The sequence below is a fragment of the Alosa pseudoharengus genome, unplaced genomic scaffold (assembly GCF_046254945.1).
Source record: "Alosa pseudoharengus isolate Yale_2024_CS ecotype anadromous, Long Island Sound unplaced genomic scaffold, YU_APseudo_1.1 YU_APseudo_1.1_scf_3, whole genome shotgun sequence".
Classification (NCBI taxonomy): Eukaryota; Metazoa; Chordata; class Actinopteri; order Clupeiformes; family Clupeidae; genus Alosa; species Alosa pseudoharengus.
The window spans coordinates 42,693,733-42,765,821 of NW_027468718.1; the positions used below are offsets into that span (position 1 = coordinate 42,693,733).

The 72,089-nt window shown below is 40.4% G+C and overlaps 2 protein-coding genes across 2 annotated transcripts; both read left to right on the forward strand.

The window, feature by feature from the left end:
• Window positions 1-10,541: 10,541 nt before the first annotated feature.
• On the forward strand, window positions 10,542-25,166 carry LOC143100819 (solute carrier family 35 member F5-like). Its single transcript, XM_076264339.1, has 15 exons — window positions 10,542-10,667; window positions 11,405-11,546; window positions 11,778-11,927; window positions 15,052-15,114; window positions 15,265-15,346; window positions 15,516-15,712; window positions 16,610-16,691; window positions 17,749-17,836; window positions 18,034-18,098; window positions 18,359-18,463; window positions 18,759-18,918; window positions 19,273-19,363; window positions 21,930-22,084; window positions 22,670-22,770; window positions 23,445-25,166. The coding sequence occupies exons 2-14, from the start codon at window positions 11,412-11,414 to the stop codon at window positions 22,734-22,736; spliced, it is 1,440 nt and encodes a 479-aa protein (XP_076120454.1). The 5' UTR covers window positions 10,542-10,667; window positions 11,405-11,411; the 3' UTR covers window positions 22,737-22,770; window positions 23,445-25,166.
• A 5,069-nt stretch (window positions 25,167-30,235) lies between these two features.
• Window positions 30,236-42,926, forward strand: gpr39 (G protein-coupled receptor 39). Its single transcript, XM_076264340.1, has 2 exons — window positions 30,236-31,498; window positions 42,282-42,926. The coding sequence occupies exons 1-2, from the start codon at window positions 30,751-30,753 to the stop codon at window positions 42,767-42,769; spliced, it is 1,236 nt and encodes a 411-aa protein (XP_076120455.1). The 5' UTR covers window positions 30,236-30,750; the 3' UTR covers window positions 42,770-42,926.
• The last annotated feature ends 29,163 nt before the right edge of the window (window positions 42,927-72,089 follow it).

A 72,089-nucleotide genomic window follows, 5' to 3' on the forward strand; every position in this document is an offset into this window, starting at 1 on the left:
ACATTATGGTTGGCAGGTCATCAGTGGCGTAACAAGTCCATGGCGGGCCCAGGTGCGAAAGCGCTACGCGGGCCCCATACTGGTATATATCGGCCCAGGATGAATTAGCTCTGATACATGCAATACACATTAAGGGTGACTTCAATTGTTTATGCAAAGGGCCTGAGGCACCGAAGTAGTTTAGTAGTTACAGATTACAATTTCAAATAAAAAACACACGACTACATAGGACCTATTACATGTGAAAACATTAAAAATTATTTTATTAACAGCCTGCAGGCCAGGGTAATCTAATATTAGGCTACTGCATTAACATCAACTCGCATGGAATTATGGGAACACTCAATGCGCTCAATGCGCCTCTTCAACCCTCTGCTGAAGCGTAGATTGCTTGCTTATAACCTCGCACTACGCAGAAACAAAACTTAATGTAGCCTAACTTATTTAACCGTGCAGAAACCAAATAAAATAATTAATATGCATACAATCCCCAATATGCGCGAATTAGGCCATTAGAAGAAGGCCATCTTTCGTTGTGCAAAATCGTCAACGATGTTCCCAATATTTAATGCTGGCTCTCGTATTTTCAATGGACAGGATAGCTAACCCACTGAGCCTCTCCTGCCCCATGCTGCTCCTTAATAAGTTTGAGTTTGGAAAAAGATCGCTCAGCTGTTGCCACAGTTACAGGCAATGTCAGAAACAACATGAGAGCAGTACACACTTCCCCGAATGTGGATGTTACACTGTCATAATCTACCACCAGCATTTTGGCAAGTTGAAAAATAGATGACTTCTGTGAAATGTCCCTGCTATAATGGTCTGACAAACGTCTTGCCTTTTCAAGCAGTTCATCATCACCTGCAAGTTGAAGGGTCAGGACGTAAAGACTCAAACACATGACAAGTTTCCCGCATACTTGCAAATCTTTGGGAGAGCTGACTGATTATGATGTCCAGAGTTGCATTAAAAAGTATCTCTCTGCATCGGTTAAGCGCTCATCTTCCGATAGTTCGTCAAAGTGACGCTTCACTCTCCGTGCTCTAACATTCTCAAAAAAAAGAAGGCAGGGCGGGGGTAGCGACGGGCCCCGGGAGGTCACGGGCCCTGGTGCGACTGCACTTGCTGCACCTACTATAGTTACGCCACTGCAGGTCATTGTCTGCAGCAGTCCTGTATCTTTAGAAAAAAATGTATGTGTAGCATACTCGCTCAAATTGATAACACTCGTTAATAATAAGCCAATTTTCATTCATTGTGGACATGGTCCATGGAGGCTCAGACGGGTGTCCCGGGACCTGATGAACACGGCGCTAAAAAGCACAGTGCGAAACAACGAGTGCGAAAGTTGCAGCCGTGACGACAGGGAAAGTGCAGGCAGCCACGAGAGTGATTGGTCGTGTATAATGAACGTTGCTGATGTCTGGGTTACACAAAGCTATAATGACACAATCATTATGTTTTCTTAATGACCGACAGTTTAGTTTATAGATAAGAAATAATTTTGCCTTAAAGTAGGATAGGCCAAACGCTCGTGAAAAGGCTTGATTTACACACCCTGTAAAGTGCCATAATGGTTTACCAAATGACAGACAGTTGAATTTCTGAATAAAAAGAATGTTGGTACAGTTTTGAAATCTTAAACGTGTAACCCCACACAAGCATAACGTGGTTGTAGGGAGGGAATGTGCTATTTTGGAATTTTACCCGGATACAACGAATAGCCTATTTTTTGATTGGATGTCGGTGGCTATTTATTTTTTTATTTGTCTGGTGAGTGGTGCGCTAGTTCTGAATCCTGCGAGAAATCCTGTTGTATCCCTGCGTCTCCTCTAGGCTACTAATTATGCAGATACCTTGACATCCCTGGTAATATTTCTGCGTAAGAAATGCAAGGTGTGTCTCACGCCCATTGCGTGAGACTTGAGAACCCTGTTTTAAATTATCATTGTAACCATTTGTGTAAGCAGAAATATTGTTGTGCTAAGTTCTAAGAACAGAGAGTTCAAGTTAAATGTTGTTGTGCTGAGTTCTAAGAACAGAGAGTACAAGTTAAGTGTGCACCCAGACAGGAACTGCACCCTGTCTGTGTATGTGTGTGGGTGAGATAAGAGTATGTCGCAATGAAGTCGCTGTGTCTTGCTTCCTATTTTCTGTGTGCATCTGTACAATAAAATACACAGCTTTTGGGCTGCAGAGTCAGAGACTGATGGTGTGAGGAATTCTTCCTTACATTAGCAGGCTCTCCTCTTGGTACCAGAGTTTGTGGGCAAAGCCATACTACGTGTTCTGGTTCTTGTATCTATATGTTGGGGTTAAATTCCCTGACAGTTACCAACAATGTTAACAACAAACTCAGCTTCACTGCTGCAAACAAAGTTGGCTATATGCTTCGCCATATAACGAACCAGCTAGCCTTGTGATAACAAAATCTTTACCTTTTGTTTAGTCCACTGAGTTATCCACATATCAAACAAATTGTTTTGGGGAAGCGGTTGCACTATATCCCACTTTTGCTGCCTTTAAGCCACTTAAATCCATAGATGAGCATTGCGCATGCGTTACAACTGGACGTGATGGTGAAGCTAAATGCCCAAGAAACGTCACGTCATAAAAGTTGTAGGCCTATAACGCAAAAACTTAATGACAGCTTGTTTGTGGTGGTGTAGTGCTGCCTAATTGAAATGGGATAGGCAAGGGTTATCTTATATTCGGCTATTACGTGTGGCACATTTATTGGGCTTTTAGCCTCTTTTAATTTATTTGATGAGGAACTGATAAAGACTGAGCAGCAGAAAAGTCATAGTCGATACATAAATCGTTTATTATTATAATTAGGCTATTGATAGCCTACTATTACTTTACTACTATTACTGTTAATTACTATTATTCGGATGAGGCAAAGGAATGTAAATCTGAGTCTGAAATGTTGGCTACAAACAGTCTATACCTGCACTGCTGTTATTAATTGTTAACTTCCGGGAACTATTTGAGGCTTCCATTAGCTGCCATTGTTGCAAAAAAATGGAACAATGGAGCGTCAATGGAGTTGTCGCACCTCTTACTTGTCAAATAGGAAGTTTTGTGTTTCTGCAAACAGTTACACATCTTCATTTTCTCCTGTCAAGTATGGGGTACCTCAAGGGTCAGTTTTAGGACCAATCTTATTTTGTTTATACATGCTTCCTCTTGGGCACATTATCCAGAAACACTGTGTCTCATTCCACTTCTATGCTGATGATACACAGCTGTACCTGCCCATTAGTTCCTCTGATCCTAGTATGCTGAATTCCTTAAATGAATGTCTTTGTGACATAAAAAACTGGATGTCAAACAATTTCCTCCAGTTGAATTCTGACAAAACAGAAGTCCTCATCATTGGATCCCAGCACATAGTGAAACAAATGATACCATCCTTAGGTCCCTTTTAATTTTTAGACTGTGTAAAACCTGTTGCAAAGAATCTTGGTGTCTGGTTTGACAGTAATTTAAGCTTTGAACGTCACATCACAAAGCTCATACAGTCTTGTTTCTATCACCTCAGAAATATTTCCAAGATTAGTTCCATCTTAACTTTTCAAGACACTGAGACCATTATACATGCATATATTTCTTCACGCCTGGATTACTGCAATAGTCTTTTTTCTTGTCTGAACCAAAAATCTATAAAGAGACTTCAAACTGTTCAGAATTCAGCTGCCCGGTTTCTTACTAAGACAAAGTACTGTAATCACATTACTCCTGTTTTAGCCTCACTGCACTGGCTCCCAGTAAGCTTTAGAATTGATTTCAAGATTCTTCTGATTACTTTTAAAGCTCTACATGGCCTGTCTCCCAACTACATATCTGATCTCCTAGTACCTTATACACCTGTGCGTACTTTAAGATCATCTGGTAGTGGTTTCCTAACTATTCCTAAGGTCAATCTCAAAACTAAAGGGGAGAGAACATTTAGTTTCAGGGCACCTAGGCTCTGGAATGACCTGCCTGATGAAATCAGGTCAGCCAAGTCAGTATGCTCTTTTAAATCCCTCCTTAAAACTCATCTTTACAAGCAAGCCTTCCTTAGTTTTGTTTAACCCTTAGAACCCTAAGCTGTTTTTAGCATTTTCACTACCTTTTTTAGCATTTTCACTACCTTTATTCATAAGGATTTATTCTGGTCATTGTAAGTGCCACACACATATATTATATATTGTTTTTTTCAGGAGAGTCTAGGCTATTCAGATCTGCCATCATTTCATGTATTAATACTAGCATTGATTTTATTTTGATTTCTTATATTTCGACATGTATCTCACCACAGCAAGCTCACAGCTCTACATGCATTTCATGTGTGTGTAGGGCAGACTGTCCTGAATCGGGCAATATAATTGCCATGTTGGAGGGATACTCTGGGGCTGAGCAATTTACAGAAATATTTGCTGTGTGATTTACGGAAATAAATGCCATTTTTTATTTAGTGATGAAAAATGACCTTTCTGCGCTCCATATCTGTGACACGAACTGATCTGACCTGACTTGACCCGAGGTTGCGTGTTAGCCTGCGTGCCTGTGTGTATGCAGTCATAATAATTCTCAACTCTTTACTGCATTGCCATGAACAAAGTAAAGGCAAAAAAGGTGTTTATTTGTTGAACAAATTGGGATGCAATGTGAGCCTTGAATTTGATGCCATGCAGGAATTTGCTAGGATCTCAAAACCGGAATATGAACATGCTTTGCCATAGAGAAACACATGATAGCATTGGATTATAAACATGCTTTGCCACAAGAACAGACAAAAACGTGGGTTAAGTCCAGCTATATGAAGTTATTATTTTGCTGTCACTTCGTCTGTTTTATAACCCAGAAGGATGTACTTGGTATCAAATGATAGCTCTGAGTCTCCTCTTTCATCTGACATGCGTGGCATATCTATGTGATCACGGGTCTGCGAGTAATTCAAACGAGAGTAATGAGTGTGCAGCGTTGGTCTGTGTACATGACGTTATTATTTTGCAGTCATTTCGTCTGGTTTTATAAGCCAGAAGGATTGATAAACATGGTACCAATGGATAGCCCTGTGCCCCTTCTTTCATCTGATATGCTTGCCATATCGATGCGATCACGGGTTCGCGAGTAATTCAAACTAGAGTAATGTGTGTGCAGGTGAACGCAGAGAAGTATAGACTGTAAATATGATGCAATTTGATTTAATTTCATGATTTTTTTTAATTTTTATACTTGATCGTACAGACAAGTGTGTAGTCTCGTTGGAAAGCCCCACTTCTGCTCTGTCGTGCAATAAAGGTTTCATCTCGCTGCGATGAACCGTTCCGGAGCAATGTAACAGAGAAGAAAGGGTGTGTTTTTTGACGCACTTTGCGTCAATCAGGTTCTAAGGGTTAAGTAATATACTTCATTTTCTGTTAAGTTTATTAAGTTTTATTTCAGTAAGTTTTATTTCGGTGTCAAGTTTTATTTCAGTAAGTTTTATTTCAGTGTCAAGTTTTATTTCAGTATCCTAAGTTTTATTTCAGTGTCAAGTTTTATTTCAGTGTAAGTTTATTTTCCTTTTTCAAATTTATGTTAAGTTCTAATTGAATTAGTATATATTATTTGATTGTTATATTATTATGTCTTATTTGCATTTTCATTTATGTTGATATTGTACAGCACTTTGTAACTTTGTTTTGAAAAGTGCTATATAAATAAAGATTATTATTATTATATTATTATTACCATGACTCTGGTTTGCAGCGGTTTTTACCATAGAACGTTGGGAAATCCCATTCAAGTCAATGGAACATTCTACTAGCATTGTGAAGAGCCGTATAGACCAAAGATTGACCCTTTCAAGAGAGTTCCATTATCAGCATCATAGTTGGCCCCACTTCCTTTTTAACATTCAATATGTTATCTTAATGCAGAGGACGTAGATTGGGAACCAAATAGAATGTTCAAGCATTGTTTTTGTTTTTATTGTTGAAAGGGTCTATAATAAGCTAGCCTATGTGACCAGACACAAATACACAGAAACAGATAGGCAGACCTGATTATGATACCCTCCGCACCCTAATGGGGGGCAAGGGTAAAGATGACATGATACTAGTGCGGAGTTGCACCTCCTATTGACAGATAACAGAACTTGCTTTCTGTGCCATCCTTTCATAATAAATCTCAAATGAAGGGGCTAGTAACTGGATGGATTTAAATCAAAGCACTATAAAATTCAGAGTTTAAATTGTTCACATGTATGTTTTACTGGTCAAAATGTTAAGACTAAAAAAGGGCAATCAGAAAATTAAACCAAAACCTTAAACACCACCCATAGTCAGGGGGCCTATGTGGTTTCTGTGGGTTTGGAATGTTAATTTTTGGAGAGTGGTTGGACTGTCTTTAGAGGTCATTGAACATGGAGAAAAATGATGTCCTGTTTCAACCTGTTTCAACCCTATTTTTTTTCAATTGTATATTTCACTGTAATTAACACCATACATTTCATGTACGCAGTCGTTTAAGACATCTGTTATTAAGCCCTCCCTCAAAAAACCTAGCCTTGTATCAATACTGGTCCTCCTGGACCTCAGCGCTGCCTTTGACACCATAGACCATCCTACTTAGGCTTGAAAATTTGATAGGCATCAAAGACTCAGCACTCGCTTGGTTTAGATCACACCTTCCTAACCGTCAACAATTTGTACAGGTCCATAATAAACCATCTACCCAGATTATGGTAAAATATGGAGTGCCTCAAGGCTCAGCACTGGGGCCCCTGTTGTTTAGCAGATGATACACAACTATACCTCTCCATAAAACCTGATGAATTAACCCTGTTAGCCAAACTTGACACATGTATAAGAGATATAAAGACATGGATGATGAATAATTTCCTGCTTTTGAACTCATGAACCTAAAGCCATGAACTCATTGAATTCATGGCTTTAGGTTCTAAAAAGATGAGGGATATCCTATCCACATCACAGGCTACATATGGTGATCTTCCACTGACCTCATCCACAAGTGTTAGGAGTTATAATTGACCAGGACCTAGCACTAAATAATCACATAAAACAGATCACCAAAACGTCATTTTACCATTTAAGGAACATTTCAAAGATAAGGAAGTCCTTACCAGATGCCGAGAAATTAATCCATGCTTTTGTCACCAGGATAGACTATTACAATGCTATTGCAATACTATTATGCTGGCTGTAATAATACCTGTCTAAAGAGCTTACAGCTTATACAAAATGCAGCTGCTTAAACAAAAAAAACTATGAACATATTTCCCCCATCCTAGCATCTTTACACTGGCTACCTGTTAAAAGTCATTGACTTCAAAATATTACTTATATCTCTTGGTTGGTTGCCTGCATTGAAAGAGGACACCTCATGAAGACGCTCTTTTTTCTGCTTATCTATGCTGGCAGCAGCTGCTGCTGAACAAGTGTACAAAGTCCCTCTAGATGGACTTGATGCAGTTGCAGGTGTTTCTGCAGGTTCAGAAGATGGTCTACCACATCTTTTCTGAAGACACTGAGTCCTGCCTGCTTCACATGATTTCTAGTAGTGAATCTTAGCATGCTGCAGATGCTCACTGTTACAGGTGGATTTGTAGCAGTTCCTGTGCCAAACTGCTTTGTTCTGTTGTAAAATAACTGCACTGTAACGTTGTAATTGTTGGTTGATCTGTGATCACCATCTCCATACTCTCTCATGGACAAAAACAAGAATTTGGCATGTGTCTCTGATGGGTCATTCACCAGTCCACTGGATACATAGCCCAAAATCTGTTTCTTTTAGAATATGTGTGCCGTCCTGACTAAAAGAAAGACACACCTCAGAATATAACCTAACTAGACTGTGCCACCATGAACTATGAAAATGTGCTTGCTCAAATGTAGAAGGCTAGAAGGTCAGTAATATCACCAACCATAAAGAACAGAGCACTATGTGCTTCAGGTTATTCGATATTCTAAATTCTATAACTGCCAGCTATCAACAGCCAACTGTCACTGCTAGTGTCTCTTTTTCTCTTTCTCTCTCTTACACACACACACACACACTCACCTGTCTGTTTGTCTATCTGATCCTTTTACCCTTTCTTTTCTTCACAGCACACTTACATAGGCTACGGAAGGCCTATACAGACTTCAGCTGGTACTAGCTATGTAAAAGTCAATTAAACTTGATTTAACAGAGATCTCTGCACTTTGTGCTCTGAATGGGTGTAGACAAGAACTGGCAGAGCAGGCTAGGCCTACACTCAAGCACACTATAGGCATGAATTGATAGTATTGGTATTGAAGTATTATGTTTTTAAGTGGACAATTTCAAGAATTTTAGGCACAATTTCTTGTTAAAGAGATCAATCATCAGCCTAAAAAATGTTTTATAATGTTGTATTGTTTATGTGGTCCTCTTTTGCACACTACCTTGTAGAATATATTTGCTTTTTGGCACCAAACCCTATGCTATAATACCAGCAATGTGAGGTTTATGGACAAAACACCAAATTTGACCTTTTCTGAATTTGACCTTTGATTTGGGTCCATCTAAACCAGGGGTCTCAAACACCCGGCCCGCGACGTATGTCAAAATAATAATGTAATCCGGCCCTTGAGACCATTTTTAATTGCGACAAACAACGATACTGATTAAAATAGACGATAGTTCCAAGTACGGTGACAAATCTCATTTGTACTCTGCTCCACTATGTAGACATGCAGAGCTTCATTCAAACCTAAAATCGCTGCGCAAAGATTTCAGGAAGGCTACACGCGAGAAACACAAAGACGTGCATTTGTAATGACGCGGAAGCGATGCAGGCCATAGTGTTGCATAAATTGAAGCAGAAATTAAGCGGAAATAGGCCTACACCAAATGTTGAAAAACGTTTACGTGTGATGAAGTCTTAGGTAGGCTATGTTATTCACCTATTCTAAATCTGAAGGAGAATATCCTTTTGGAGATTATGATCCATCGTCTATTGAATGGAGGTGCGTCTGCGTGTAGCCTATAAGACGGTGTCCACTAAGCATACCATGCTTATTTCGACCCTCTGTGGACGTGATACAGACAGCAGGGCTAGTAGAAATGGGGCTCTAAACTACAAAGTCACCCGCAATATGATGCGAACTTCTGGGTACTCAGATTACCCGCGATAGGAACTGATTTGACCAGAATACTTTATTGTAGGCCTTGTTGTTTAGAAACCATATACATCTTAGCTGTTGGTATACATCTTAGGTGTTTTCCTGTTAATTTGTTATGTGGGCAATATGAAAAAAGTAAACCTGCTCAAATATGTTCATCCAGTATTTACTGAAAGGTGCATAATTTGAGGTGCTTGCCATCCAGTGGCAAACTAGATGGGTAAATTTACCCCCTTCATAAACTTTTGTTTTACTCAAAGATTTTTACATTTACAGTAGGACTTTATCTCTGACCACTTTCAAGCCATGGCCTTTTGAAATTTTGATATAAAAATCCAATGGTGTTGCTTTCTTATAGTTTGCCAGGTTTAAAAACTTTATGAGAGGAAAATATTTTTATTTGGTGTGAAACACACACATACCTGTTTTTATGCTTTTCATTTGTTTTATAATTTGTATTAATATTTATTTTATCATTATTTTATTTATAAGCTAAGGTTGCTAGCACAGGTGTCTAAAACTAGATAAAAACACTTGCACTTTCTGTTTGCAGTTTTGTGTGGTATTTGAAAAAAAGAACATTGCATTTTCAGAAATAGCCGGCCCTCCAATCAGATGACGTTGGCAGAATTGGCCCCCAGCTCATTTGAGTTTGAGACCCCTGATCTAAACCTTCAAAAAAAATGGACATGTTTTTTTTTTACTCTTAAGAACCCCTAGAACAAATATATAATACTCTCCAAAAATTAACATGAGAATCCCACAAGCCCCCAAATTAGACACATAGCCCCCGCGTTTCCCAAACCACAGCAACTTTGTTGGTTGCAATGCAATTTCTCATTGCCAACCAACTAGCCTACAGTAGGCTAGCCTAAGTTGCTTACAGGTTAAACAACTATGGGTTTGGGAAACGCACCCAGAGCCTTATTGCCACTAATCTAGTTCACATATAGTAGGCTACTTTCTGGTGATAGCCTACAGTCAGTAATAATAGGTTAGTCTACTGAAAGGTTTCCTTTCATTTTTGCAGTTTGTTCCAGCCCATAGAACAGACCTGCATTAGTTCTAGTGGTGGTGTGATGACACGTGTTTCCTTACATGACACGTTATCTGAAAACAAACCTCAGAAAGAGGTGACTTGTTGCATAGTGTTGCTTTAAATGTAGCCTATGTCCTACTTTTTCTATATTTTTGAATGTTTTAAGTTCAACATTTACTCCAACATTACCCCTCTGATCCATCCGCAGCACCAGTTGAGGTCGAGGATTGTACGCGATGTGACGATTTGAGTTCTGTGAAGTGTAGTGTTTATGCGGTGTCAGCGAACGACACTGAGCACATGAAGCACTACAATACCCACAATCCTCTTAGTTAATTGAAGTCACATGAGCAAAAAAAAAAAAAAACACCAAATCGAAGTTTTTAAATAGGGTCTATAATCAGGAAAGAATCCACCATTGAATAAATAATCACAATGTATGTGTATATAGAGGAAAACTCATCCCATCCATGAAGGAGAAGTATCTGGTACGTCTGGCATGCACGAATGTTGCATCTAGTCAAGTGTCGCAAAGCTGTATCTATGAAATGCATTTATATGTGATTGTTTTTAGCATACCTAGCCTCAACTAGATAACTGAATATCTAACAAAAACATGCACTTTGGCGAATTGTGTTACTTTTCGACCATGACGCTGCCTAACGTACCTGACCGTGCTTTTGATCTATAAGATCTGTTCGTTCAAGTATGGGTCTTTCTAACTCAAACGCATGGGTAAACCATCACGAAACGGCTAAGAAAGCTACGAACAGGCCAGCGGTGCTAGCCAGCCAATATACTAACTAGCTGAAACGTTTCACATCTTGTTCACACTAACCTACCCACTTCAGTCAGTTTTGGTGATGTGCAATAAACCGCACGAGTTATTAAAGGGGGATAATAATTTATGGCAAGTGCATGTAGATCTAGGCAATTGCTGTTAACTGTACTGTATCTCTCGGTTAAGCATTAGGGTACTTGGACCTTTTCGCTTGGGTTCTTAAAAGCATATACAAGTGAAAATGTGACCAGACCTAGCGCACAATTTCCTTTATGCTGTCAATAACCGTTTGCCGCAAAGTGATTAATTTAATTGTCCTGAGAGTGAGGCCACTTGGGTTAATATTGCAATTCACATATAGTTATAGACTTATCACAATGAGAAAGTGTTGCTTGAACCTGAACTTTGCCCACCTGTCTGCTTACACACTTTTGGATTGAACAGCCTTCAGATGGTTTGGGGGATTATAATGAACCAGATGGGCTCCCAGGCTAGCGTGGTTAACCAGAAGAGGCGCTTGGTGCTTGGTGTGGTGATCCTTCTCCTGGTAGATGTGATTTGGGTAGCCTCCTCTGAACTGACATCAGTAAGTCTTCATATCCTCCCTGTGCATTGCATTTATGTTGTCATTGTTTATTGATAATTGTGTCTGGGCCCACATCATGGCTACTGACTTCACTTGACTAGTTAAAGGTAACGATATGTGTCATGTCAGCTGTGTAAACAACATACAATACAGTGTACAGTCACAGCATTTCCTGCATTCCTACTATATATTTTCCTAGGGAGCTGTTAACAGGTATGTTTTGTGCGGTAGTATATTTTTAAACAGGAGGACTACAACAAGCCTTTCTTCAGCACGTTTGCAAAGACGTCCATGTTTATCCTGTACCTCCTGGGCTTCCTGGTTTGGAGACCTTGGAAACAGCAGTGTGGTGGTGGCTTCCGTCGACAGCACCCAGCACTTGTGAGTAGCATCTCTCCAAAAACTAATATATCATCAATGACATGGAAACTGAGGCCATTAATGTGTCAAAGGACACACACAAAGTTTGACATGGTGAAGGTATGAAATAGGTGTGCTCAGGGATGGGCAGTATTTCTGATACATATATTTAAAATATGAATACAAAATACTAAATATTATGTTGTAATTTGTATATGATTGGGATGATGGAAATGCCTTCATATTTTGTATCAAAATACTAGTGTTTTGTGTTTTTGATTTTTTTTATAAATACTGTAAAATACTTTCAGACATAAAGTGATGACATCATATACTGTAAGAAATGAAAAGTCAGGGCTGTCCAATTTATCAAACCATATTACGTTACAATTACATAAAAGAGTCTAGTTTTGAATGAAACACAACCTTTTTGTGTTCAAATAGTCATTTTAATTGAGTAATTCGAGGTTCCAGTACTAAGTACATCTAGCTTGACGTAGCCATACTCAATTGTAGTCAGAATATGAGTCTGATACTGCTCCATTGGGACGCAATTATGGGGCGTGTTTCAACCGATACAGGGGGGGAATGCCTCTGCACTCAATTGGATAGACCTAACCAATCAGAGCAATGAAATAGCTTACTGTGAGATGTAGGAAGAACACACAAACCATCCTTCTTCTACACAAATGCCTTAACATTGTTCTCTGGTCTTTAGTAAAAGTAATTGTGCTGTCAATATCTCCTACAACACTCATTAGTGAAATCTAAGAGATACGTAGTAGGGTAGGCTATTAGGAAAAAACTGATAGTATCCCCTCCGTTTTTAAAAATAATTCCGTTGAACACTGATATGCTACAAACATGTTATAAACAGCTGGGAAAGGCTGTCGCAAATCCCTCGAACAGGTGGTCAATCAGAGATTTCAAACGAACGAGGGAACAACATGTCACAATGCAACACGCTGTTTTCCCTTGATGAAAGTAAAACCATGAGTTTTCCCACATCTCAAAGTTTTCAGAAATAATCGTCATTGAAATAATATGCATTTTCCATATGGGGTCTTAAAAGCCATCTGTCTCCTTCTAGCCACAGTGTTTTTGTTGCAAACATAATCAACCTAAGCGTGCTCAGACGACGTGATAGACGAGGCACTGTTGCTCACCTGTCCATCATCGTAAAGCCCGATTTGATTGCTCTCCCCAGAGCTGGCGGACCATAGTTGCTCCACAACAGAGCAATGCCAGACCGAACTAAGTTCGGCTGGCACCCAGGCTAAAGTACATCTGAATGCCTACTCTCAGTACATGCCACCTGTATAGCACAATGATGTTGAAATTACATGAATATTTCATGTAAGCTTAACTGAAGCAATTTTATTGGAATTATTTGATCAAATTGGGTAATCGCAGCTAGCCTGATGAGCCAGACCCACATCAAGATGTGCATCTAGATTTCTAGGCTAAATCGCAGCATGAATCAGTTTTGTAAACTGAAAGAGAAATGGGTTAGACACCTAATTACACTTAATTTTATTAAGTGTAATTACCGGTAGGTGCCTATACAATGTAATCATGAAAATTTCAAAAGCGCTTTTGCACACCTCTTTTGGGACAGGAGCGTAAATTACGCATGCAAATACTTTATTGTACTTCACACAACGTTTCGGTCACACAGACCTTCCTCAGGTGAATTTGCCTGTTGCTATGTATAACAGATCACTGTCAAGGAAAATGGGTTTTGTGCCTCTAATTTATGTCTTTCATTCCGCAAGTAGTCTGGTCACAATTGCAATGGAACTTCATTCAAAAGTGAAAGCAGACGGTTGATCAGCTGCGTTCTAAAGAAAGTTTGATTTAAGTTCAGCGTGTGTTGAGAACTATTTGTTTCTCAGCAAAAGCCACAACAAAACGGTAGCAAATAAATGTAAAGATACCTATCATGTGGAGTTTATTTTTTTCGTTTTGGCAAGTTGCCGTATTATAAGCAGGATAATATAGAACGCTGGTCATTATTGGGAAAGTCCCTTCAGGGCGAAGCAAGTCAGGATGTATTTTCCCGATAATGACCGGTGTTCTATACATTATCCCTTACATAATAGGATGTTACATTTGCATGTGACTGCCCGAAACAAAATTTATTATTTTTCAGCTGTAAACTAAATTATGCAACTACTGTGATAAACACACCACTGCTATGCTATGTGGTTTAAATCAGACTTCAAGTCATTCTCATCATTCATTTTAATTACTCACGAGTCATTGTTGCCGATGCTGAAGTAGACCATCTATTACTGAACAATTAGGATATCATTATGGCTCATTAGGGAAAAGTTCTTTGAACATGAGTTACTTTAAAACTAACCTTTATCTGGAACAGGGGGGTAAGCATACTTGATTATGGAATGCCTTGTCAGGTAGAGAAAGTCTGATGCTGTCAGAGATTGTCTACTTTATCAACTCAACTCACCCAGTGTGATAGATTTTATACTCCGTTGAAAATAGTATTTTTAGTATTTTCAAAATACATAATACAGTATTTTACTTTCATACATGGCATAGCTACTGTATTTTTCAGCTACTGAAGTTAATTTTAATACATTTATAAATCAGGTATATTTGGTATTTTATATCCAAATACATTTTGATGTATTTTTGCCCATCCCTGGGTGTGCTAGTGGAAAATTTTAAACTCTTTGTCGAGCATCAAAATGTCTCTCCACAGTGTTGCAAAAATTTTCACCTCTGCCACTAAAGAAGTTCCCAACTTCTAAATGTTTCTCTTGTGTTATGAGTTCAGCATTCTTTAGACCTTTTTGGTCGGAAATACCCAATCAGATCTTACCAATGTAATTTTCATTTAGATATAGACAGTGTTGATGTTGATGGTATTGTTGATGGTATGTTGATATTGATGGTATTGCAAGGATACTTCCTCAACCAATTCAGCAATACCCTGAAAAAATGTTTGAACATTTTGAAGATTTTATTTATAGAATATGTTATGGTATTAAATAAACTAGTTATTTGTAGTGTAATGGGCAACTGTTGCCTGTAGAGGGCATGTTTTGCTTAACAGTGCGACAGACCTTTGGGAGCTGTGCTATTAAATAATGCTTATGAGTGGATATTCTCTTTTTGACAGTTCTCAGATGCTGAAGAATGCCTTACCCCGTTTATTGCTGAGAATGGTTATAGCAACTCTTTAGTAAGTACCCTCTTACAGAGGCCGTAGTAATTTCTGTAGCATTTTCTTAAATTAAGACACATACGACATGCCTCTTGTTTCATTAATATTTTGACTTGCATTACATTATTTAAACTTTGCTGTGACTATCCAATTCTGTGTGTTTGTCAGAGTGAGTCCCTCTATGTTCCGGTGAAGTTTCAAGATTTTCCCTTGGACCATGTCACCATTGCCAGCTCTGATTGTGAACTCTGTGAGTAGGCGGTGCTTTCTCGACTTTTTGATGAAATATTAAGCTATCCAAGGGAACATTTTGCTTGAAGCTACAACTTGCATCACAACCTGCAACTTCAACTCTGAAAAATGGAATAGGGTCATTCTTCAGGGTAATATTTAATAAGCTTTCTGTCCTTGTCCATCAGCCCAAGTCCCCAAGAAACAACGGGTCCGCTTCAGTAACATCATGGAGGTGCGACAGCTTCCCTCGAACCAAGCACTGGAGGCTAAGCTGTCTCGCATGTCCTACTCTGCCTGCAAAGACCAGGAGTCACTGCTCAGGACTGCAGGCAAGCTGACCGTGGCTGAAGTGGCTAAAATCAGCTTCTTTGTCTGCTTTGTGGTGAGTTGTCAGTGTGTGTTTCTATAAGCATCTCAAGTAATGACGTTGTGTCAGTCTAAAACTGATTTCAGACATAAGTGTAAGTCTGCAAGTTCTGTACATATCAAGACGTTGGGCCGTATATCTTAACAACATATCCCAACATTTGGAACTCCAAATGCGGTTCTAACACTACTCGCCTCCAAGTATTTTCGATGGACATTATGCAAATAAGCTCAGATCTGAGCGATAAATATGCGGGTAGGATTCACTCGGTGCCGTTGTTAGGTATGGGCATTCGAGCTATAGCCTTGGATCTCTCAACATTTTTTTTTTTAAAAAGAGCAAAGAATCTATTTACAGTTTATATTTTTTTCCAATCATGCATTAAAACCTTTATGCGAGAGAGAGAGAAAGAGAGAGATTTATACTTGGTATAAGAAACTTACTGTATAAGGAAATCATAAAGGCGACAAACCTGCCCTGCACTCATTGCCTACAGTTCGGAGCGTGGCCAAACAGTGCTGGCCTACTTTGCAGAATCGAATAGTGAGTCTCCAATGATTCGTTCTCCTTAAGCTAGGCATAACATGCACCATATGATATGCATCTTTGCTATTTAAAATTCCACTCTAGTTGGCTAGTTCACCCTACGCAGAGATTATTTTCATGCGCATGTCCGCACGTAAGCATCATGTCTGAGTCAACCAAAGGGTCGACATCCGTTTGACAAAGATTCGAAACATTCGCAATCGTGCAGAGGACATGTCTGAAAACAGTTTTCCTTATGCCTTATGCTTAATAACATGTGCTTTACATGTCCAATTTTGTTTCACGTTGTGCTTTTCACGTGTTTCTTTGCATGTTATCTGTACTTGGCATCTGTTGACAAGTTGTTTTCCTCTTAAACTCTCACAGTGGTTCCTGGCCAACTTTTCTTATCAACAAGCACTCTCAGAAACAGAGGTTGCGATTGTGAACATTTTGTCCTCTACTTCTGGTAATTATTATTTTTGTTCCCTGTGTAAGAACTACATTTCTGTCTCCTTGTTGAAACATAATTCAAATCACTATATGGATGCACTGAGTTCACTCAGAGCTCTGATGGATTATCAGAAATATAGGAACTGTTACCGGGCTCCAGACTGCCACAAGACTGATTTTTACAACTAGTGGCACATGTGCGACCTGCAAATTTGCCAAGGTTTATTTTTTCATGTTGAAATTGAAAAACAAGGATGGCGGGAGTCTGCCAATGTGTGTAAGAGAGGCAGGGTCCAGGACTGATTAGTCAATTGCAGGGGTCACATCATCCAGAGCCTACAGCAACACATTTCCAAGAAAACTCAAAAGGCAGATTTGGAGGAGGTCTTGTTCGAAAAAGGCAAGAAAACAATGTTTCCGCCAGGAATGCCTGAGTGGGTTAACGTGGCTTAGATATTGCAGACACAATAACACCACAAACTGTATCTTCAGCTCTAGATGTGGTTCAAAGTGCTACATGTTAATATGGACATCCACCCTACTCCATTTTCGCTCTCAATAACTGTCAAATGCAACGTTATAAAATCCCGGCTCTCAGCCTTTGAATGAATAGAGCGTTTGCATTGGACAATTCAATGCAAAACACTCCAAGTGGGGATATTGCCACTCATGATGACTTCTGGAATACCTCTCATCCAATAAAACAGTGTTATAACTGTTATATAAATTTTACTTAAGCTTTTATACATTTAGAATGGGGCACATGTGAATAATTGTCTTGGGGATCAGTTTAAGGTGTGCATCCCTAAACTTTGCTCCTACATTTTTCAGTTAGGGGCTACAGTGTTCCAAGTAATACATGTAAGTCTGCAGCCATGTGTTACAGGAAATAAAAAGAAAAGAGAAACTTGTGTTCTCTTCAGAGGTCCTGATCTGTATTCATAGGTCACAGTACCAATTAAGTCTTGCCCTGCTGAACATTTGATTTTATTTGTTGATTGATTGTTGAGTATGCAAGTATGAGAGGTCTTCATGTATGAGCTTACACATCCTGACCTGTGCTTTGTTTGCAGGTCTGTTCACTCTGATCCTGGCAGCCATATTTCCCAGCAGTAGCAGTGACCGATTCACGCTCTCCAAGCTCTTAGCTGTAGCACTGAGGTAATAATGATCTTATTAAGGATACATTTTCTTCATATATCAACTTCAATATATCAAATATTCATGTGATGTCTTGTTCATAAGTGTGCTCCTACTCAGAGCATCCAGACCATCCTTGTTGTTCCCTTGAAGTGACTGTTTTGCTGCCAACATAAGACTGATGTTAGGACCCTGATGCAGTTGTGTCGTTTTTTCAGCATGGGAGGAGTGGCCCTTGTCAGCGTCTCAAGCATGGATAATTCAGGTGGAAAAGGCACTATTGGTAATTATGTCAGTTCTTAATCCTAAGGTCCTAAGTCACTGAAAGGAACTATCACCTTGTGTCTCGTATAACTTGTTTTTTTTATAGTTGTGTATTTGCATCATTAGTCTGATTTCCTTACTTTTCTTTTTATTAATGTTTTTATTATTATTATTATGGTCACAGGTTTGTTCTAGGTGATCAGTGTATTTAATCAGGTCTAAGTTGTATTTTTCCATAGCTTCAGTGCAAAAAGTGATAATGCTTTCCATTTTATTCAGGGTCACTGTGGTCCTTAGCAGGGGCTGCATTATATGCTGTGTACATTGTCATGATCAAAAGGAAGGTTGATCGAGAAGGAAAAATGGACATTCCCATGTTTTTTGGTGAGTGAACCTGATTGCAGTGGAACAATTAATGTGAAAGTGAATTCACAGTATATTATGTTTGATCTAGAAAATGATGGGTCTGTCTGTTACAACCTGAACGTTAGACTGTTACTAAACAGAACCTGGTTAATAATCAGTTTAGCCGATTTAGACAGTGCCGTGCGGTCAGGGTCCACATATAAAATCCAGATAATACAATACTTTATTTACTAATACATAAAATCATTCATAAAATCATAAATGATTTGCTTGATTATTGTCCCCACCTCTCTCTATCCCCATATTTCTCCAGGTTTTCTGGGCCTTTTCAACATCCTGTTCCTGTGGCCTGGCTTCCTCCTGCTGCACTACACCGGCTTTGAGGCCTTTGAGCTGCCCAGCAACCTGGTGTGCACTTACATCCTTATCAACGGCTTGATCGGCACTGTGCTCTCGGAGTTCCTCTGGCTGTGGTGAGTGTGTTTTGGAATTATAGTGCTTACATGTTTGATTCAAACATGTATTTGTTTCAGAGATAGCCCGATAGGTCAGAACAGCTGTAATAATAAATTGTATTGCATTTATGCTGTAATAATACATTTTAGTAATATTTTGCCTAGACTGGTGGTAAGTTTAATGTGTCAAAAGCTTTGAAGGTATATTTGTTTTTTTGATTTTCATAAGCAACTACTTCATAGTCAAATTTATTTTAATAGTAGATATGTGAAGGACCAGTAAACATCTGTCATTTTCCTTAGTCATCCCTAACAATGGATTTATTACTTACCTTTTGGAATGCATATGTGCTGTTTTGTTCCTCCCTACAGGGGCTGCTTCCTAACCTCGTCTCTGATAGGAACTTTAGCATTGAGTCTCACTATACCTCTGTCCATCATAGCGGATATGTGTATGCAGAAGGTAAGCGCTTTAGTTGGTAAGGGAGAATTTAATTTAATTCTTTGTATTAATTGTTTCCTGCAGCTTTCAAAGAAAAGTAAACACTAAGTGGATAATGCCACTACTAGTATTACGTTATTTCCCCCGAACCAACCTTTTGCTGTAGTTTAGAAAAAAGAAGGAGGGTAGGGCTTATAGAGTTGACCTCAATGAATGGTATTACGTGCTATTTTAGGTGCCCATGGTTTGGAGTTGGACATAAAACATGAACCACTAATAGTCTTCGTTTCTATAATTGCTCCTACCAGTTGCACGAAATCTAGCCATCCAGAATATGTTGCATTGTCCGCTGCTCCCCATACCACAAGTTAGTGTGACACTGGTAAATGATATCACACGTTAGTGTGACACTGGTGAATGATAGTACATGTTAGTGTGACACTGGTGAATGATACCACGACACTGGTGAATGATACCACACGTTAAGGGCACTACATACTTGCCACTCCCGACCGGTAGCTCGACAATGTGACGTCAAAATTGCGTCATTTCCTCTGTCGCACGAGAAAATTCAGCCTCGCGCAGGCAGGTCGTGCAAAGGAGATTTTTTTTCAGATGCGCGCGACAAGCAGGATGAGCTTGAAGCCAAGATCAGGGAGCATGCGTGCCTCTATACAAACATTCAGGCATTTCATATAGCCTAGCCCACATCTTAAATAAACACGATGTTTGAATAGTCAGTTTGAGAAGAGAGGGAAATTAATCTGGCTAGGTTACCAGCAAGAGTTCGTGATTTTTAAATAGTTTGCTGGATAAGTTAATGAAGCTACCAGAGAGAGATGTAACACAGGGAATTAAGATGAAAGAACTAGGACCCAGGGACATGGCAATAATCCAGCAAAAGGTAACAAAGATATGTATTTTCAACCAAAGGATATCTAAGACCCGAAAAAAAAAATATTTCCACCTTAGGAAATTAGGCTACACATACTCATCTCTCAGCACCAGCCAGCTAGCTAAAATTTCCCTCGGGATGAATAAAGTATCTATCTATCTAGCTGCACACACTTTGGAAACTAGATGGTAATGATGGTAGTTGTGAATAGCAGCAACCGAAGTCTGAAGTATCATCACAGAGGATTCAGGACCAATTCAGGAGAATATTGCAACTAGTGTCGCGACCACCACGCGCGAGTATAAATGGTTACGGCGCTCCCGTGACGTCACATTGTCACGCTACCGGTCGGGAGTGGCGAGTATGTTGAAGGCATTAGTGCGACACTGGTGAATGATACCACGTGTTAGTGCGACACTGGTGAATGATACCACGTGTTAGTGTGACACTGGTGAATGATACCACGTGTTAGTGTGACACTGGTGAATGATACCACGTGTTAGTGTGACACTGGTGAATGATACCACAACACTGGTGAATGATACCACACGTTACTGTGACACTGGTGAATGATACCACATGTTAGTGTGACACTGGTGAATGATACCACGTGTTAGTGCGACACTGGTGAATGATACCACGTGTTAGTGTGACACTGGTGAATGATACCACAACACTGGTGAATGATACCACACGTTACTGTGATACTGGTGAATGATATCACGTGTTATTGTGACACTGGTGAATGATACCACGACACTGGTGAATGATACCACACGTTACTGTGACACTGGTGAATGATACCACGTGTTAGTGTGACACTGGTGAATGATACCACGTGTTAGTGTGACACTGGTGAATGATACCACGTGTTAGTGTGACACTGGTGAATGATACCACGTGTTAGTGTGACACTGGTGAATGATACCACAACACTGGTGAATGATACCACACGTTACTGTGACACTGGTGAATGATACCACATGTTAGTGTGACACTGGTGAATGATACCACGTGTTAGTGCGACACTGGTGAATGATACCACGTGTTATTGTGACACTGGTGAATGATACCACGACACTGGTGAATGATACCACACGTTACTGTGACACTGGTGAATGATACCACGACACTGGTGAATGATACGTTAGTGTGACACTGGTGAATGATACCACGACACTGGTGAATGATACGTTAGTGTGACACTGGTAAATGATACGTTAGTGTGACACTGGTGAATGATACCAGACGTTAGTGATACACTGGTGAATGAATATTCCTGGAGAGACCCTCATCCTCCAGGCCCAGCAGCTCAATGTGCAGACAGACACACTGTTGCCAAAGCAACTTTAAACATTCTAGCCATCACCTTCCCACTACCTGTGAGTGTGCTGCTAGTTAACTTTGATACAAAACATAAGACCACCAAGGAGCATTTTTGAGTGTTGGTGAAGTTTTGTAAAGCGGTCAGTTTGGGTGTCCTAATTTCAAATTTGATGCAAATTGTGTTATGTTTCTGCTAGGTTGTCATCATGCTTCCCGACCTGTCTTCCTATTTGATTAGAAGATATTTCAGAACCAGAAAGCTTTTTTCAGTGTCTTTATGTTTGTGTAGTAGCTCAGATTGCCCTGTCGTGAGCTAACAGTAATAGATGAATGTGTGGCTGTCTGTGGACCATTCCCCCTGGGCAGGTGCATTTCTCCTGGATGTTCTTTGTGGGGAGTATCCCTGTTTTCCTGTCTTTCTTCTGTGCTACTCTCTTATGCCACTACAATAACTGGGACCCTGTGACTGTGGGCCTGAGAAGGATGTTTGCGTTCATCTGCCGTAAGAAACGCTTTCAAAGGTAAATGCTCACAAGTGCACTTTGACACAACCAAAACCTGGATGACTGATTGTAACTTGCCATTTTGGTTTGATTTATGCGTTTGCATGGGCACAATGTGAACATGAATAAGAATAATAATTTGAAAGTCAAGTCAAGTAATTTTTATTTATAAAGCGCATTTAACATGTACTTAGTACAATCCAAAGTGCTCCACACACAAGACATTGACACATAAAGACAAACAATGCTGGACAGAGCGGCGTAGTCGCCAGCGTACCCGTGACATCAAGACAAACAAACAATTTACAAAATAACAAAAGACACAAGACAGGTGCCGGACAGAGCGGCGTAATCGCCAGCGTACCTGTGACATCACACCAAGACATAGTCTTGAATAATATTGAAACAAGTAGGAGCGATGAAACAAAGTTGGGATGTGCTGTAAAAAAATCTACCGGTACATGAAAACCAAAACAAGAGGAATTCATTACACAGAATATAACATTTGGCAACACTTTATTGTAGAATCCTTTGTTTTTGTGTTTTTATTGTTTGATTGTTTTTTTTAACTATTTTTATTTTATTTTATTATTATTATTTCAGATTGTCTGAAGACAGCGAGCAAACGGAGAGCCTTATTCCTCTTCACAGCCTCTCTCAAGCGGACTGAAACCAGAGCTCTTGAGCTGCCAAACACTTCTCAGGTAGAAACTTGTCTGTCTACTGTCTACTTGTCTAACTTGTTTTTACGGAATGTGGGACTCCCATGCCAAACTTTAATGGTGTAGTTGGACCCTCGTATTTCGAAAGGCTGTGAGTCTTTATCTTCTTTGTATACTTCCGTTCAAGATGACTTTAGCCTTTGATATTAAACACAAGTGCTGTCAGCAGACAGGAAGAAGTTACAGAGATAAGGAAAACTATTGAAAGGAAGTCCATTACTCCTCCACAGGAGTAAACAACACAAATCTGTCTAAAACGGTCTAGTCATCTGATGATTGAACACTACGTAACCATTGCCATAAGGACTTCTCCCCTGCATTTGTATATGTATATACTGTAGCTGGATCAGCGTTGAGTTAAAAAGGCCAGAGGCACGTTACAAGGGAGTGGAGGATGATTTCTGCCCAAACCCGTTTGTTTATGACAAGTGTAATCGCATTTCGGAACATCTGACCAAGTGTACACAGTAAAAGCCTCAAACGCATAACTCATATCTGAAGTATGCCAGTTGTCCATTGTATCGTCTGTTTCTCCTCGTATCCTGTGTTTATCTGTCTACATCTGCCAACATCTGCCTATGACCTAATCACGCAGTGTTGTGATGTTTTCTTTATTCAAACTTTATTTGCATATTGTTCTCTTTTAATCTTTCTAGATAGACTCTTCTGATGAATACAGTGATGTGACAATCTTTGATTGGCCAATCAAAACTCTAAGCACCTTAGTGCCTCATTTTTTTATTTTTCTATTGAAGAGCTTTATTCAGTACTTCTCTCAGCCTCATGAGTAAGTTTTTTAATATATTTTTAAATAGTCTTCTGTTGAACATTATGAAAATATTGTCATGGACTTGGCTTTTTTTACTGGAATGAGATTATTGCCGGGGGTACAAACATCTCCTCTGGACATATTTTGTTTTGTTTTGTTTTTTGTTTTGTCTTTTTTTTTTTTTAAATGACCATCCTATCCCCTCTGAGAGATGAATGTATTGAATTGAAGCTGATCTTTTTCACCACTTCAACTGACCTTACAGCACTATCAACAAACTACACTAACAAAATCATACTTTCCATTGTCTGAGATATGTGGCTGTTAACATAACATTGAGTAGTGTTGACATAACATAACATTGAGTAGACATAAGCTTTATATATGATTTCAAGTACATTGTACATTATGTTGGCTTGACTGAAACCACAAAACGCAATTATATGATTTCACAGTTTTCAATGGTACGAAATGGCTAAAAGTGTTAGTGTAATTGTAATAAAATGATTAGTTATATATTAGTTATATATTTATCACACAGTGTTCCACAGTGTGTATTAGTCTTATTAAGCACATCTTTAGTGCACCAACACATAAATAACCTCTTACGTTTTGATTGAGTAAGGTTGCTGTCTACCTCTTTGAGCCCTGCCATTAAAATGTGTACCAAGTGTGTTTCTTCTGTCTGTATCACAGTCAGACTTTACTTTAACATCCTCAAAAACAAATCAGGTTAGGCTGTAGGCTGTGCAATGGCGTTATATACAGTGATAAAGCATTTCAGATAATGTGGTATTGAGACATATGAGCAGATTTGAAGCGTATCACGCAAGTAATCACCTGTGATAAACTGGAACTGTCTGTTGTGTCAGTGGTAATGGCCAAAGGTGAACTTGATGATTGTTTGTGAATATCAGATGTTTGGGGAATTTTTCCCAACTTTCTCCCATTGTCAAGACCACAGTGTAACAGAGACAGATCATATTTATGAAATATGTTGGCCTCTGTGATTTATTTCCTGACAAATATTTGAGTTGACTTTTTTTTGTGAAAAGAAGAATATTTCTGGGTGACATGTTTCAGCCAGTGATAAATGTTCAATCCATCAGCAGCAAATTTGCAAAATGGCATATTGCATGGTGAACAAGGAACAGTGGGTGCATGCTACTGTTTAATGATGTGTAGGTCTTTGTTTCATCAGTTCTCATTAACTGATACTGTGTCTTGGAAGTGATTATGATCAGTTTCAAATCAAAATTGACTGCTTATTGTTATATATGTTTTTGTGTGATTTGAATGTGAAGGGATTTCGCATAAGGTTAAGTAATGCTGAAGGATTTTTACTTTAAATCATGCATACGGCGAATCCAGACTAAAACACTATTAATATGACACTAAATCAGCTTTTTCAGGGTTTTTGATTTATTTCCCTCCAAACCTGTGTTGATTATTATCAATTTTGTCTATTTTCAAGGTCTGTTTGTGTATTTGTTTATTTTCTATGCTTCTTGGACTGTATTGTGCACTCATTATTACAGAATTACAGAAAAGAATGTCATACACCTGTCAGGTTGTGCATTCATAAAATAATAAAATGCTCAAATAAAAATGTGGCTTTTGCTGGAATTAATATGTATTTCTTTGTGAATATGTATGCTGAGCGGAAATTGAAATTAGTATACATGGCAAGAAAAAGTCTGTTAACCCTTTGGATCTACCTTCTTGCATCAATTGGTCATAAAATGAGATCTGATTCTGATCTTCATCTAAGTCGCAAGTATAGACGAACACAATATGCTACAGCTAATAGCACAGAAAATATAATGAATGTCTTAATCAAACACACCCATAAAACATTCACAGTGCTGATGCAGAAATATAAGTGAGCCCTTGGAATCAACAAAACAGAGCCAAGCACTTCTGGTGACTGTGGATCAGACCTATGCAATGTTGAGGATGAATTTTCGCCCATTCTTCCTTGCAAGGCAGCTTCAGTCCAGCAATATTCTAAGCTTGTCCAGTGTGAATGCATCTCGAGGTCAATCCACAGCATAGTTATGGTCCAAGTTCTAATTAGGCCACTCTAAAAGGCAGATTTTCTTTTTTTAACCTTTCTAATTCACTTAAAATATTTAGGTTCATTGTCCTGCTTCAGCTGGGAAACAGCCACCCTGTCATTGTCATGTAGGACATATTAATAAACTTGAAGATACATTTTTCCCGTAATGATGCCAAGCTGTCCAGTCTCTGCGACATCAAAGCAGCCCTGAGTCAGGATGCCGCTCCAGCCCCATCCACCCACACACACTTCTGCACTGGGATAGTTGAACTTTTTTTATGACATATTGAATAATTTTATATTGTGGCATTTTCCAAACAATTCTATCATCGCTTGTTTTATTTATCGGCTATCATCAGCTTCCTTAATGATGTCAGAAAGCTCGGAAAGCTATGGGTTTCAGCAGAACTCCACAGGAAATAAGTAAGGAAACTGTGGCTGCGACACTACTGACGCCTCAATCAGGCCCGGGGTGGGTAATCGGGAGAATTCCCGGTGGGCCGCTTCACTTTTGGGCCGGTCGAGGAAAAAAAATATTGACATTTGTCACGTTAGTCTATCTTCTCTTAAAGTAGGCTATACACGTTCCGCATTCTGTGCATGACACCGTTGCCTCTGTATGGGTTGTAGCCTACCATGTGAGGGAGTTCTCCCCTCCCAAAAAGAGTTGGTTGGGTCCATATCGCCCGTCTTTTCCAAAAAGTTTTCTCTGATAGCCTACGGATAGCCGGGCCGGCCCTATAGTAGCCATAAGCGTCAGGAAGGATGGATGTAGAAAGAGGCCAGGAGGGATGAAACGGCCAGGTAGAATGCTGCTAACGTTAAATGTGCCAAGCTTCTAGTCTGGCATCGAATCATTCACCTCGCTTAGAGAATTGTCTTTCAAACTGCCTAGGCATGCAATAGGCCAGCGCTACGACCATATCCGTATCCGGTAGGCAAAACGGCAAACACATCCTTCTTAGAAAGGAATGACTTAAGTGCATTGTGTTGCTCAATGTGCAAAAAAGCACAAGTCCAACTCCTCCAAAGTTGACGCCAACGCCGATTCAAACAACCGCTCTTCGTTCGCCATAGCCACCTTCCTTGTTGTTCACCGTCAATGGACTGTCGTTATCCTGTTAAGCCCGCCTTAAGACTCTCTAACGAAATAGAGCGCTGTGATTGGAGAGCATCCACGGTGTTAAGCCAATAGAAATTCCTATGGTTCGATACTAGACGTACAGGCTGAGCAAATTAATTTGCCGCCGCTAGGGTGCGTCTAGATTTCTAGGCTACCAAGCTTCCAGATTACAGACAAAATCCAATTTCCACCACTGTGGAAAACATGGGCCGGTCTTGGGCCTGAAACTCCCGGGCTGAAAAGTGGCCCCACTCCGGCCCTGGCCTCAATCCACCACACAGGAAGCTACAAATACTCACGTCTACCCAGACTTTAGTTGGCCGCCCCAGCTGTGTAGCCCCCCAAAATCCACTAACACAAATCACGGTCCGTCCCCATGTTCCTGCTATGAACACCATGCCTGTTAAATGTTTTATATATGGTGGAGTCATGAGCTGTGAGCCCTTGTGTTAAGCTGTTACTGTACCTTTTGCTTGTTGTACAGTTTGTTGGCAATGGCATCATGTGAAATGATGAATCATTAGACGTAATCTGTTAACGGAACAGAGGAACAGGGACGTAGCATTAATGATCAAGTATACTGAACAGTTACACTCAACTGCCTCCAACCATCTATTGGTCTGTGACATGACGTCTGTCCAGTGATAACTTTGACATATATGCCACTGCCCAAGGCCGTAGTCATGATGTCAACATTGGGGGGGACCAAATCTGTGGTGGGGTCTGAGGGACCCCCAAACAGAATTTCAATACATTTCCTACCATGCAAAAATATTATTAAAAATCACGTCGTTAGTTAGGTCAGTCAATTAGGTTATTCCAAACTTTTGACGGACATAGGCATGGCATGGATGGATTATGAACCCCTGGACACAGATGCCCCCCCCCCCCCCCTCTGGTGAGTTTTATGAAAAGAGAAGGGTGGAGAAGAAGCAACTTCACACAGAGGCTTGGGCTTCAGGGCCCCCTGAGCTCTTGGGCCCAGTAAGCCCATTCAGTAATCCATCCCTGGACCCGTGACTCCATTTGTGTTCAAAATGTATATTACAAACTAGAGTATCTTATGATAACCTCTATATGACACAGAATGTGGTTCTTTGACTTATTACTTACACCTGAAGATTTATTTTTAAACTAAGGCTTAGACTCATAGGTTTGGAGCCTAATAAGATTTTGTCTTTTAATTTAGATTTTATTATGCTGGCGGCTAATCACACAATTTTAACATAGTTTGAAAGGGACAGGATTCAGGAATAGGCTACAAAGACAGGCCCCTCTTCTGTCTGACTCACCTCATGTTACCCCTGTATGCATTATAGACTGGCTTCTGACAGAAATGACGTTTTGTGCCAACACTAGGCCTACTACAGCCTTTAATTGGAGAATGGAGGTGCAAATTCCTTTCTTTGGTTATTGTCCGCGAGATGCAACAATCATTTCTAAGAGGCCTATACGGTAATTTCTGGCATTACTACTAGCATATGAATGCATTATTTATGTTTAAATGACGTGAAAGAAATGACACAGGCTTGCACAAATTCATCATTTAAAATAAAAAGGTTTCACTTTCGCTATCATTGCGAGAATAGGCTACAATATGGAAAATGTTCCCTTTCAGTCTGATCGGCTCCAAACATGTATGGGATTTCCTTAGCCTGTGCTACATCTTTCCAAGAAGTTTTGTGAAAATTGTACCGGTAGCTTTTGCGATATTGTTGACAGCCCTACCTCACCGCAGTAGGGTGCAGTAAATGGAAGCTTTTGATAGCGCACGCCACTAACGAAAAACGGAAAATCACCAGGACAAACCACTCAGGGGTGTAGGCTACTCTGGGACCATAGGTCACTAATTTGTGCGTTATTTACGTCTCATTACATTTCAGATGCGTGTTGGTTTCCTGTAGGGCTAGTATAGCGCTTTATTCTTTCTTTATTTTTCTATGTCCGTATATTGGGGGGGACATTTTGGTCATATTTGAATATTGGGGGGGACACGTCCCCCTCAATGTCTATGGTGACTACGGCCCTGCCACTGCCTTAATTGCAATAGTTCTCTATTGCACACAGCTTTCAATATTCTCTATGCCATAAAATGGTACTGAGACATGACTTCATTGGTGTTACAGACAAAATGTCTTCCATTTAAGGAACAATATTGACTGACTGAAAGTTGTTTATGATCTTGACGTGTAGCTCAACAGACAAAAATTCAGTCTGGGACAAATCCACGATAAACTGTTGACATGATGAAATTATCAACGCATCTCCTCACAGTCAACTCGAAAAGTTTGTTTAAAGAAGACTCCATCATCGGGGTTTCTATGGGCTGTGTTGTTTGTGTGTCTCCTCTATTTTTGATTCTCTCCACCCTCTCTCCATTCTCTGTTATTAAATGATAAAATACAGGTTGTGAATTGTGCAGATGAAAAGTAAAATGCCTGGTCTATACAGCATTTATGTGCTATTATCCTTTCATAATATGCTCAGAATCAGCATGTTAAATGTTTCATAATGAATGAATAACCTTTCTTTAATTGCTAAACATATTTCAGCTCTGTGTACTCTGACAATGACTCATATATTAAACTTCCCCTCAGTGGTTTTGTAGTTATTTCCTTATAATTCCTTATATACTACAGTATAGGCCTAATAGGTGCTTTGATAACATGGTCTGTGTGGTTAATAAAGTTTTTCATAGATTGCATAGATGGTCCTTTTAGTTAAAATAAAATAGTTATATATCTTAAAATAGTTATATAGATATATAGACTTTATTCTTGCACTGTTGCACTGTTGGACTTACTCATTTGCACTATCACCATGACCACTATCACCATTGCACTATCACCGTGACACTCACGCACACAGAGCACCTTACCTTAGAGAATCACAGGCTCAGTCCCTGCCTCAGTCATTGCAAGCGCCTCTTGATTGATTAATCACCACTATGTGGATACTGTTTTTAGAATTGATTTAGATTAAGTGTTAGTTAGTATAATTAGTATTTTAGTATATTTAGTATATTCTTTATCTTCTACTGTCCTTATTGCTTAGTTGTGTTTTTATATTATATACTTTTAATTACTTTTTCTGCTGTAAGTGAATGTGTCTATCTAGTTTGTATTTTATAAACACATCAGTTTTTACAAATTGTGTTTCATAGATGCGAGCTGTAGTGAATTTGATAGATGAACACACTTTCAGAAGTATATTAGAAGTGAAGTTATTTTTATGCAACACTGGAACCACCAAGTCTTAATTAGAACAAGAAATTACATTTTACGCAAATAAGATTACCAGTACAAGGCCATCTAAGTATGCATGCACAGGCACGGATGCACACATTGTGCAACACAATTTGATCGTATCGGTCTTGTATCAGTCTTTTACAGCTGCACAGAGTGATACCGTAGAGACCGTGCCTCTGTCTCTCACCCACTCTTTGAGTTCTGGGCACGTACGCCACACCTCTGTTTAGATCATAAGTCAAGTGACGTCGGAGCTCCACCCTCCCACGCTCAAGTCAACTCAACGCAGGCAGCCTGCACCTTTTAGCTGGAGGAAGAGCCCACGGAAAGTTCAGTGTTCAGAGCCTGGGCGATATCAGCACAGTGCGGCCTCTGGTCCCTGGGCCGGATAGATGATTAACCAGCACAGACTGCGATAGAAGAATGAATCAGAGCCAGAGGAGTCATGGCTGCCTTAACATGGGGACGGACCGTGATTTGTGTTAGTGGATTTTGGGGGGCTACACAGCTGGGGCGGCCAATAAAGTCTGGGTAGACGTGAGTTTGACCTTTGTTTGACTTCAGTTACACCTATTTGTAGCTTCCTGTGTGGTTGATTGAGGCGTCAGTAGTGTCGCAGCCACATTGTCCTTACTTATTTCCTGTTGAGTTCTGCTGGAACCCATAGCTTTCCGAGGTGACCTGCATCTTTAGTCTTTCACAGTGGACTAGCCTTGAGGGGTTGTAATAATTATTAGTTGTTTGTTCCCCCATTGTATACCTCATGGAGATCATGGATGAGGAGGAGAAGGATTGGAAAGTGCTTGAGCCTTCCTTTTCTGTGAAGGTCTTCCTTACAGTGCTCTACAGTGTCATCTTAATACTGGGCATTATTGGCAACAGCGTCACCATTCGCACCGCAAATGTTCTAAGACGCAAAGGGTACCTGCAGAAAAACGTGACAGACCACATGGTGAGCCTGGCGAGTTCGGACCTGCTGGTTCTGCTCATCGGTATGCCGGTCGAGCTCTACAGTGCCACCTGGTACCCCTTCGTGTCCGCGTCGGGGGACGCCTTCTGCAAGATCTACAACTTTCTGTTCGAGACATGCAGCTACGCCACCCTCCTGAACGTGGCCACGATGAGCTTCGAGCGCTTCATGGCCATCTGCTACCCATTCCGGTACAAGTCGCTGTCCGAGAGGCGCACAGGCTTTCTCATCCTCTTCGCGTGGCTGACCTCGGTGCTGGTGGCCCTGCCGCTGCTTGTGGCCACAGGAATGCAGGGGCACATCCGTGAGAAGGACGGCCTGCCCGCTCAGAACCTGACCTTCTGCACCAACCTGTCGGAGCACTGGGTCATGTACAAGGCCAGCATCTCTGTGGCATTTGTGGTGTATGTCGTGGTGCTGGCCTTGGTGGCGTTCATGTGCCGGAGCATGATCAAGGTGATCAAGGAGGCAGCGGGGAACGTGTCCAAGACTGAGAGTGCACAGGTCAAAGCCGCCAGGAAGCAGACCATCATCTTTCTGGGTATGTATACTCTCTGGGTATGTTCTTCAACCCTTGGATTTATGGATGTTATTGTCTGAGGCTCTGGAAAACACTTTTTCTTTCAACAGCCAATGACAGTGAACAATTTAGTGTGAGGGAAAGAGAGGAAAGACCACGAAAGAAGCAGCAGTTAGCAGTTTCTGTCCAGCTCTGATGTTTTCTATTTTAAGACAGAGCCTGACTCCCTGATGTCACTGCCACAATCTGTCCGAAGCACTCCAAACAGTACACATTAGTCAAGTAATGTTGATTCTTCTTAAAGATTGCCTGCTTTGTGTCTACTCAACATTCACCTACTGTTCAGTGATGAGCTGGGTGGCCTAGGGTCATCATTTGTAGAGCAGGAATTATTTTGACTCCTGAGGGAAGAGTTTTACCTCTAGGACTCAAAAATGGGAAAATGCTATCTGAGTTAGAATTGTGCGATTAATCAAATTAATCGATCGTGATTATTACTTCCAACGATTATGAAAACAACATAATCGAAATATTAGTATTCATTTCCTACATTCAGTTTTATAACAATGCTCTCCTTTTGTCTTAAGATTATATTTTGGATAATATTTAAAAATGTGAAAAATGGATGATGGTTCCAAAATCACTGAGTAATCGTGTTTAATTTCGCAATCTCAATCTCAAAATAATCGTGATTTTTGCCATAATCGAGCAGCCGTACTATATAATGTTTGGTGATTGCCATATTGCCCTAAACCTGTATCGCATGATCATATAAATTATTGTGATTCTTAACTCCCTACTTAATGGGTATTGCATATACTTTGCTGTTACCTGGCAGACATGTTGTCTTGTTATCTGCTATATGGGAGGTTGTTTGCAGTAACCACCACAGTGGATGTAGATTTGTGTTGTCCTTTTCCATGTAAAGCATTTCCCAGCAAGTTGCCAAAAATGGCATTAGTGGCCATCAACCAAAGTTACTGGTTAAATAGCCTATCTTTTGTCACTTATAACTTCCTATATTTTAAGAGTTTGCTTCCAAAACGCTATAAATCCATTTTTGAAAACATTAATAAGTCATATTATTTAATTGTGTATTTTGCCTAATATTAATACAATTGAAGTTCTGTTGATTTGATTGAGTAAAGGTAAATCAAACTAGATGTACCGCATAGCGGTACAAAATATGACCGCCGCTCAGTCCTGTACATCCATTCCGCGAAAATAAATCATATTAATGAATTTGTCTCCATCTTCTACTCCATCCCCCACTCTTGAAACTTTTGTGTACTTGTTTGGAATGTGTGTGTGCACACATTCCGCACACAAAGTAGCCTACTGGCACTGCAAAGGTGAATAGATTTGTTTCTGGGCCAAAAAATTTGCAGCATTGTTATAAAACCTTTAAAATCTCTAAACAATCACAAGTAGGGCAGTTCATCACAGTCCATCCATTGCAACTAGACTGATGAAAGGTACACCTGTAGGCTACATTGTATTTGGGAAAAGCAGAAGGTAGCAGCATAATGTATTTATTTATTTATTATTAAACAAAACAATCCCTGTCAGTTCCATGCAGTTTTCAACAGCTATCAAGAAGAGAGGTCATGTCACGGATTTTTGTAAATGTGTCTTCTTCTACATATGCATAAGTTTAGTCATCTAGTTCATATGATATTCAGCTTTATTGTCAATGCACAAATTAAATACCAGTAGTCTAAAACAAAATGCCGTTTTACCCAGTGGTGCAAATAACTGACATGTCCAAAAGGGCCTTCATGAAATGCGTTGCGAGACTGTTCATACACATTTTAACGGGCAAAGTTGAAGAGCTACTGTCCATTATTGTTTGTGCAAATAATATGCTGATTCATGTTCCCTTGCATTTTGCAACTATGAGGTCCATAGTTAGTCTGGCTTTCGCCAGACCAAGCTCAATCTTTTGACGCAATCTTTTGATTTTCACCCAGCCTAGTCCATGGTAGGCGCCTGATAGAAATATTGTTTAATTTTGCGATTGAGATATCCACGCACTGGCGCCCCCCCCCTGCGATGTGTTCGCCCCCCGGTTTCAGAGCTATTGTAAATGCAAAAATGCATAGAGGGAGTTATGACAAAACCGTGACTGTTAACAAACTATAAGCTATATAAGGTAGGCCCTATGCTAGGCCTATTACACAACACAAATTGTCACTAGGCTATGCTGGCGACCCAAATAAAATCTCCTTTGGAACCAATGGCTTACACCTTACAGTATCAAGCTGCCACCTCTTTGCGAAAAGTTAATAGTTTTGCATATCAGTAGTAATACATTTCAAGTAGCTGAATCACCGAAAGGGCGAATGAAGTGGACACTTCTAAATGGAACCCAACCCACTGTACAGTAGGCCTAGCTCAAGGTCTGTGGCTAAAGCAGCCATAATGAAAGCGTTATCATTGTTTGGATACTTCACACACACGTGTTTTTTAATCGCATAGACTACAACTACCAAGCTGGAATCAAAGCACATCGACTCCCCTCTCACACCTTAAACACGCACTTCGAACAAACAAAAAGCGCCTCAGTCTCACGGAATAGCCATAAGCAAAACTGTATCTGACCGGTGTAACGTTGGTACTAAATCATTCATCGCAAAGAATGATTTTTGTAGCACGTGCAACACATATGTGTAGGTACAGCCCTGCCCTGAATACATCTCAACGTGCGCTCTAAAACATCTGGTTTAAATGGAGATGTAGATCATCACGGGTGCGTTAATAAATCTACATTGCGGCGAGTTGACACAAATTATTCTCTTTGACGAATTTATGTAGTTTCAGTTACTTCACTTTGAGCCATGCTCTTCCTTACTTGAATCACCTTTGAAAATAGAGGATTGAAGTAGCCTATATGGGTGTTTGGGAATGAACGTTGACCAATAAAATGTCAGAAATGTCCCAGCCCGGTGTTTAGGATGCATCATAGACAGGTTATCTTTCAGGTAGCCTATATATTTTCCATTAAAAAAACCATCACGCAGCGAACGTATTGTGGCTAACTCACTTAGCTCCTGTTAGTAGCCTAGGCTATGGTCATAAGCAAATGAGATGACAGTCGAAAGATACAATTACTGCTGTTATCAATTTGCTTGGTAGCCTATAAACGCATTTATGGTTTATCCATCACTCAACCATGCTAATGGTAACATTATTTTACCTACATTCTGCTATTGATAGGATTAACGTAGCCTACCTGCAGTAAAAAACAAGCATGTCCGATAAACATTCTCAGATTTATTTCGGCTTCAAGAGGAAATGGGAATTACATGTCATGCAGAAATCATCCTACCCTTAGATGTTCTCTGCGGTAAACTACTGTAGCCTACTGTCTTGTCCTTGTAGGAAGCATAGTGTCTTTCCAACCCACTTTAGATTAACTTCCAACAAAATTACGTCTCACTGCAACGATGCGCCATCTAGTGGACAAACGACTACGTGACGCCAATACTGGAAATGCAGCCAAATTATTATTATGATGAATATTTGGGTTTCCTTTAATCCTACAGAATTTGTAATTATGTATCGGCCGTTCTAATTGCCGATACTGATGGTATACGTGCCTGTGTGTGTGTGTGTGTGTGTGTGTGTGTATATGTGTGCACCACCATCTACAGGCCAATGAGTGTACAGTCACTAAATGTACACATAACTTAATTTTTTAGACCCCCCCATGGATGAAATTCTACGAAACTTGGCATACCCCCAGAGAATGTCAGGTTAATCATACACATACAATTTGGTGCAGTTCTGAACGTCTCAACTGAAGAGAAGGGCGATTAAAGCAGAATGATATTGCATTTTTATTTTTTACCGGGGGGGTGCAAATCACAAATGAGTGATTATGGGCTAGGTTGATGTGGGCCCTTGAGACCAACATACCATAAAAATGTCTTCATCCTCGGTGCCACGGTTCAAGGATACAAGGATACAAGGATACAAGGAAGTTTATTGTCACATGCATATAGTTACTGGAAGTAAGAAATGCAGTGAAATTAAGTATGGTGTCAGCCTATTTGTGCATTTATGGGGGGGTAAAAAGTGCAGTAGAAGAGGGGTTTAGTAGATTAAGTGGCAAGGGCTGCATAAGAAAGGTGGGGGAGGATTGCGATTGGGGGGGGGGGGGGGGGGGGCCCCAACAAGGAGCACCCAAGAGCAACAGGGGCAAGGAAAAACTCCCTTACCAAGGAAGAAACCTTGGGCATATCCACGTCTCAAGGGGCTAACCCAACTGCCAAGGGTCTTGGTGTGTGTGTTGGGGGGATGACAAGGGAGATGGGATAGTGTGCTGTGTATGTGGGGAGAGGGCAGTGTGCAATATGTGTGTTGGAGAAGCTTCCTCATGAGACAATGTGCTGTGTATTGGGGGGCGGGGGCAGTGTGCTGTAAGTATGTTGGGGATGTGTGTTGGAGAAGCTTCCTGATGAAATAATGTGCTGTGTATGTAGGGGAGAGGGGGGGGGCAGTGTACTGCAAGTATGATGTATGTGAGTGATGACAGTGAAGATGTGTGTGTGGGCGGGAGGGGAGTGGAGCAGTGACTGTGTGTGTGTGTGTGTGCGTAGTGTGTGTGTGGGTAGGTGGGGGCAGTATGCTGTAAGTATGTAGAGGATGTGTGTTGGAGAAGATCGATCCTGAAGACAATGTGCTGTGTATGTGGGGGGGGGGGGGGTATGTGCTGTATGTATGTGAGGTGATGACAGTGATGATGTAAGAGTGTGTTTTTTTGTGTGTGTGTGTGTTGGGGATGGGGGGGGGGGGGGGGGACAGAAAGGCTAGGCAATCAAGGACATGGGTAGATAGATGGAGGAGAAATCAAAAATAATAAATAAAAAGTTCTATAGAGATGTGCAAAAGTTGGAGAAAGTCAGATATGTGTGTGTGTGTGTGTGTGTGTGTGTGTGTGTGTGTGTGTGTGTGTTTTGACGTGTGATGAATAAGAAAATAAATAAAAGGTCTGCAGCATAGGGAGAGGGATGTAAAAGTGCTAAAAGTCATGTAGGTGTGTGTGTGTGTGTGTGGGGGGGGGGTCATGAGTGCTGAGGAGTGGATGAGTGCAAAGTCAGTATAGTGTGAGTTCAGAGTTGGGAAATGTTTGAGAGTGCTGAGGAGTGAATGTGTGCAAGTCAGTATAGTGTGAGTTCAGAGTTCGGATGGCCTGGGGATAAAAACTTCTCCTGAGTCTCTCAGTTCTGGCTTTGTGACTACATAGGCGTCTTCTTGATTTCAGCGGTAGGAATAATCCATTGTTAGGATGAGAAGAGTCCTTCAGAATCTTTTGGGCTCTTAGGAGTACTCTTCTGGAATAGATTTCTTGTAGAGCAGGGAGTTGAGTTCTTATAGTACGTTCAGCTGAGCGCACTACTCTCTGCAGAGTACTACAATCTCTAACTGTGGAGTTCCCATACCAGGTGATGATGCTACCAGTTAGAACACTCTCAACCGCTGAAGTGTAGAAGGCCTTCATGATGGATGTAGAAACTTTGAATTTCCTTAGCTGACGAAGGAAGTAGAGTCGTTGTCTGGACTTCTTCAGAACATGTTGAGTGTTAACAGTCCATGTTAAGTCTTCAGTAATGTGGACACCAAGGTATTTAAAACTTGTGACTCTCTCTACAGGTTGCCCGCTGATCATTAGTGGGGTGTAACTGTAGTTCTGCTGCTTCCTTCTGTAATCCACTACCATTTCCTTGGTTTTATTGATATTCAGTGTCAAGCTGTTAGATTGACACCACTGTGCCACCTCATCAACCTGATCCAAGTAGAGCTGTTCATTGTTGTTACTAATCAGGCCCAAGATCACTGTGTCATCTGCAAACTTGATGATGGAGGTATGACTACTGCTGGCTTTGCAGTCATGTGTGTAGATGTTGTACAGCAGTGGACTCAAAACACAGCCTTGGGGAGCACCAGTGCTGATGGTTAATGAGTCAGATGTCAGACCCCCCACTCTAACCACTTGTGAACGGTTGGTGAGGAAGTCAAATATCCAGTGACACAGGGTGGTGTTCAGTCCTAAGGCCTTCATCTTTGTGACCAAGGTGAGAGGTACTATCGTGTTGAATGCTGAACTAAAGTCAATGAACAGCATCCTCACATAATTCCCATTCCCCTCCTCCAGGTGAGTTAAGGTGGTGTGCATGAGGTTTGAGATGGCATCCTCTGTAGACCTGTTGGCTCTGTAAGCAAATTGGAGGGGGTCGAAGGAGGCAGGGAGGGATGAGCAGATAATGTTTTTCACAAGCTTCTCAAAACACTTCATCACTGTAGACGTCAGGGCTACTGGGCGGTAGTCATTCAGACATGATGGACTTTTGTTTTTCGGTACTGGAACAATAACAGACTGCTTGAGGCAAGTAGGAACTGTCTCTTGAGTCAATGATGTGTTAAAGATATAAGTGAACACAGGAGCTAACTGAGCAGCGCAGGATTTCAAAATCCTGTTAGAAATTCCATCCGGTCCAGCAGCTTTTCTACAATTAACCCTCCTAAAGGCATTGCTCACATCGACCTCAGAGACACAGAAAGGTGCATCCTCATTTGCTTCACATGCTGCAGCTAGTGCAAGATAGTCTGTGTTTTTCATGTCAAAGCGAGCATAAAAAGCATTAAGTTCATCAGGGAGGTCTTTACTCACATTCATCATAGGAGGGGACTTTCTTTCAAAGCCAGGTAGTTATTTAGGAAAAACTGCATTTTTTGGGTTTCGGGGGGCCCAGCGCAGAGGGGGAGTGGCCCCCGGGGACCAAACAAAATTTTTCCGTAAAAGTCTAGTGGGGCTACATACCCACCAAATTTCATGTGCCCCGGTGTTTCGGTGCCCCAGGTATCGTTGACCAAAATTTCAGGAAGTAGATGACGGGAAAAAAAATATAAAAATAAAAAAAAACTTTGACAATCCCTATATGACCGCTTCGCTAGCTTCGCTAGCGGCGGTCATAATAACAATGCCCAATTACATTTCCACTGAAATTACTAGAAAACAAAATTAAAACTAGAAATGTAATGCCAGAGGAATTACAATAGTGGATGGAAAGCTGCTGGGTTAATGTTGGTGGGGAGATTCCTGAAAAAAAAACATTGAATCACTTAATCTTTGGGTTCATACAAACCCTTGTACCAAAAAACCTTGTGCGTCAGGCATTCTTGAGATATCACACTCAAGGTGGGTTTGGCCTTGACATTTGACTTCATCATTGAGTCCATACAAATGTTCACACCAAATTTGAAGCATGTGCGTCAAGCCGTTCTGAAGTTGTGACACAAGCATGAAAGCTGGCCTTTGGAAAATGTAATTCAGAGTATGCAATGCAAGACTACTGTACCTGCAAAACGGGGCTTTCAGTTGGTGTTAATGACTGCTCATTCTGCAGCCAGCTAACAATTACTTTGTCAACGTTAAAATAATTGAATCAACGTCGCACTGCAACATTTATTCTACATCACTTTTGCACCCTTCATTAATATTAAAGCAACGTTGAAATTCTAACTACAGATCAATGGGATTTCAATGGTATTTCCACTAAAATGAATATTGAAACAATGTTGAAATTACAACCAAACTAAAGATCAACGTGATTTCAGTGGTATTTTAATTGATATTAAACCTCAGTAAACCACTATTAGCCTAATCTGGCAAAATATTGGGAAATTCATATCCTGCTTTATCTACAGCCAGTATAAATTTGGCTAGGCCTAGATAGGTCTTGTTTAGGCTACTCAAGCTTGCATAAATAACCATTGACAACTTGTTATCAGTTAAGCAAGTGCATTTATTCACTCTTCATCTAGAAATTCACGTGTACTGTGTTTTCCTTCCATCCATAGCAGTTGCAGTCAGCCTGATCCTTCAGTAGCAGAGTGAAGCGGCACCTAACAGAAATAGAAGGGGGGGGGGGACGGCTGTTAGATAAATATGTTCAACTGAGCAACAAACTAACAGCTAAGCCTACAATCAAGTTATTTTACGCCAGTGGTTCTCAAACTTTCTCTTTCATTCCCCACTTAGATCAAGGGGGCATTTTTTAAACCCCACCTGTCCCTCATCGCTCTAAGAATGTGGTAGGTCAAACTTAAAATTGTCAAATTTATTGAAATAATGACAAGTTCCAAATATATCCTCGGCAGCAGAGTTAAAATCAGCTGGTGCTGCAGATATAATAAATACATAATGTGCCATTGTAAATTAAACACACATATTTCTGTTTTCCAGCAATATATTAGGAAGCATAGGCCAATATTTTACAGCATTGTACAATATATTCAATGAAATACCAACATGCTGCATTAAATGAATCCCGGAAATATTGGGAAATATTTTTGAAATAAACTTTGCAGGGATGTGATGTACTGTAGGCCTACAGTGGCTCCCGAATCAGACGTTTCACTCAGATTCTCAAAGGCATAATACTGTCGTGATCGAGGCGCCTGTCCCATACCTCAAGTTTTTTGGTGAATGCAGTAATCTTAGATCTTCTAGGTGAGGTAGGTGCTTGCCTTAGCCTTGTAACTGGAGATTTAACTCATTGAGCCACTCATACAAACGTAGTTCAAAATGAAGGCTAAGTTTCAGCCAGTGATTGTTTGCCATTTCACTCGTCAGGCCAGCTATCGAAACAAAAGGCGGCTGGCTGGCAAATTGAGTGCTTAGCTAGCTGCTACCGCCTCCACTGCACACAACCGCGAACCTAGAAACATGAACTTACTATGTTGCTAAGCTACAAGTTTAAAACTAACGCCAGCTTGCTTGCTTACTTGATTAACCGAGTTGTTTTAAACAGACTTCACACACTCCATTCAAATACAAAACACAAATAATTGTAACTTACATTGGGTGTGGTAGGAAAACGTCCGTTTCGTCGTCGTTTGTTGGACGAACCAGACAACAAGAACGTAAACTTTCTTCAAGAGGATGCTTGACAGCAGCAGTGCCTGTAGAATCGGTAGGAATAAATGAGGCAAGGAGAACGCTACTGCGCACAAGTTAATTACGGGATGTGTAGTTTTAGGGAGCACCAGATTGTATGCATTAGAAGCTGAGACGGTTGATTTCACAGGTGACACCTGTGTCAGTGTTCTAATTAGCCCGGGAACTTCTCTGGGAGCTTAACAAGTCCATTATGACATCACAGCCTTTGAAGTTTAAGGGGGAAAAATGAGCTTTTTACCATTTTTAATCCTCTATTTCTCAAAAAGTATAAACTTTATAAAAAATCTGAAATAATAACTCTCTTGCCCTAGCCCAGAAATCTAGACGTATCCTAGCGGCGGCAAATTAATTTGCTCAGCCTGTACGTCTAGTATCGAACCATAGGAATTTCTATTGGCTTAACACCGTGGATGTTCTCCAATCACAGCGCTCTATTTCGTTAGAGAGTCTTAAGGCGGGCTTAACAGGATAACGACATCCTGCGACGGTGAACAACAAGGAAGGTGACTATGGCGAACAAAGAGCGGTTGTTTGAATCGGCGTTGGCGTCAACTTTGGAGGAGTTGGACTTGTGCTTTTCTTTGAAAGTAGAGCAACACAATGCACTGAAGTCATTCCTTTCGAAGAAGGATGTATTTGCCGTTTTGCCGACCGGATACGGATATGGTCGTAGCGCTGGCCTATTGCATGCCTAGGCAGTTTGAAAGACAATTCTCCGCCCGCCCCTTGGATTAAGCAGGTGAATGATTCGATTCCAGACTATACATTTCAATGATATAGGATGGCCCGCCAGGCTACTCTTGCCCCACTCCAGACCTTCAGAACGGTTATTTCAACATGTCTGTACGTTAAGCGGTTAGAGTCGCATTAATTCTTGAAAAGGTAAAAAGAAAAAAAGGTTATAAGAAGCCAGGAGATTTCAAGATAGTGGATTCCATCCACTATAATAAATGATTTTTGAAAAATCATTAAAATGGAGGATATAGTGTTTTGGAACCAAACTCTGCATTTGATACTATATATAACTTCCTCTATCTATATGGATATTTTATACCATAAACAAAAACTGATCAACAGCTTTTTAGATCGACTTTAAAATAAAAACTTCAATAACAGTAAGCAAGCACGTCACCACTGAGAGGGTTGTTAGGCAGCAGGCTCTGAAGAGAACCGTCACCCGGACATGCAGGAGATAAAGATATCTTATCTTGTTAGAACCAATGCGTGCGGCTGGACCAGTGCAGACTTGAAAAACGTGTTTTTGAAAAAGAGTTATTAAAGTTAATGTTAATGATTTGTTATTGTTTAAGATGTGTGTTTAATGGCCCAATAAACATCTAGCATAAACAGTTGAGACAATGCATTTAAAATTGCACCCCCCTTGTCCATATGGTCTGTTAAAGTAGCCTATACTGCTCTGAAAGCAAATAAACCATGCAAACTATGTCAGCATAACTACTTGGTAACTGTAGTGTGCTGTGCACAATCACACATTCAATAACTGTGTAGCCTACTTTTGTTGATCTTTGAATGTGTCATGCTTTGTCTAAAAGAGAAACAATAGACGTTCAACAACAATGCAGTAGGCCTAGCAGTGGCATGGTGTTTTAGCATTTGGAATATTGTTGAACACTGCAAAAGGGTCTTTATGTGATACTATTTTGACCATTAATAGTAATTCTAAATATGCTGAAAATCAGTAGTAGAGCTCCATGGTCTTGATGATGTAACCAACACCTGTCACTAGGCCTATATAAAGTGACAACCTATGATAACTTGTCTCTACCCCCACTCTCACCCACCCTCTCCATCTTTCTTTCTCTTTTCACTTGGTTACAGGCTTGATAGTCTTAGCATTGGTCATCTGTTGGTTCCCAAACCAGGTTCGACGCCTCATGACCGTGGCCCGCCCGAAAAAAGCCTGGACAATGGATTATTTACGTAGCTACGCCACTCTGCATCCGGTAGCCGACACCTTCTTCTACCTTAGCTCCGTGGTCAACCCTTTTCTCTACAACCTGTCGTCGAAGCAGTTTCGTGCGACATTTCTCCAGGTGCTCCTGTGTCGCCCTACCGTGGAACATGTGAACCGCAGGGCTCTGTCAACACCCTGGACACCCAAGTTCTCAATGCATCCCCTTGTGCCAAAGTCGCGGCGCCAAAATAATTCTTCACAAGATGGAAGACCTAAGGAAGAGGAGCCATGCAACACACAACAGAATGACAGTGGTGTCGTTGTAACGAGCTCTGCATGCTTATCAGACCAAGAGTGTATTGAATTGGATAATGGAGCTACACATTTAGGCAAGTGGGAAAGTGAGATCTAAAGCAAAGTGAACAAAACATGAACTTGTCATATTGTCGCACACGTTGTGTGGACAGTGTTTAACATTTCTGTTTTTGTCTATTAAGATGTTTGATGGTGTTCTATTATACAGTTATATTAATGTGGAGTTTTGATTAAAGATATAGTTTCTATTGTGATCTCATTATTTTCCATTTGTTCTTTGTTGACTAGGCCTACTAGGCTACTAAAGAGGGGATAGGCCTATATTACCAGTGATGGCTGCTATTAGTAGTTATATTAAAGCATGTTTTCCATTCCATTTAGATAGTTGTCCAGAGGGGCTGGACAGACGAGCAGGGACAGGTGTAATGGGCATCTCCCTCTCTCACTTTAAAACCATTCTTCTCAGGGAAGGTTGGCTCTTGTCGTCTGATTACTCATGACTGTGAAATGTTGACATGGCACAGCAGGCGATAGTGATATTGATTTTGACACAAAGAGTTCTGTGTCACAATTCTTACTCTGGGAACCAGAAGGGTGAGAGCAATCTCACTCTCTTAGGAGGATTTGTTCTTCATTAATCTGCTACAAAAAAGTACATTAACGTGGCCTATAAAGCATGTGGTTTGGAAGTTGAAGTTGTAGAGCATGTTGTTTCGAGGCACACAGCACACTGCACTTCCTCCTAATGTGAAATGCAGAACAGATACGCCGCATGACAGTTGTGAACAATGACCCTATGGCTACATGGTCAGAACATAATCTAGGACAGTGGACACAACCCTTTTGAGCCCAAGATCCCTGAGCCAAGGGAAGATCTACCTTGAAGCGTCAAAAGAGAACCAAATCCAAAATACTTCCTATTTGTCTTTTATTTAGGCAAATGTACACTGAAAAAAGTGTTTCTGAGCATGTGTAGATATAACATAAATGAAATCTGTGAAATTAACAATAAAAATCAGTTTGTATCTTTACATGAAAATATATTGTTTGAAATTAATCTGCATTTGTTCAAATTACAATAAAATTGTGTTTTTTCATTTACATACATTATTAAGTTATCCCAGTCGATCTTCTCAAGTACAAACACTCAACAAACAAAAAGCTTGTTTAATTTACGTTGTTCCGTACTCCCGCCAACTGGCAACGCATCCGTTGAAAAGAGCAGAAGAAGACCACCGCCAGGGGCGTAGCCAGGATTATTTTATAGGGGGGGCCAGCTGGGTCCAGACTTTTTATTGGGGTGGCACTTGGGAATCAAAACTACAATATGAAAACTACTCAAAAGTTTTGAAGATTAGGATACCCTGTTTTAATAATGGCAATAAATTGTGTAAAGCCAACACTGATACACAGGTCCATTCACAGACAACCTGAACAGTTTGTTGTCCACTCCAACACATTTTCCATAAATAGGCCAATGCTATAAAAAGTACATTATGATAATGCACCTTACTTAATCAGTCATATTCAAATGATGTTAACTCAAAGAACAATAATAAATACTACAAATATGGTATGCAGATATTTAATCTTATACTGATGGCAAAACTATATTTCTTTTACTCCAAGTACTTGGCTGTAAGTAACATGGCTCTGAATTAAGACATTAACCCTTAGAACCCTAGACTGTTTTAAGGGCTTTTTCACTACCTTTAGTTAGAAGCATTTATCCTGGTCATTGTAAGTGCCATACACAAACAAGAACAATGAGCCATGAACAAAGTGAAGGGAAAAAGGTGTTTCTTTGTCGAATAAATTGGGATGCAATGTGAGTCTTGAATTGGATGCCATGTAGGAATTTGCTAGGATCTCAAAACCGGATTATGAACATGCTATGCCATAGAGAAACACATTATAGCGTTGGATTATTAACATGCTTTGCCACCACAACAACACACAAAAACGTGGGGTAAGTAAGTCGAGCTATATGAAGTTATTATTTTGATGTCACTTCGTCTGTTTTATAACCCAGAAGGATGTACTTGGTATCAAATGGTAGCTCTGTGTCTCCTCTTTCATCTGACATGCGTGGCATATCTATCCGATCACGGGTTCGTGAGTAGGGCCTAATTCAAACGAGAGTAATGGCTGTGCAGCGTTGGTTTTTGTACATGATGTTATTTTTCAGTCACGTTGTCTGTTTTTAAAGCCCAGAAGGATTGATATACTTGGTACCAATGGATAGCCCTGTGCCTCCTCTTTCTTCTGATATGCCATATCTATGCGATCACGGGTTCGCGAGTAGCCTAATTCAAACGAGAGTGTGGGTGCGCAGGTGAACTACATATGATGCAATTTGATTTAATTTCATGATTTTTTTGTATTTTCATACTTGATCGCACAGACAAGTGTTTAGTCTCGTTGGAAAGCCCCACTTCTGCTCTGTCACGCAGTTAAGGTTTCATCTCGTTGCAATTACCGGAGCAATGTAGGCTAACAAAGAACTCAGGCAACGCAGCAGCCTGCTCTGCCTGACCAGCTATGGCAAGAACCACACGCAGTCAGCAAATTATGTTTTTATAAAGTAGGCCTAGCCTAGGCTAGACACTATTAGCCTACTTTTATTGGAGCCATCCGGAGATATGTGCCTAATATGCTTGCATTTCACCCGAATATTATCCAAATATGTTTGTAACAGCGTTACCGCGGGCATCCGCTTATTTTTGATCAGCCTCACACGTCAATGTCAGAGCCTACCTAACAAGAACAGCCCAACGCAGCTCACTTTGCTATGATTCGTGTCACATTTTAACATTTTATTAACATTAATGTTCCAAGTCATCATCAACTCACCTGTTGTCACTGAGGTTAAGTAAGTAGTAGTCTACTGTCAAGTGTTTTTAACAGATGACTTGAATTGTCCCCTGCTGCTGCTGCACTAGGCCTACTCACGATTTGATTAGAACCGTAGGCTACACTTCCTTTCAAAGTACCGTTGAAAACGGCAGCAATCTTTTTTTTTAACTTTTCACTGAACGGAGCTGGGGGGGCCAGCAGGGTGGCCAAGCTTTGACCAGTGGTGGCCGTGGCCCCCCCTGGCCACCACGTAGCTCCGCCCCTGACCACCGCATTTCCAGAGGCTGGGTTTATGATTGAGTCCACTGAACGTTAAAGGAACACGCCACCCAATGTCAGTAGTAATATATGTTCTTACCTTAACTTTCACGAGTTGAGTCATACCTCTCCCGTGTCGGTACGTGCACTCAAACGCTCTGGTGCGCGGCTGGACTGTGTTAGCATGTTGCTATGCTAGCGGGCTTTGACGGTAACTAAGCGTAGAAGTAATCAAAAACATCCACGTTTTCCCGACTTAAATACAGTTGCACGAGTAGTTGATAGAAATGCTACGGCCACGCAACATGAAGTGGCGATTTTCCAAGCGAATAAACCGGAGAACTACAATGTGTGGCACAATAGCACTTGGGAGTACTTCAACCTAGCGTAATAGTATTGTTAACACCTAATTGTAGATCCTATCCACCACAGAGTTTAGAATCCATGCTGGATCGACCCTCAGCCTCTCCCTCCCCTCTGAGCGAGAGAGAGGCACACACACTAGAGATGCGCTGATGGGCTATTATTTCAACCATAACTGCATAGCAAAACTTATCATCCATCAGGACCAAAGTTTTTTGACCAATTTTCAAAACCGCACCCGCCCACCATCCGCTGGTTGTTTTAATGTAGGCTATATGGGTGATGCAGCGCTGTTGACGTGAGGCTAGAAAGCCCCTGTACGATCAAGTATGAAAATGAAAAAAAAATCATGAAATTAAATCAAATTGCATCATATTTACAGTCTATACTTCTCTGCATTCACCGGCACACACATTACTCTAGTTTGAATTACTCGCGAACCCGTGATCGCATCGATATGGCAAGCATATCAGATGAAAGAGGGGGCACAGGGCTATCCATTGGTACCATGTTTATCGATCCTTCTGGCTGATAAAACCAGATGAAGTGACTGCAAAATAATAACGTCATGTACACAAACCAACGCTGCACACTCATTACTCTCGTTTGAATTACTCGCGGACCCGCTCGCATAGATATGCCACGCATGTCAGATGAAAGAGGAGACTCAGAGCTATCATTTGATACCAAGTACATCCTTCTGGGTTATAAAACAGACGAAGTGACAGCAAAATAATAACTTCATATAGCTGGACTTACCCCACGTTTTTGTCTGTTCTTGTGGCAAAGCATGTTTATAATCCAATGCTATCATGTGTTTCTCTATGGCAAAGCATGTTCATATTCCGGTTTTGAGATCCTAGCAAATTCCTGCTAGGCATCCAATAAAAGGCTCACATTGCATCCCAATTTGTTCAACAAATAAACACCTTTTTTGCCTTTACTTTGTTCATGGCAATGCAGTAAAGAGTTGAGAATTATTATGACTGCATACACACAGGCACGCAGGCTAACACGCAACCTCGGGTCAAGTCAGGTCAGATCAGTTCGTGTCACAGATATGGAGCGCAGAAAGGTCATTTTTCATCACTAAATAAAAAATGGCATTTATTTCCGTAAATCACACAGCAAATATTTCTGTAAATTGCTCAGCCCCAGAGTATCCCTCCAACATGGCAATTATATTGCCCGATTCAGGACAGTCTGCCCTACACACACATGAAATGCATGTAGAGCTGTGAGCTTGCTGTGGTGAGATACATGTTGAAATATAAGAATTTTTATAATACACTTTTTATATTTTAATTCTTTAAAAATCTAAATAAAATCAATGCTAGTATTAATACATGAAATGATGGCAGATCTGAATAGCCTACAACAAAAAAAACAATATATAATATATGTGTGTGGCACTTACAATGACCAGAATAAATCCTTATGAATAAAGGTAGTGAAAATGCCCTAAAAACAGCTTAGGGTTCTAAGGGTTAAAGGAACCATATGTAAGATTGTGGCCAAAACTGGTACTGCAATCACTTTCAAATTACTGTAGAGCGGTGTATCCCCTCCCCCTCCCCCCTGACTCGAGGTTGCTAACCCGGATGCCAAAACACGACTTTGTGATTAGTAGATAGGTAGAGGGTGGCGCATCAACAGGTTCGTTATAGGTTCACCCAGGCCAAAGGAAATTGCTATCTGGGTGGGTAGTGACATGTACACGAATATCCAGTGACGGACTGGGATTAAAAAACGGCCCTGGCATTTTCACCAACCAGCGGCCCACACGGGGACGCGCATGCACGCGCATGCATGTGCTCGCAACACACATATAACTTCACATGCACGGACATAACACGTTTGTAGCCCCATTGGTGATGAACTCTAACTTTAATAGCCTATGCATAAAGAGTCTAGACTGAACCAAGAACATGGATATATCAATGCACAACTCCAAAAAAATGAATGCAATATGAAATATGAAAATGAAAAAAGAATAGCCTAGAATACATGGATTTCTATGTAACGTCACGAAAACAACAAGGCTGAAGTTAGCACCACTTTCAGATCGCTGGGGAGTTCATTTTCCATTCCACCTTAAATATTGCAATTTTCTACCACAAGGGGTCAGTGTTGACCGCAAATCCGCGATAACACAGGCATGTGCCTGTTGCAGATGAACAGGCATTGTTCACAGACGTTCAAAAACCTGTATCTTTTTTCTGTGGACTCCATCCCACACCCCACTTGTGAAATTCTATGGTGGAAAATGGCCTTTTTGCCCTTTGAAAATATAGTATGTATTTGTGAAATTGCAGAATTTCAGCACTAGAACAGCCACACTCATCACAGGAAGGATTTTGCAAGGGATCTTTCACCACATTCTGAAACTACACACTCTCCTCTTTCCAATGACACCCCACTTGTGACATTCTATGGTGGAAAATGGCCTTTTTTGCCCTTTGAAAATATAGTTTGGGAAATTGCAGAATTTCAGCACTTGAACAGCGACAGATATCCCATGAAGGATATTACAAGGGGTCTTTCACCACATTCTGAAACTACACTCTCTCCTCTTTCCAATGACACCCCATTTGTGAAATTCTATGGTGGAAAATGGCCTTTTTTGCCCTTTGAAAATATAGTATGTATTTGTGAAATTGCAGATTTTCAGCACTTGAACAGCGACAGATATCCCACGAAGGATTTTGCAAGGGCTTTCACCATATTCTGAAACTACACTCTCTCCTCTTTCCAATGACACCCCACTTGTGAAATTCTATGCTGGAAAATGGCCTTTTTGGCCCTTTGAAAATATAGTATGTATTTGTGAAATTGCAAAATTTCAGCACTTGAACAGCGACAGACATCCCATAATGACACCTCACTTTCATGACATTAGGCCTTTTCACACAGAGATCACGCTAAATTTGCGGGAAGAGGGGACGTCTTTTTGCCGTCTTTTTGTGTCTGAAAGCGAGGTGAAAATTTGCCGGCCTGCTGATCTGTTCACATGATGCGGCATTTTGGGGAGCCAGGAGGCAGGATCAGCTATAGCCTCCTGAGAACCAATCCATAGACCTATGTCCTCTGTAGTGGACATAAGTTCTAGAAGCATACCCCTTTACCCCTTTGAGCTATTCTATCAATTCCTGTGGTCTTTTAAAGAGGACATCCTGGGCTTTCTAATGATATATCATGTGATTGGCTGAGTTGCTGGGCACCTCCTCTTCCTGGTTCTCAAAAATGGTTGACATCAAAACAAGCACATTTTATGGAAGGAGGAGAAATAAGTCAAATAGTGTCTTCTTATTAAGCATTCATTATGATGGCAATATATGGTCTTGTTAATGAAAATGTCAGGAATCATATGACTCATTTTGATAGAAGTTAAGTTATTTACATTTTGAAATAATAGTGACTTTATGAATGTCCATTATAATGGACACCAGGACCAAAATATTTTGATTTTTTGGGAAATTTAGGAGATCATTTGTATAGGATGAATGAGGGGGGGTCAGATTTGGAGCTCTCAGGTGATGAGTGAGTGAAACAGAGATGAGGACTATGAACCTCAAGAAGATAGCGAGGAAGAGTAAGACTAAAAAATGAATTATCACAGATGAAAGAAAAACATGAAAATGAAATTAACAATCCAGAAAAAAGAAATACAACTGTCCAAAAAGGCAAATAAAGTAGTCTAGAAGGATAAATAACATTTTCCCTTATATTTGGTTAAGTTTACCCTTAATGTAATACCACTAAAAGCATAATTTGTCCATTTTTGTCTATTTTCATGGCTACCTTTTCATAGTAAAACGGTCCTTTTGTCCACCACAGGGGACATGCTATAAAATGTAAAATTAAAATAAATTAAAAAAAAAAAAATTGTAAGATGTTTTTTTAATCCTAAATAGAAAGGAAATCACAAAAAAAGAAATTGTTGGACGTGCAACAGGGGGCGTGTAGAGTGATAGTCGTAGGCCTTATGTGCCTGGGCCTTTAGATACAGCAGGTGTGTGATTTCAAAAACCATGGTGGGAGAACCGACTGTACTTTGGTCAGCTTGCATTTGCTTTGCTGTTGCTGTTAGAATGTTAAATTCTTGCGATAGATGTCTTCAGACAATAAGACGTAAATGTTCTGTGCATACAATTTATTCATGAAATCATTAAATATTACAACAATAAAAATAGCTTGCGTAGCCTACTGCATTTAAAGCAGAGTAGGCTATCATGTGAGCCAGAGCCGATATGGTCAGAACTGCTGCTCTGTAAAGGTATTTCTGTCCCACCCAAATTTGCTTAACTACTTGCGAAGTATCACAGACATCACATGTATCACACAAAAGAGCTTTTTCTCAGCCTTTAAACGATGTTATGGTCATGGGCGGACTGGCCATCTGGCATACCGGGCATCAGGCCCGGGGTGGGTAATCGGGAGAATTCCCGGTGGGCCGCTTCACTTTTGGGCCGGTCGAGGAAAAAAATATTGACATTTGTCACGTTAGTCTAACTTCTCTTAAAGTAGGCTACACGTTCCGCATTCTGTGCATGGCACCATTGCCTCTGCATGGGTTGTAGCCAGGGGGTCAAGAGCGTGCAGATTAGCTTCGGCATGTTAGCATACGCCATTTTCAAATATGGCGCTGCATGGAGCATTTGGAACCAGCTCCATGCACGAAAATCCGTGTTGGGCACGAGCTCTCATGCGCGTACATGTTGGTGGGCGGGTACCTATCCGGCGGCTACAGCCAAACGTTATTCAGTGCGTATTTCTTGAGGAGCCTATGAGAAGACGTGCATATTGTGGTTGTTTATCCATCATATGACAAATAAAGAAAATTGTATTGATCTTGTTTCATTGTTGTTTGTCCCGAACAAACATAGCCTAAACATGATTAAAGACAATAAATTACACAACAGCGGCATAAAGACCTCGTCTCGTTACACCATGGGTCTCCAACACGTTGCTCTCAACCTATAGCCGCCCCCTTTGGAGCTTGCCAGAGGCTGAAGCACTAGGCTACTACATTTAAACACAATTATTGCCGCGAGGCATTCCAGCCTACGAATTTAATAAAAAGTAAACCATGCATAATTAAAAAAAAACTCAATTTAGGCTACTTCGCTATGCAATAAGGTTTCCATTAGAGCACAGCGCACGTTCAATGCATGAAGGAAAGGCCTTGTCTCGCAATAAACAGCTAGTGAAAAAACACTTTTTCAACTACACGAAACTTTACAGTGATCATCAAATACCCTCTAGATCTAAATGCCCATCAGTCTCAACATTTAACTATATAATAAAAGTCAAAAAGTAAATTAAATCTCATACCAAAACCGAAAATCGTCTGCGTTTGATAGCCTGGTATGCCGCTCCAAACAAAACGCATGTCTCACAATAACGTAGAAAAGGTCTGCCTCGAATAAGCCTACCTCAAATAAATACCTGTGCTTTGCGCAGCCTAAGTAAATAGCAGACGCTGGACATAATTTAGGATTTACGGAAAGTATGCAATCATACGATGTTGGACGCCTGGCGATGCTCTGGCCGTCTACTGTGCCTCTGACACCGCTGCCTCATTTGGATGGTAACTCCACAGGTGAGCGCGAAGATTGGATGTCGTGGATGCGCAAGTAAACTGTTTTTTTGCTGAGTCCGCAGACAACATTCTCTTTAACGGTTACTTCACCATCTGCGGTGTACAACTCAAAGTAAAGACACCACATTTTAGATGAGTTTAGATGAGTTGGGGACGTAATTGTCCGCTCAGGCTGACCGGTCTGTCCGTTATCTTCAATACTATCTTCAATAATATTGAATATCTTCAATATTATTTTCAAAACAGGGTGGCTATTGAGGGCTCTGGCTACAGTCATTATTGTGGCTACTGGCTATTATTGGCTTGATTTGGTCATGGACCAACGCTAGAATATGTTTAGAGCACCCGCTATGAGATGGCAAACAATAAAATAAAAAACAAACCAATCATAGACTGTAAAAATGCGCTACACTTGGCACTAAAAACCGAATAGTTTATTTATAGTTCGACTACGGATATTTCACGTCATGTTCGAATGCATATTTGCAGCAGGACAGCAGGCAGAGCTGCTGTTATCCAATGAAATTAAGTTGCGCTTCAGGGCAACTTCACTCGGACTCCATGGGCGTTCCTGAGCAACTTTTTCTTCTTGTTATGAGGCAATAGGGGAGTTCGACTTGCGGCAGATCTGTGCAGATCTGACTTGATGTGATGCATGCTGGGTTGAACACAATGCATACTGGGATGGACGCAATGCATACTGGTTAGAAATTCTGTCCGACTTCTGTCAGCCGGGGAGGGACTTACCACCGTGACACCATGTCACATGGCCTTAAAATATCGCGGGAGTCTTAGCCTGCAGACAGATCTTGCAGTTGCCTTCCAGGAGCTGCACGAGCTGAAACACGCCCTCATGACGTCAGTTCAAAGACGTGATAGGGCCATTTGGGAGGAATGTCCTCATGACGATTATGACTAGAGGCTCATGCTGCTTCCTTATGTTGGAATATGCGAAAATAAACAGAAATCGAAGGCATACCTTCTTATACGTGATTTCTGCAACAATGGTAGGCTAGCCTACTGAAAACGTTTGGATATTCTGTTATTTTCTGCTGTTGGCTAAATAGATAGACACACATATAGGGGAAACACTTGATATTGAATGTATGTGCTACAATGCAGGCCTGTTAACTGTATGACAACAGTGGTTTATTTAAACTACATCATAAGAATGTATTTCGTCAGTCATCATGCTCATTTTAATGAGTAAGAATGAAAGTTCTGCTGTGTTTATTGCAAACAACATTCCGCGATATCTCCCGCGATGTCTCCCGCGAGTCACGTCAGGCAGACTGTAGCCTTTCTGTCCGGGATGAGCTGCCCTCTGTTGTAGCTCCTCCCGGCTAGCCTCTGAAGATCACGTTTACGTAGAAAGCCAGACGAAAGTCAGACTCAGACAAGACGAACAAGCCTAAGGACTTTATGTGCATTATCGCCAACCTCTTACTGGAGGACGACTCTCTTTTTACAGAATATCCAATAAAAATCGACGTTGGTTCATGCGTCATTTCCAGCTTTGTAACTTGGCGCATGGTCAGAGCCGACTGGCGCTGGATCCGAACCCCAGTGTTCAAGATGGCGTTGACTATGAATTGGCCGGATTTACTAGCCTAGCCTCCACCATTCATTTGTATGGAGGGCGGGACTTAGTCACTCTCTCCAGTTATATATAATACCTCCATGGTTGTAGCCTACCGTGTGAGGGAGTTCTCCCCTCCCAAAAAGAGTTGGTTGGGTCCATATAGCCCGTCTTTTCCAAAAAAGTTTTCTCAGATACGGATAGCCGGGCCGGCCCTACAGTAGCCATAAGCGTCAGGAAGGATGGATGGTAGAAAGAGGCCAGGAGGGACTGAAACGGCCAGGTAGATGCTGCTAAATGTGCCAAGCTTCTAGATTAGGCCTACAGACAAAAGTGGCAACTGGTAAAGAGAGATATATGATTATTAGCAGTTATTGGGCTAATATTGGACGTTTGTAACATTGTCAAGCTATTTGCAAGCAACATATTACATTTCTTAAAATATTAGCCTTTTGTATCCGATTCATAGACTTTGCAGTATGCAAATATTAATAACAAAACTGAAGTTTGATCTGTGTAGGCCTATGCGGTAAAAATTGTAGCCTCTGAGCAGCACATCAACCAGTCGACCACTGAAAATGATGAGCCCGAAATTAGTGATAAGGAGGCCAGGACTACAGGGACAAGTAGAGAGGATAAATTAAAGTTATTTAATGTAAGAAAGAGCCAAATATGTATGCTACATGATGAACCTATATGCCTTGTTTGCTTAAAAGAGAGTGTAGTAAAGGAGTAGGCTAAATCACCAAACAACAATATAGCCTACCCATGCAAAAACATGTAGCCTAAACATTAGTTCAATATGCCTCTTTGGGGAAGTGTGGGATAGGCTACATTTCAAAGGCTTTCTTTCTTTCTGTCTTTCTTTCTGTTTTTGTTAACTTGTGGAATAGTGGAATATTTTTTGTTCTTTTCTTCTCAGTTGAAGTGAATTAATATAACCTTTACACATTTGTTGAACCATGGTACTAATAAAAACTACAGGATAGTAAGAGCTGAAATGTTGCTTCATTTATCCAATTTCCACCACTATGGAAAACGTGGGCCGGTCTTGGGCCTGAAACTCCCGGGGTGAAAAGTGTCCCCACTCTGGCCCTCCGGGCATTTTCCCGGTGGGCCGACGCACCTTTTGGGCCGATAGAATAGGCTATAATTATTATTTTGGCCAACGATCGGCCCAAAGGAAGGACAATCAGCGGCCCATTGGTTACATTTCTATTGACACTGGACTGATCCAATAACAGCTCACGTCAGGCCCCACCCCTCCCATTTTGGCTCAGAGACAGGATTCTGTGAGCGCATCAAAAGTTAATCGAAGTTGCCTACACGAAATTGCGGCGGGTGCCGGTAGTGACAATTGTGCAAAATTAACACCAATGTAGAAGATTCAAAAATACAATATTGCAAGTAGGCTAGCATGTCAGTAACATGTTGAAGTTCGTTGAGTTTGGATGTAAGCAAGCATACAGAGCAGAGGGACAGTAAGCAGATGGTGGAGAGCGCTAGCCTATTGAGGCTACATGATAAGAACTCACTCACTGGTGGAGCAGGTAGGCTATGTGTGACATGCCATGCTGACGATAATGATTATGATGACTTATTAATTGCGATAATGTAATGATATGGTAGCCTAATCAGTGGCGGAGCTAGGGGGTGGCTTAGGGGGCTTAAGCCCCGAATCTTTTTTCAAAAGCCCCGAATCTTTTTTTAGTGTTTTAAATTCCTGGCAACTCTTATTTCCAATATAACTTCCCCTCGGTTTCTCTATAAATGTCACAAAATGCTCTATTACTGAGGAAATATATCCCTTATTTTCAAAGCCCAATATTGAAAAATAATTTGACTTGCTACACGATCTATGCCAGGGCCCACTTCCCCGATAACGACGGAGACACGCTCTTAAGAGGGTTTTCTACGATTCATCTTACGATCGTTCGTTTGGTTTTTCCGACTGTTTCCCGAACATGCTCGTAGCGTGAACGCGCGTGCACTGCTCTTTAGATGCTCTTAAGGGGAGGTGTCCACGTTAATAGTTCTGAAATATCCTCTGATTTGACGGTGATGTCAGGTGACTGCACGTCACAGCTATAGGCCTACCATTTAAACTTCGGATCTACACATTCATTCACATCAATACGAAAATAGAAACACTTTGACATCTGCATGTAAGCATCCCAAGTAGGTTATATACCACACAGAGACATAAATAATTGTAATTATTTTAAGATTAGATTGTTGCAACATGCAATAATTTTTCGCGGTGTCACTTAAGAACACGTTTGAAGATAAGAAGTCGAGTAAGAGAGGAAATGTGTAGGCTTAGATTTTGATGCAGTAGGCTACAGACTAAACCACATGTTGCTTTCTCTGCTTTTTACCTCATAGGCCTAATAAAATATTCACTTAGCAAAGATAATGTCAAACTATTCTGGCAACGTCTCGTTTCATAACTTGATTGCATTTTTGTCCGCTTTTCATCACATTATTATGACCATTAAATGTAGGCTATTTTGCACGCTAAAATCTGATTCATCACAGGTAAACACAATGAAGAATGGGAACGTAAATTGGATTATGTATTCTAAGTTGTAATTCCTCTGTATGTCCTGTTGGTGACCTCAGTGAGAAGTACTGTTAAGATGCTCTTATTAGCCGGTGACGAGTATGACAATGATTTTTGAATAAGTTTGTAAACCCCCCCCAAAAAAAAAAAAAAAATGAACGAACGATTCATAGCCTAGTAATGTCATGGCTAATAATACCCTATATTATTTTTGCCACCTTTGTAACATTTTAGTTTCAGTTTACCGTGGTGTATGACTTTAAACAGCGAGTGTGCTTGGTATGATGATCAGCTCCTCTAATGCAGGGTAGGACTACGTTTTGACAAGCATACAAATTCACCTTGTTCTTGCCCCATCTGAAATTACTTCATACTCTACTTTTGCTGCCTCCATCCTTTCTGTATTTGTTGTGTAAAAAAACGTTGTATATGATGGCACTGAAGTCTTAAGTTAGTGAATTGGCTAACAGTGTTAGTTGGTAACCAAATAGCATACACGCTGCGTAGGCTACGTGCATTCTCTCTCCTGCTGATTTGCGTTCAGTAGCCAAGTGCGTAATATTGCAAAAGTTGAAAAAATAAATGTGTTTATTGTAGCCTACAGAAAATAAATAGCCTATCATACTGTCAGTTAATTGCCTACAGTGCAGTGAAGAGTTTGGAGAGTAAAGTTATAGGGCAACTTGAAGTTTTATGAAAAAAATTTACGAACCAGAACATAAAGACCATGAAGCTTCTATTTCTTGCAGCTGTTAAAACACCTGCTAGATAGTTTAAATACCCACCAACATTCGTTTTTGCAGTACAGATTATATCTAAAAGTTATTTGTCTACTACTGGCTGATTTATCAAACGAGTGCTTTCTCGTTTGTCCTCCGCAAACTACAGGTGTTTCGGTAGAGAGCCATTGAATAAGCGATGCCAAGCAATTTCTGCAACACTTTTTGTGATATTCAGCAAATATCTCCTCATTTAATGTAAGTTCCTTCGGACAATAGGCCTACGTTCTACTCTACGTGCAGTTGTCCTCCATCTCAGTTGCATCAGTTTTCTAATTTTGAAGGTTCTAAAACATTATTATGCTTCACTGAATCCTTCTCGTTTTCTTTCATTTGTCCAGCTAACTTTTCCATTGAACCTAGCCATTTATGATGGATTACACACTCGACATTCTGAAATGTCCTGCACGATCAAGGCCAAATGAAGTTATCACGCAGCCACTGTGTCAGCAGCATCAGTGCTGACGGTGACGGTGCGTTTCTGATGTCAGATTATTATGTAGGCTAGCCTACTAGACTGTTCTCACGTTGCAGCGCTTTACTTATATGAAGTAGCATTAATCAATATGAGGGGCAGAGGGGGATAAATGTTGTCCCCCCCGACGATAAAAATAATTTAGCAGAGGTAGGGATAGGAAAACCAGAGGGGGGGAAATCCTCACCATCCCCCCCTACAAATCGCACCCTGCTCTTAAGCTACGATGGTCTCGGGAAACAGTCGGCAAATCTTAAGACGTTCGTAAGAGGGACTTAGGCTTAAGGCTTAAGCCTAGACTTAGGCTTAAGATGCTTTCGGGGAAGTGGGCCCAGGTCTCTGTGCTATCCGCTATGGTGATTTCAATGGTTAGATTGATTTGTTTAGATCCAGTGAATATGCTGCCCTGGCAACGCTACGTCATGGCTTCGGTGTTCCAAAAAGCCTCTGTCAGAAGTCTGTCACTTTTACAGTCTGTGATAAAACACTTTGTGTTACACGTTATGGATATTAGAAAGTTTTTCAAAAGACCACCCAACTCCGTTCAAGCAACAGCATCGCCCAGTGAACTGACGGATGGTGTTGTTTCAGGTTGGTGATTTCACGTTAAGAGCTTTCAGTCAGTTAGGCAGGCTAACGTTAGGCTACTTAGCTACCTAAATGCTTAACGTTAACGTTAAATGTCCTCGTTCGTCGGCGGAAAAGGCAAATTTAGTACTCTCATAGGCTAGCTAAGTCTACTGCAGAATAAGAAATTCCAGCTCCCAAAACAAAGTGATCCTCGTCTTGTAATAAATTAGGCTACACTGTTTTGAAAAAAAACATTAACAGTTATCTGCCCATGTCAACTTTTCAGTGTCATATGTTGCACAAAAGAATGTTAACTGTTAGCCTACCTTAAAACCTTGTTGATATCCTATCCACCACCACAGATCTTATAATCCAAGAGTCCACATAAATATAAGTCATGTTATGTTGTTTTGGCTGCCTAACTAATTATTAATTAGTCTGCATTCATAATCTAGGTGCTTGATGTTATGCACCTGTGTAAAGGGACCTGATGAAACCTATGAATAATCTTGCTAAATTACAAAATTAATATAATTTAGAAACGCCTATGTCAAGATGATAATGCATTCCTTCTAAAATACCCTTGTATCATGATGACTGGCCATACTGTAATTATATCATAATATTATGTATATTATAGTATAAGATATTCTATATATTTGTCACACAGATGAGATCAGGGAAGAGGAAGAAGGAGAATAGCAATAATAAACAATAATGTCATATCAAACAATACCCTAATGAAAATAAACAAATACTATAATATACAAACCATAAGAAACGCTTAATTAACTAAGTACATGTTAAACAGATATGAACAGATATTGCCTCTTGAAAGACCCAAAACTATAATTTTACACAGTGTGCCAGTCAGATACCTTGAATCTGTTGAATGTTAGTTTCACATTTTTTAAGTCTCAATGTGTCCATTAGTTTACACAAAATTCACTAAAAGTCATTATTTAAGGGGTTATTTAAAAAAAAAAAAATTAAATGGGCTAAGCCCCGAATGTTTACAATGTCTGGCTCCGCCCCTGAGCCTAATGATAACATAGTAAGGCCGTGCTGTGATTACAATAACAAATAGCGCAACTTAAATTTTCTAAATTAATGATTTGTAAACCCGGACAGCAAAAGAGTGTCAAATCGACGTTAATTGTTGGTCAGATTGATCAGTTTCCGTCAGACACCCAAAATTCAACATCGATGGCATGAGTGGTGGTTGGTCTCTCAAAGTAGAGAAGGTTTCTATCTTGAAAGGGTTATCATTTCATGGGCTAAAAGACTGTAGACTGACGGAAATGTAAGCTACAAAACGTAAAGTCATGCACAAGCCAAGCTATAACCTATACGATATAGGCTACTGGAACAGATAATTACTTCATGTAGCTATACTGTTCCAAAATGTACCAGCAATGTATGTAGGTAGTATAGCCTAAAGGAATAAAATATTTCCAGCCCTGTTTATTTCATGTTGTTTCAGTTGTCCTACAGTGATAACTGGTATAAATTACATTAATGTCTACGACAATCTGGGTAATTTAACTCTTTACACATAGGCTTCAGTATTTTTTGGTGCTGCTGTCAATTGAGCATTGTATAGTTTAAATGTAGCCTATTGAATAATTTGAAATGATACTTTGAATTCAAGCAGAAACTCTTCTTTAACAATTGCTTGTATAGCCTACTTGAATATGGAGATCAAGTCAGAGTCAGGCCTACATCACTTTCAGTGCTCCATGACAGTTGAAAATATACATATTCAAGGGTAACGCAAAGATTCTGTATTTAATTAGGTGTGCCCGACCAATTTGAGGGCCGCTTGGGCCAAATATGCCAGGGCCGATTTTTGGTCCCAGTCCGCCCCTGGTTATGGTGGTTAGTTGGACTGGACTGCAAGTAGCGTCTTTTTACGCACAGAGTGATTTAGTCTAGGCTACAAATTCTAAATGAATAATCTGCTAAAATAAACTGCGCCTGATATTGACAGACACAGACACACCAGCATAACCTGAATTTCCATTCAAGGAATAAAGGAGGTAGTCTATAGCCTACAATAATAATGATCACAATCTCCATTTTCTGTCCTGTGCACGCAGCCTTGTCAATGACTGTGATGAAAAGATCTGCACGTAACCTACTTGCTACATTTTGAAGGTTAGCGTAAAAGGTCCCCCGGTAACCTGTCACTGTTTATCCCCGTAAGAAAACTGCACTAGAATTAGTTATCCAACTGTGCCTCTTCCCTTTGTGTTTGACTGTAATCGTTATACATTAATTAGTGATTAAAAATGACCTTTCTGCGCTCCATATCTGTAACACGAACTGGTCTGACCTGACTTGACCCGAGTTTACGTGTAAGCCTGTGTGTGCCTGTCAGCATTCATGATTCTCTACAACTTTTTACTGCATTGCCATGAACAAAGTAAAGGCAAAAAAGGTGATCTTTGTCGAACAAATTGGGATGCAATGTGAGCCTTGAATTGAATGTCATGCAGGAATTTGCTAGGATCTCAAAACCGGATTGTGAACATTCTTTGCCATAGAGAAACACACAATAGCGTTGGATTATAAACATGCTTTGCCACAAAAACAGAGAAAAACGTGAGGTAAGTCGAGCTATATGAAGTTATTATTTTGCTGTCACTTCGTCTGTTTTATAACACAGAAGGATGTATCAAATGATAGCTCTGTGTCTCTTTCATCTGACATGCGTGGCATATCTATTCGATGACAGGTCCGCGAGTAATTCAAACGAGAGTAGTGTGCAGTTGGTTTTTGTACATGACGTTATTATTTTGCAGTCACTTCGTCTGTTTTCATAAGCCAGAAGGATACTTACTTGGTACCAATGGATAGCCCTGTGGCTCCTCTTTCATCTGATATGCTTGCCATATCTATGCGTTCACGGGTTTGCGAGTAATTCAAACGAGAGTAATGGGTGCGCAGGTGAACGCAGACTGTAAATATGATGCAATTTGATTTAATTTCATGATTTTTTTCATATCTTCATACTTTAATGTACAGACAAGTGCGTGATCTCGTTGGAAAGCCCCACTTCTGCTCTGTCACGCAATAAAGGCTTCTCGCTGCTATGAAAAGTTGCAGAGCAATGTAACAGAGAAGAAAGGGTGTGTTTTTTGACGCACTTTGCGTCAATCGGCTTCGAAAGGGTTAAAATCTCACGTATCCCCTGGAGTGCCTTCACGTACCCCCATTTGGGAACCACTGCGCGATGCCTTGTCGGTGTTGTGGTCAACAACTGCCCTTTTTTTTTGCGTTCGCACCCCCTGCACCGGTGCTTCCGGCACGCTTGACATAATGTGCTGTCTCTGCTATTGCTGCTTTTGATCAGTTAGATTTATTTGCAATCTCATGTGGTGGGCTGGACATAGCATTGAAATGCCCGCCCAGATTCCCCTTTCCGCCTTGACCCATTCACACTGGTGGCGGAACGAAAAAACTCGGCAAAATGTCTAGGGGGCTTAGTAGTAAATTTGGCGAGACACTTTGTCCCGCCGTTCCGCCTCGGTCTATGTGAAAGGGACAGTCGTTCCGCGATTCTGGTACATAAAATCGCGGCGATTTTGCCAGTGTGAAAGGGCCTTTTCTTTCGTGGAAATGTGACCTTTCCACCTCTTAGAACATATAATATGTATTTGTGAAATTGGAGAATTTCAGCACTTGAACAGCTACACACATTCCAATGACATCCCCCATGTGAAACCCCCATCGCATAAAATGTTGTTTTTTTTTCGATTAGAACTCCCATGGCCTATTTCTCTCATTTTTAGTGTATAAAAAACATTTTTGCAGTTTTTATACACTAAAATTGGTCCCTATTGGTCAAGACTGATTTGTTGCAAACAATTCCACCCTATATGAATAATAGAGTGTGTCCTCTTCCAATGACATCCCCCATGAGCAATTCCATCCAAGAAAATAGGCTTTTTAAATTTCAAAATCCACAAGCTATTATTCTGATGGGGGGCAAGCAGTGAAGCTGCGAAGCATCATTACTGTTTCTACCTTTTCTTATTTGGGCCAGTAGCAAAGCCCAATTGTATATTTACGTTTTCCTATTATTTGGGACCATGCAATGTAGGCACCCATTGTGTTTGTACATTTTCCTATTATTGGGGGCCAAGCATCGAAGCTGCAAGGCACCCACTGTGTTTATATGTTTTCCCATCCTAAGAACACACAATAAATGTGGAGTCTTTTTACCACTGTGGGGGCGCTATAATCACAGGATGTAGGCTCATATATCAGCAATGCATTTGCGTACCGAAACCAAACTTGGTATATGGACTTAGGACCCCATCCCGAGGACACACAGGGCTGTATTTTCGGTCACCAGCGCATGGCGTAAAGTTCGTTATTCATTAGGCACTGGCGCGAAGTTGAATTCGTTATTTTGCACCTTTATTTTTTAAGCATTGCGCCCAGGGGTGTGGCAATTAACAACCTAGGGAGGGACCTGGCGCATTGTCTAAAAATCGCTATCATACACCACCTAAACCTGGTCAGAAGTCAATGGCGAGTTGTTCATATGCTATTTTAAGAGCGCATGTCAACAGTCATATTGGCAGGTGCACGCACCATCCTTCTATCATTCATGAACGCACACCAGCGCACGTCCATGCAAAGCATTACAAATTGCACGATTACAATGGTAAACATAATTAGAATAAAGATATTACGAAATACTGTACATCTCATGATGAGTAGTTATTCACCATCATTTGCAAATTGGTAATGACGGTTAAAAGTGATTAGGGGAGAGGCGAGAGACACGTATGGAGCACAGCTGAAGACGCACTGTCACGAGATATAAGCAACTCCTCTGCAGGATAAATGTTGTTTTATTCAGTCATTTGAGCAACATTAGGGTAAGTGTTGCTTTTTCCAGCCTATGTTTTCGATGGTAACCCATTGTCAGTCAATAGTGAAAGTAACTGCATATAACTGTCTTGTCGTTGACTGACTCCTTGGTGAAGTTAGTTTCACTTTGCCAATGAGTTCAAATAATAAACGAGTGCAAATGCGTGAAGGCTATGCTAGGTTTTAGTAAAGCATGGTTTAAGAATGACTATTCCATACGGTCTCGCAAGCAGCCTCCTTCAAATGCGCCGTTGAATGCCAAAATACCGATGCATTTATTTGACATATCGCGCGTTGCGCCGTTAAAGGGAATGACAGATGTCATTCTCATTGGTTTAAAATGATGTTACGCCCCAAACACACCCATATGACTGATTAAAAGACCTAGGAACACCTTGTTACGCCATGCGCTCCACTTTTGAGAACGAAAACCCTCCCAATGTGAACTGGACATCCTACTAAATTTGAATAGACTTTTGACGAGTGACGATGCACTTTAGAATGTCATGATAGGGCCCACAATATATTTGGTGACCTTGGACCACTAGGAGGTACTAAAGTTACAGGAAATGAGCTCATATCTTGGCAATGCTTTCTCGTACTGAAACCAGACTTGGTTCATGGACACACAATAATGTTTGTGATGTTTGGCCACTAGGGATAGATTAGATTAGACTCAACTTTATTGTCATTGTGCAGAGTACAAAGTCAACTAAATTCAGACACTGCTCTTGCTTGCTTGCCTGCCGGTTCACACCTCACCCCTCACTCTCAGTGCAACGTGCACCTCCACCATCAAAGGCTGATGCACCCCTCCCCCACAATGTGATCATGAACAATGCGACTACACTAACGCTGTTCACCAGCCACCAGTCTACAGCCACCAAATACCCCTCATCCCCCCTCCTCTGGACAAGGGGAAGAGTGCTGTGAGTATCATGTTCCTTGACTTCTCCAGTGCTTTTAACACCATCCAACCCCTCAGACTGGGTGAAAAACTCCTGCAGACTGCAGACTACCTGATAGAGCGGCCACAATTCGTCAGACTGAAGAACTGCCTCTCCGACACCATGATCAACAGCACTGGAGCTCCACAGTGAGCAGTGAGACACATGGCAAACAAACAAAGGACCACATGGCACAAGACACAGGAAGTAAACAAAACAAACAGGAAGACACAAGAGGAGCAAACATTATAACTAGAAAACGCAATTCCAGGGAATTACCAGTGCATGAAAATGCAAAACATATTGTGTGAAATATATTGTTAAAACAGATGATGTGCTAATTGGCAACCAACATGATGAGGTTTAATATAGTTGGAATGACTGAACTAGGTAGATGAGGTTTAATATAGTTGGAATGACTGAACAGTTAAATAGGTGGATAGTTTAAAAGGTTAAACTATTTGCTAGGTAGATGATGTTTAATATAGTTGGAATGACTGAACTAGGTAAATGATGTTTAATATAGTTGGAATGACTGAACTAGGTAGTGAAAGTAATTGTAGTGAATAATTACTTAATATTAATCTTAGACTGGCGAACTTCAGGAAAACTCAGGAATCAGGTTTATTCTGTTACAAGCTGAGAGGGTACAAAAAAGGTCTATGGTCTATGTAGGCCTATCCCAGGCCTGAAAGGCCTAGGTTGGCCTGTAGCCAACTTATCCTCTCTTCCGCTACATCCTTAGTCCAAGTCTAGAAAATCTGATCTCACAAACATTGCAGTTTAGTTACTTTTAAATGTTTTAAACAAAGAACAAAATGGCGCCAAGAACAATCCCACTTGGTTGGCTCTTCACTTGGTATCAGACACACCTACTCACACCCACTTCACACCTATATGAATAGCATGAGGAGAGATATCTTATATATCAGAAATATCACTTATAGAATGTTCCAAACATTCTCACAATCACATCATTACAATCCTTGTAATGAGACTATCAAAATGATACCAGACATGAATACATTTACATTTCATGATACATGGATACATTATATCAAGGAAGCATCCTTTGTCTTGTGTAAGTGATAGGCCTTAAACCAGCACATTAGCATTCCATTGGGGGAGGGGATGGGGTCTTTGTTTAAAACCATGAAGGGTTACATGGCTAACTAAAAGTAGTCTTGAAGTTAAATTATTATCCATAAATTTTATTGCTATCAATTCCCCCTTTTCAAGTCTGAATGACTTGAAGTTTAAAATAAGATTCCATAACATGAGCCTTCTTGAACAATTTTACAAAAAAAATTTTTGTTGTTTTTTTTTTTTTATAAAGTCCATAATCAGTCCATAATCAATGTAAGTATGTGCGTGAGCAAGGAAAGCAGCGTTCAGCATACATCCCTTGCGTTTCTCTTCCGTTGAAGAAGGGTCCTCTTATGAAACTTGAATGTGTCTGCATTGTTTCAGTGTAAGTGTATGCGAGTGCAAAGGGTGTGCATGCAGGCCGCGTTCGGCGTGCACCCTTGTGTCAGTCCAAACATGTCCACATGTATTGCAGCCAGTGAACAATGTGCCATGAGTGTCTTTGATGATGCGGAGTGCGATGCTGCTTTCGGCACCCCCTTTCGTTGCTTTCAGTCAGTCCAGTTTTGTTGCTTCCATGGCAGTTGGTTCTGCCACAGGTTCCGTTGGACCTGTGGTTCCTGAGCCTCGTCCAGTTTCGTCTCATGACATGGCCTAGCCCCGACCGCTGCTGCTGGCTGTACCTGAGCCCAGGGCAGAGTTGTCTGGTCCATCAATCTCGTCCAGTGGCATGACCTGGTCTCCACGGCTGCTGCTCTGGCGTGGTAGCTGAGCCTGGTTGGTGGAGCCATTCGCCATCTTGAAAGGATCTTCTGATATGTTTGCTTAGTGGTAGTCGAAGACAAAGGCATGTCACACCTCCCTTTGTCCCTTCTGGCATGAAAGAGATTCTGGAGAGTGGATTCTACAACAACTTTGAGAGACATTAGCATGAGTGTAAACAGAGTCAAACAGTGTCTCGTGAATGCAGATTCACAAGTCAACAACAGTATGCTAATGTATTCAGTTTCTCAATTGGAGACAGTCACACCTACAGTATGGGTCTTCTAACATAGCAGGGCTCTTTATCTCCAAACAGAGACTACACATTTGCATCTATTGGCAAAAGGCCAATATAAAGAAAATAAATAAACTTTGGTTAAGTTTAGATGTTTAAAAGAAAAATAATCCACAGACTCACGTGGTAGGGTACCCATGCATGTCTTTTAAAGAGATTTTGCATTAGAAGTGAGGGTCAGTAAAACAAAACAGTAGGCATTTAAAAAATGACCATTTGAGCAATAAAACCAGTAAACTTAGATGGTATTTCAAGTCAATACCATCTATCTCCCCCTTTTTATAGTTTCTTAACTATAACAGATTGTGATCCCAATATGAATGAAGAAAAGAAAATACACCACTAAAAAAAAAAAAAAAAAAAAAAAAAAAAAAGTCATTTCAAACATAAAGAAACTCAAGTTATGGGTATGAATCCATTCAATTGAACATTTGCCCACATCAAACAAGGCGTAAACATGTAGCAAACATTTCCCATTGGCATACAAGCAAAAATAAAAAATATGTCAACATGTTAACCCCAAAAGATGTCCCTCAAAAGATAAATTAAATGAAAGAAAGAAAATGGTTGAAATCAACAATGGTTTCCCATTATCACTCCTCTTAGGTTCATATCTCCCCAGTGAAGTTCCTTTTGTGTCCATGGGGGAGAAGCTGGGGGGTTGGTTATAGAATACAGTGATGCTAGGAACAAAGGCAGTGAGATAAGATAGCAAAAGGTGTGAAAACTTTTGACCCAAGAAAACAAAGAAGGACTTGAAACAAAAAATGGAAACAAACACATATAACGAAATAAACAAATTTCACAAACACAGGGCCGGCCCACACGCGCATTCATTCATACTGGACACACAGACACACACAGCTCCATGGAGCTGGAGGACAACTTTAAACGGGCTGCAGGAAGAATTTCCTGCTTAAAAGAACAAAAGAAGTTTAGTCAAGCCTTTTCAGTTAGCTCATATTAGCTCACAAAGACATCTAGACGCCCCTAGCGGCAGCTAGTTAGCTCAGGCGTACTTAAAAGAGGCCTAACCATGCTCTCTTGAGCTTATGCTGTTTGAGCTTATGCTGTTTGCACACTTGAAAAAGATTACGACAAAAATCCTGGATTCAGATGTAAAACAAAACACCACATCTATTCAAAAACAAAACAAGACTAGTGTTAGCTTAACACTTTGGATTCTAGCCGCTCATACGCTCTTAGTGATAAAAACAAAAACAGCAGCGCCAAGTTCTGTCTAATATTCTGTTTTGGTAATGAAGGAATAAAAATGTTCTGTAAACAAAGAGGGGCATAAGCTACGTAGCTTCTTAGGACCTGACGTCCCTAAAACCGCGGAAAATAGATCGCTCACTATACCACAGTGATTAATATTGAGTTGCCTAGCACACTCGCGAATCTATTTACTCTTTATATCCAATAAAGAGGCTCTCTTCTGGATTGGGCTTCATAGAAGCTATTGTAATCCAGCACAAATAGGGCCATTTACAAAATATGGATTAATTCGTCTTGTGCGACGTTTTGCCAAAATCGGGGAAGCACAAATTTATGTCCACTATTAAATTACGGTTTTGCCAAAATATTGCCAAAATCGGGGAAGCACAATTTTGTGTCCACTATTAAGTTACGGTTTTGCCAAAATGTCTACTCACTCAGAATGCCTTTTCCGATATCTTAACGCCCGTTCCAAACTGAGGTTAGCAGGAACCGCCCGGGTTTACAGATCCACCTTCGTTCATCACCAAAGAAGAAATGCAGATAAAAAGCGTCCTTACCTGGGAGCTGACACCAAAGCGATGAGAAAAAGAAAAAAAAAAAAAAACTGCGGCATCTTAGAATCAGCGACAAAAGTATATTATCTCTGCGGTTGGAACCTCCATGAAAGTAATTGTAGTGAATAATTACTTAATATTAATCTTAGACTGGCGAACTTCAGGAAAACTCAGGAATCAGGTTTATTCTGTTACAAGCTGAGAGGGTACAAAAAAGGTCTATGGTCTATGTAGGCCTATCCCAGGCCTGAAAGGCCTAGGTTGGCCTGTAGCCAACTTATCCTCTCTTCCGCTACATCCTTAGTCCAAGTCTAGAAAATCTGATCTCACAAACATTGCAGTTTAGTTACTTTTAAATGTTTTAAACAAAGAACAAAATGGCGCCAAGAACAATCCCACTTGGTTGGCTCTTCACTTGGTATCAGACACACCTACTCACACCCACTTCACACCTATATGAATAGCATGAGGAGAGATATCTTATATATCAGAAATATCACTTATAGAATGTTCCAAACATTCTCACAATCACATCATTACAATCCTTGTAATGAGACTATCAAAATGATACCAGACATGAATACATTTACATTTCATGATACATGGATACATTATATCAAGGAAGCATCCTTTGTCTTGTGTAAGTGATAGGCCTTAAACCAGCACATTAGCATTCCATTGGGGGAGGGGATGGGGTCTTTGTTTAAAACCATGAAGGGTTACATGGCTAACTAAAAGTAGTCTTGAAGTTAAATTATTATCCATAAATTTTATTGCTATCAGTAGATGAGATTTAATATAGTTGGAATGACTGAACATTTAAATAGGTGGATGGTTTAAATTTAAGAGAATGAGACTGTATGCTTAAAGCCTGAGAAACTGACAGTTGATGCATGTGGCCGGAACACCTGGCCTAGGATTCTAATTGCTTAAGTGCTCTATTATGATGTCATCAGCCCATGTTAAGTCTATGGGGACATTTTGAATAGTTTTTAATTAATAGTTTAAAAAGTATAAAAGTTACAAAGATGAAAAATACAAAGCCCCCATGTCCTAAGTAAGACCTACGTAACATAGTTTGAATGAAGTTTCTACGTTAAACGGTTGAAGCTGCATTAAATGCGTTAGCGGAAGAATAAGAATAAAATGCCTAGGAAGAACAGTACAGTGCATTTTCATGCACTGTAATTAACCCTGTTAAACAAACTTGTATGTATGTTACATGTTACATGTATAAGAGATATAAAAACATATATATATATATATATATAAAAGTGACATTAAATATAAGTTGAAATTGAAATTATTCACTGCACCACATTATACTGATTGCTTACACTTTTATTTTCCAAATCCAACTCCACTCCATTTTGTTAAGTTATATTCATTTATTAAAAATCTAATATATGTATTGCTACTCCGTGTGTGGCCTTTCCGTACTCTGTTACTTTGCTGAAAAAAACCCCCAGCTATAAACCAGCTTATGCTGGAAGCTGATTTTAGCTGGTCTTTGCTGGCTTAGTTGGTTGGTTGTCACCGGGATGGTGTTGGTAAAATATTACATACCAAAGTGAAACATGAAATCCATGAGAATCATACAGGGTTTAAGTACAGCAAAGCATAGATATTCATACAGTAACAGTGGCAAAGTCAGGAATCATCCAGGCTACCTTAATCAATGACACAAATGGCTGTTGACGCAAAACAGACAACAACAAGTGATATCAACACTGGCGCCTTACATTATCCATGTTCAGAAGAACAGCACAGATGTTATACAGGGTCGTGACGCAGACATAGACTCATACTCGAAGCTGGTGTCACACTCCACCTCAGTCCCATTGAGGAGAATGGGGCTGTGTATGCTAACGCATACTTGGTGTGAGAGCTAGGGACCAAATCCTGAGAATTTACATACAATATTATGTTGACTTGTTACCACTATGGGGGTGCTAGAGTTATGGAAATGAGCTCATATCTCAGCAAATCTTTAACGTATCAAAACTAAACTAGGTATGAGAGGTTATGTGGTGTAAGTTGGGGTTGGGGTAAGTGTGATGAGAGGGGTAGCAGGTAATAGGGTGTGTGCAGGTAATAGGGTGTGTGCAAGTGCAAATGCCAAAAGGAAGGAAGAGTATAACAGTTCACTGTCCTGATGGTGGAAAGATGTGTATGCATCTAATGTAACAAAACTGAGTTGCCATGACAGCTCCTGCTCAACTGCTTGGCCCCCAAATATAGCTGCAGAGATGCAAATTTAGAGAGAAATGGACAAAATTCAAGAGCTGTGAAGCTTTCGGAAAGTTTTCACCTTGGTCTGTTGGTGGCGCTACAGTGCACATGATAAAGTCTTGTAAATTGATGGGTGGGGCCTTACCTTTTGCTATAATCCACTGATCAAGTTTGAGCTTCATAGATCAAAGCATTGCAGAGCTATTTGCATTAATGCTGTTAAAAGATTGATGGATTTTGACCAGTTGGTGGTCCTAGATATTTGAGGTTTTGGGGGCAGAAACTTGGTGAAATTGGTCAGTGGCCTGAGTAGAATAAGTGTGCAAAGTTTGAGCATTTTACTATGTACATTTGTATGTGCTGCTCCCATGGCACTAGACAGAAGCATAATAACAAATCCTAGTAGCCCTATAGGGTCCCTACGCAGCTTCAATGCTTGGCCCCCAATAAGACAAGGTAGAAACACTAATGACCCCAAAAATGACAGAAATGTGGCAAATGACTTTTAAGTGATAGGGACCAAATGTAGTGCTGAAAATGTATAATCAGAAAAATAGGCCAAAATACATTTTCCATGACAAATGCATTATGGGGTCTAGACCAAATCTAGTGCTGAAAATCTTAAATTTCCCAAATACATTTTATTTTCAAGGGCCATTTTTCACGACAGAATTTCACATAGGGGGTGTCATTGGAAAGAGGAGAGGGTGTAGTTTCAGAATGTGGTGAAACATCTGATGCAAAATGTAGTATGGGATGTTTATCGCTGTTCTAGTGCTGAAATTCTGCAATTTTCCAAATACAATTTATATTCAAAGGGAATAAAGGGGCAAATTCCACGATAGAATTTCACATGGGGGGTGTCATTGGAAAGAGGAGAGAGTGTAGTTTCAGAATGTGGTGAAAGATCCCTTGCAAAATCATTCCTGAGATGAGTGTGACTGTTCAAGTGTTGAAATTCTGCAATTTCACAAATACATACTATATTTTCAAAGGGCTAAAAACGGCATTTTCCACCATATAATTTCACAAGTGGGGTGTCATTGGAAAGAGGAGAGAGTGCAGTTATAGAATGTGTTGAAAAATCCGATGCAAAATGACATATAGGCCGTAGGGTATACATTTACTGTAGAAAAACGTCAAAATCTGCTACCAACTACATAACAACCCCCCCCCCCCCCCCCCCCTTGCAATATGTACAAAATGATTTAATAGAAAACATAACACAACATGTATCAAAAGATCCAGCACAGAAAATAAAGAAAAAACTACATAATCTGCCACCCTCTACGTATACATATGTAGGCTATATTTAACATTTATTTTCTATTTGGTCTGTTATGAAATCATGCATTGACCCATTTAAGCACAGCTCAGTTTTAAGAAACTTAAATACATGCATGCTTAGCATTTTGTGAAAAGAATCATTAAGGCTACATTGACAACTCTTAACTATAAGCTGCCTGTATATTCTCTAATAGGCCTATTTACAGATATCTAGGCGATGTAAGCACAGCAAAGTTTTAAGAAATGCTTAAAGCCGAAAGACCATGTTGAATTTTTCTACAATTTATTTCAAAACCGGATTACTCTGGAACAGCTAACTATACAGGAATGCTTTACACCTTTGTGTTCGGTAAGGTCTGCTGTTTATTCTGATATATGGGTTGTCATGTGTTGCGTGAAGAGTGTGTAGGCCTACGATATTCCACCGAGACGAATGGATGTGGAGATGGGCACAGAGAATAATTATTAAATCTCTTGAAGTTAATTTTTCTCGCGAACTGTTTATCACAGCAAATAGTGGCTATAGCACCGTTTATATATAGTTTATATATAGTTTATAGCTGAGAAAAGGCTCTTTCATGTGACACATGTGTGTGAGTAGCCTACTCGAGGAGTTCAACAGAGAAGAATGGATGAATTTGGACGCACTTCATATGCTTTGTAGTGAAGTGAAGCTGAAGCGCAGCGTCTCCTGCGGCTCACTGGTAGTTATTATAGGTAATTTCAAATCAGCGCGATTTACCCTTATAGGCTACTGCACATTACACGATCTGTACGAGATGATCCGCAGTAAAGTGAGAAAGTATTTAACTCTTTGTAGCGCATGTGAGCGCTTCCCCCCCCCCACTTCATCCTGAATATTGGTGGGGACATTTCAGTCGTAATCTGACATTGGTGTGGACACGTCCTTCGGTCCCCACGCAAATCTACGCCCCTGTAATTATGTAGTTAACAGAACCAAATATATGATACTCTTTATACTGTATAAAGCTGCATTGCTTAATTACTCCAACAAATTGACTTAAAATGGCCTTAAATGGCATTTGATTGAACTCTGTGATACCTGTAGACACCCTTGTTACAATACTACTCAAAAGTACCACA

What these genes read in the sequence shown, in the direction of transcription:
- LOC143100819 (XM_076264339.1), top strand. Translation starts at nt 11,412, where the DNA reads ATGGTTTGGGGGATTATAATGAACCAGATGGGCTCCCAGGCTAGCGTG. An exon ending in CTCTTAGCTGTAGCACTGAG is followed by an intron (nt 17,837 to 18,033) that starts GTAATAATGATC and finishes TCGTTTTTTCAG; the next exon opens with CATGGGAGGAGTGGCCCTTG. An exon ending in CGGATATGTGTATGCAGAAG is followed by an intron (nt 19,364 to 21,929) that starts GTAAGCGCTTTA and finishes CCCCCTGGGCAG; the next exon opens with GTGCATTTCTCCTGGATGTT.
- gpr39 (XM_076264340.1), top strand. Translation starts at nt 30,751, where the DNA reads ATGGAGATCATGGATGAGGAGGAGAAGGATTGGAAAGTGCTTGAGCCT. An exon ending in GCAGACCATCATCTTTCTGG is followed by an intron (nt 31,499 to 42,281) that starts GTATGTATACTC and finishes ACTTGGTTACAG; the next exon opens with GCTTGATAGTCTTAGCATTG.